General features: G+C 44.9%; 1 protein-coding gene across 5 annotated transcripts; it reads right to left on the bottom strand.

Annotated features, from left to right (window-relative positions):
• Positions 1 to 23,478: 23,478 nt before the first annotated feature.
• PPP1R3B (protein phosphatase 1 regulatory subunit 3B) lies at positions 23,479 to 34,064 on the bottom strand. Of its 5 annotated transcripts, none has more exons than XM_029226532.1 (3): positions 33,854 to 34,064; positions 29,001 to 29,084; positions 23,479 to 27,363 (listed from the first exon to the last, which is right to left on the bottom strand). In XM_029226532.1, exons 1-3 carry the CDS (start codon positions 33,988 to 33,990, stop codon positions 26,484 to 26,486), a joined length of 1,101 nt encoding a protein of 366 aa, XP_029082365.1. In that variant the 5' UTR covers positions 33,991 to 34,064; the 3' UTR covers positions 23,479 to 26,483. The 5 variants fall into 5 exon arrangements, with proteins under 5 accessions (XP_029082365.1, XP_029082362.1, XP_029082361.1 ...); XM_029226529.1 differs by lacking the exon at positions 33,854 to 34,064 and adding an exon at positions 33,003 to 33,839 and having other exon boundaries at positions 23,480 to 27,363; positions 29,001 to 32,292; XM_029226531.1 differs by lacking the exon at positions 33,854 to 34,064 and adding an exon at positions 33,003 to 33,839 and having other exon boundaries at positions 23,481 to 27,363.
• Positions 34,065 to 55,208: the final 21,144 nt, after the last annotated feature.

The raw sequence follows: 55,208 nt of genomic DNA, 5'->3' as shown, positions 1-55,208 counted from the left end.
GGGAGTAAGAGCCGAGAGGACACGAGTTTGGGAGTAAGAGCCGAGAGAACATGAGTTTGGGAGTAAAAGAGACTTGGATTGAAAGCTGGCTCTGATATTTTGTACTTAAACTTTGTTTTCCTCACCTGTAGAATAGAAAGAGTAATCATTTTAAAGGGTTGTTTTGAGGATTAGAGAAGATTACAAGTCAAAACCGTAGGTTCTCAATGAGTGCCAGATTCTAGTTTCTTTTTCCACTTCACTTTTTTAAAAAGGACACACACATCCTGGCTTAAAACCTAAAGCCCTGGGCTTCCCTGGTGGCGCAGTGGTTGAGAGTCCGCCTGCCGATGCAGGGGACACGGGTTCGTGCCCCGGTCCGGGAAGATCCCACATGCCGCGGAGCGGCTGGGCCCGTGAGCCATGGCCGCTGAGCCTGCGCGTCCGGAGGCTGTGCTCCGCAACGGGAGAGGCCACAGCAGTGAGAGGCCCGCGTATCACAAAAATTAAATAAAAATTAAGGTTTGATTAAAAAAAACAAAAAAAAGCCTAAAGCCCTTTCTGCTTGAGAGTGGTGATCCTCCCAAACCATACACAAAATTGTGTATGTTTGTACATGTGCATTTTGGTGGGAAAATGTCCCTAGCTTCCATCAGATTTCAAAGAACTCCATGATTCAAAAACAATTCAGAACCAACATGAGACTTTTTTAAATTCATTTTGTCATTCAACGATATTTACTGAATACCCACTATGTATGGGTCAAGAATTTTATACAGATAAACTCTGTCCCTCCCTGCCTTTAAGGAGTTTACAGTTAAGAGTCATGAGTAAAAAACTGCAGTGTGTTGTGAATTTGTGTGTTACCACAGTAATTACATACATCAGAGAGAAAGCTTGTTGTGTGAAGAAGAAAGCAGAAGATTCCTAGGGTGGAGGTGAGCATGATAGAATCATTGCAGGGGGAAGAGTCAGGAATCCAGGACATACATTCCCTGACTTTCATGTTACTGGCAGTCAGCTGCTCCATTGCTGGAGAAGACAGTGCGGGTTCTGCCCTGGACAGAAGTGCCTGCCGATGTGTGTGTGTGTGTGTGTGTGTGTGTGTGTGTGTGTGTAAGGGGTGGAATGGGGAGTGAGGAAATGTACCTGGCTCTCCCCTTATCAGGTGGAGCTCTGCCTACCTCGAGGGGCTCTTTTTTCTAATTTGCTCAGATGTTCTGTGTGTGCTGCCAGCCCCATGTGGTGCTGCTAGACAGTGTCAAATTTCCCTTTAGTAGTTTTGCTGTTAAACTTTAAAGTGGATCAGCTCAGGCTTCCCTGGTGGCGCAGTGGTTGAGAGTCCGCCTGCCGATGCAGGGGACGCGGGTTCGTGCCCCGGTCCGGGAGGATCCCACATGCCGCGGAGTGGCTGGGCCCGTGGGCCATGGCCACTGAGCCTGCGCATCCGGAGCCTGTGCTCCGTGACGGGAGAGGCCACAACAGTGAGAGGCCCGCGTACCGCAAAAAAAAAAAAGAAAAAATAAAGTGGATCAGCTCGAGTCCTGAAACAAAAAAGTGTGCTCTTTACTCCATTGATCTTTTAGTAGACGTGATCAAGATGACAGTTGGATTTCCGTGTTGACAGTGTTTTGAAAATAAAGAAGGTGTCTTCCAGGCAGTTAGCAAGACGAGTTGGAAAAATCCTGAAGCCGGAGGGGAGTTGGGGTATTGTGTAGCTCCATCCTCTCATTTTATAGATGAAGACCCTCGGGCCCAATTATGTGATTTCTCTGAGGTTACGCGGCTGTTCCTCAAGCATGGGCTGCCGTTGATAAATAAAGCAGCCACAGAGCGAGTGGCTCCTGAAGGCACACTCTGGATGTTTCACTCTCATGGCTGTGAGCGCTGAACAGTGGGAAAGGGCCTCTGTGCAGTCAATCCCATTTCTGCCAGCCCTGCCCACAGGGACTGGCTCCACCTGCCCCATTGCATCTCGGGGGCCAGAGCCTGTGCATGTTTATTCTTTCCAATTCTGCACTTTGCTCTTTTATTTTTACTGGCCCTGCAGTTGTGTTTGTTCCTGGAGCCCTCTTCATACATATTGCAGGCGGCCCTGTGTTTACTTGAGCTCAGGACTAAATATAACCTCTGCTATTGCCAGAGACATCCTTACATGTCAGCCCCTTTCCAGTGTGTGTGCAAATGCCACTGCAGCCTACAGACCCGGGACAGGTACAAATGCTGGTTTCATTTCATGGGAGTTCACTTTAAAATGGAAACTGTGACCGTAAACACGGATGGCCGGGTTCAGGAAGAAATTAGTTCTTATCACAGGCAGCTCTCATGCATTGTCTCTTGTGTGCAGAAAGCCCAGTCTCCAAATCATAGGTGGGACAGGGCCCTCTTCTCCATTTAACAGCATGGCAGGTGCCCCTTCTCCATCCTGTGGGCCCTTCAAAGGGAAATAGAAAGTGTCTATAGCATCTGTCACAACCTTCCCTCCTTTAGGACCTTCTAAAGTATCCCTGGAAGAGTCTGGTTAGTGGCTTTCCATAGTGCCAGAGACCTGAGACCCAAGTTCTCAGGAAATTGCCACCACAGTCTACGGAGCACAAGGACAAGCTTCCAACCCCACACCCTCCAGGAAGCTCTCCCTCACTCTCCTATCAACCTTGCTCTCTACCGTCTGTAGTAATACTGTGCTGGTTAAAAGTTGTCTGTATGGTTCATAAATTATTTTGTGGTTTTAATCTGCAAAATGAGAGTGAAAGCTCTTCAGAATTGTAGTCTGTGTCTCCTTACCTTTACCCATTCACTCTAGTCAGTGCTGAGAAAACAGTTGCTTGCCAACTTCCCATCTTCTTGCGAACATGGAAAATTCAAGCTGGCATTTCCCCTCTTCTCTGAATCTGGTAGAATCTGCTATGGCCTCCATTACAGGGCTGGTGAACTACGGGCAAGAAGAGGTGGCCTCGAGTGACGGCAGGACCTCTTCTAAAATACACTTAGTGAGAGAAGAGTGAGGACCCTGCTCAGCTGATCGACCTAGGGACAGTGGGGTAATAGAACTTGAAACCACATTGCCTTCATATCCTCAAAGTGGGTCTGAAATCAGGTCCTTTAAAATTTCTCCAAGGTTCATAACGTCAGAGATTCACTCCTTTGAAAGAATACTATATGCAGTGATATCATTTCCCAAACCAGCCTCCCTTCCTTCTAGCAATTATTCAGCACCTACTATGTACAGCACCCTGGGTCAGCAAGGCAGGCCAACATGTACTTCTTCTACTCACGGCGTTTACTATCTAGGAGAAAAGACTTACCCACCAACATGTTAGAAGGACTTAGAAAGGACCATTACATAAGCTGTCTGGGCCGCTTCGGGGGTTGTCAGGAGAGCAATTTGGATGTTTAGAAGTAAAAGACACGTTGGCAGGGGTTCAGGGAGAGTAAGAAAGTAGAGAAAGAAGATGGTTTTGTTTCATTTTTGAGCTTGTTTCTACCCCAGGAAGGAAGCAAGTGGAGGAGGTAAGATTGCAGGTCCTGGAGAAGGCATGAGAGGGGCAGCAAATGTGATCCCCGCCCCCGGACAAAGAGAGAACACATGGGGGAGGGGCAGCACCCGCCACGCTTCGTGTGCTTCTCAGTCAGAATCATTCCTCATCGTCTAGGCTATAGATGGCTAACTAGCGAATTTTCTGCATGGCTGGCCAGCCAGCTACTAAGCCTGTTCTTCAGAAGTTCTCAGAAGTTCCCCATTTTGTGTTCGCTGTGGGTGAGGATCTTTGCCCCCAGTTGTATTTACAGGGTCACCCCCGCTATCAGGACTTGAGTGAGGACAGTGTCCCACACCGTCCATCAGAACAGCTGTCTGGTCAGTGTGCATCTACCACTGGCCGCAGGGCTGTTGCTGGAGATACGGTGGGTGCTGATGGTCAGAACTGGAGAGTCTCTAGTCTGGCTGTGACATCCAACAGCAGAGAGTGGGCCTCAGGGGGCCTGAGGAGGGTGTCCTTAGGTGCCCCTGAGAACACAGAGGACGGGAGCCTGTTGATGAGGAGGTGGGGCTGGCTGTGAGCTCAAGATGGGGCCTCTTGATTTTCAGTGATTCATTGTCAGAACCGGAATTTCAGGGTTCCTGTGGCCTGGGATCTACATAGGTAGGCGTTTGAAAACTAGAATTACTGGGTCATTAGGTGGTATTCAGTGTGGCTATGTCCAGAGTGTGAAAGCTTCCCCCCAGAATACAAAGCAGGATCTTATCTCTACTGCATCAGTCAGACAAGATATTACACTGGCTGTAAGATAACAGCCCGCGTCTCCCTTGGAAACAGGCAGAAATGTCTATAAACAATAAATGCAGATGAAAAATGCTCAGCTTGTGTTTTAAATCAGATTGAAGACCCATTCATTTTGTTCACCGGCATATAGTCTTTGTTATCCCACAGCCCCCATACAATGAGAAAACAGGAGTCGTGGCTAGCCCAGCACCTGGTAGATGCTTAGAAATGCTACTTACCTCTTGACCCCCAACCCCATTTCGCTTGTTCCTGAAGGAAGAAAGTCTCAGCCCCGTATACACTTGGAGGCTTTTTTCACAACCTGCTTCCTTTTCTTGCGTTCAGTAAAACATGAGCACCAATTATGTGCTAGGGGATGAGATGAAGTCCCCACCCTTGTGGAATTTAGATTCTAGTAGGAGAGAACGTCAAGAAACAAAGTGTATAATGTCAGACAGTGATAAGAACAATGAAAAAAAAAAAAAGAACAGGGTAAGGGGAGATAGCAACTGCTTTTATATCTTTATTGGGTGCATTTCAGCAATTTCTTTCCCCAGAAATGCTTCCCGACTCCCCTTACTCTTATCTCTCCCACCTTTGTTACGTTGTCATTGATTCAGAGCTCATTGCTGTTTGGACTTTTCCATTTGGGTTCAATTTCCTTTGTAAAGTTCACCCTTTTCCTTGAGGGGCAGTGAGTAGTTACATTCTTCCAGTCTTTGTCTGACTGTATCTTTATTTTATCTTTTGCTTAGTAGCTTAGACCTGTATAGATTCTAGATTAAAAGCGTTTTCCTGCGGCGCTTGGAAATATTATTCCACTGTCTTCCACTGTCTCTCGAAGCTGGTGAGCAGCTTTTTATTAGGATAATTGCTGTCCTTTGCATAATTTGTCTTTTTCTCTCATTTTTTCTCTTCTCTTCCCTCTGTTTTTTTTTCTCCCTCACTTTTTCCTTTAGCTGCTTTTAGGTTTTTAAAAATTGTGTGTGTGTGTGCATTCTGTAGCTTCACTGTGGGTCATGTTAGTATAGGTTTACTTTTCTCTGTTCTGTTTGGGACTAGTGACTTCGTATCTTCAGGTATGAATCCTTATTTGTTCTCCCAAAGCTTAAACTCCAGTGAAATGTCGGTCCTTCTTTTCTTCTTTTATTTCTTTTAATACTCTAATATTTTCTACCTCTTTGTCTCTCTGGCTTCATAGTTGGTAATCTATGCATATCTATTTCCCAATTACAAATTACAGTGACCTATTTTACGATTCACATAGTCTCTCTTCAGTTTTGCTAATATACAATTAAACTGTACATTGCATTTTAATCTTAATGATGACGTGTTCATTTTTAGAAAAAAATTTCAAATCTTTTCCATTTTTTCATAATGCCTAATATTTTCTTGGAGTTTTGGCCTTTTTTGGAGGGGTCTATATTTAGTCATTTCAAATATTTCTTTTAGATTCTCTTTCAGATTGATGTTCTATTCTCTAATGCCCAATTCTTCATTTTGTTTTGTTTTCTCATTCTCAAAAATGGTGGGTTGTTTCCTTATGTATTTTATAATATTTTTTTAAAATCTAATAGAGATTGTGTGTGTCTGAAAAGCTCCTGTGGCATGGATTTTGAGAACATCTTTCTCATGGTTGCCTCTGTTTCTGCCAAGGACTCTGGGTATCACTGGCCCAGAACCAGGTCTTTACATTAATTCCTGGACTTAGGGTTTTCTAGATCACACAGGTAAATTTGAATCCCTCATCTATGCAAGACACAGGCTAGAGTTCCTGTTTTTTAGGGGAGACTTTATTTCCCCACCCAGAGTCCAGCCAGAAACAGAAAAACTTTCTTGTAATATCTTGGTACTGATGGGTAGATTTTTCTAGTCTATCTTTTACCTGAGGAGGGAAGTCTATTAGGGTCCCGTCTTAATGCAGGAATTTCAGTTCCCAGCTCCACATCTCTATCAGGCTCAAAAAGCCTTGTTGAAGTCTAATACATTGGCTAAATATTTACTTTATAACCCAGTGCTGCACCAGGGACCTCCAGCAGCATCAGCAGCATCTTGGAGGTCGTTAGAAACACAGAATCTCAGTCTCACCCAGAGCTGTAGAATCCGAATCTTCATTTTAACAAGATCCCAGGTGATTCATGTGCACATTGCAGTTTGAGAAGCACTGCCCTGGATCACCATGTTATATAATGCTCCTTCTTCCAACCCCTCCCCTAGAGAAGGGACAGTGTCAGCTCATGTGTTTTCTGGTTTGGTTTTGTTTTGTTTTAACTTTCCTCCGCATTTTTGGGAAATGAGAATTTCACTGTCTTTCTTGGGAGCTCACCTATGCATTTAAAAACACTTGTGTTAAAACCTTCTTAGTCTGCCATATCACCAGGCCTGGAAGGCCAATCCTACTGTCTTCACAGTCCAGCATTGAGTATTTAAAAACTTCCTATACCAGCCGCTTGCTTACTGCTTTTGTATGCAGACAATCAGTAACTGTAGCTGCTACTGTCCCAATGATAGGTTAGAACTGATCTTTTGAAAGTTACAGAGTAAAATGGATAATTTTTGTTTAGTTTTCTTCCCTTGCATGGTGGTCTCTTTTTTATATACTAATGCTTTTGAGACAGGCTGGGACCTGGGACCCTCTACTGCAGTGCCTGCGCCCGGACAAACGTCTCCTTGAACAACACAATACAAAGAAAGTGTAAGGGAAAGTGTAACCGTGCGCATGCGCAGTTGGGGCAAATTGTGAACAATAAGATACAAAAAGGCCAAAACCTAACTGCCACTTCTGAGATGCCAGGAAGCAAAAGCAGGATCCTGTGCACAATCCCTGCACACAGCACCACCAAGGGGGTGGGCAGACCACCGAAGCACCCCTCCGGCCAGATCCACCTATCTGCTTCCACCCTCATCCCATTTAAGGAACCAGGTCACCCACTGCCTGGGGGAGTGAACAAGGGAAACTCTTACTTGTTTTCTCTCCCTCCAGTCCCAGTAAAGCCTTGCCTGAATTCCTCATCTGGCCTCTTATCAATTTCTATTGGTTGATGAGTCCAAGAACCCAGGTCTGTAACACTTTGACCCATTACATCCTCTGGTCCTACTATGTACTTTTTTTTTTTTTGGCTGCATTGGGTCTTCCTTGCTGCGTGCAGGCTTTCTCTAGTTGCAGCGAGAGGGGGCTACTCTTTGTTGCGGTGCGCGGGCTTCTCATTGAGGTCGCTTCTCTTGTTGCAGAGCACGGGCTCTAGGTGCACAGGCTTCAGTAGTTGTGGCACATGGGCTCAGTAGTTGTGGCTCGTGGGCTCTAGAGCGCAGGCTCAGTAGTTGTGGCGCACGGGCTTAGTTGCTCCAAGGCATGTGGGATCTTCCCGGACCAGGGCTCGAACCCGTGTCCCCTGCATTGGCAGGCGGATTCTTAACCACTGCACCACCAGGGAAGCCCCCTACTATGTACTTTTTATAGAGCTGGGTCCGGCTCAAGACTAGACCCCCTCTTGTGCACCATGGAATTTCTGTAGTGAGATGGGAGAAATCGGTTGTGCTCTCAGAGTCACAGACACCGAACAACACAGCAGGGGCCGCTTTATCATCAGATACCTCTTTCAGAGCCCCAGTTGAACAGTGGGTTATCTCAGCCCGTGCCCAGTCAGCCTACATGTGCAGGCCAGTAAAAACAGCTGTGGAAGCAGCTCTCTCCAAATTCACTAACAGGCATTAATTATGTACTCGTCTATGGCATTGCAGTGTCTCAGGGAAACCCGAAGGGGAGGAGGAAGCAGCCCCTGACTTTGGGCAGCTTATCATCATGCGGTAGCGAGGCATCCATACCCAAAAGAATGAGAAGGAAAATCCCGAGATGTTAGATAAGCAAGTGCCTCCTGGAGAGGTAGGGGCTGTACAGAAATGCTGAGGGAACCTCGATTAAGAGAAGGAACTGCGGAAGGAACTGCAGAGGTGCAGGGTGACATCATCCCTTCACTTATTAAATTGCCACTAAATCCTTATCCCCTGCCTGCTTCTTCTTGGGGCAAATCATTCTCCTTTGTTTCAGAGAGAAGTTAAGAGCACCTCTGCCCTCCCCTGCCTGGGTAATCCATCACATCAACCACAGAGACCTTAGCTTTCTAACACCATTTGGGGAGATCTGCTTGGCATAAAAAAACATATCTTCCCTGCGTGAGATGAGGACAGATTTCAGCTTTCTTCCCACCTCCTGTGGGGTACATCTGGCCCACAGTCCCTGATCATTGTTTGCAGAGCTTTAATCCAAACGTGTACATTGTTTTTTGAATGGCAAAAGACTGGGCCAACAATAACCACAGGACTTGATCTGCTCCGTTCATCTGGAGGGCAGGGTTATTATATGAAGCTCCCTTCCAGCCAGTCTTATGTGCTCTTTGTTTCCTGGGGAGCCAGGATCATTGCCTTTGAAACTTTGCTTACAGCGCACCCTCCCCTGGAATCCCTTACCCCATTCCTTTCCAAATCCTACCTGTTCTTGAATGCCCTCTTACACGGGTGACTTTGTATCCGCACTGATTTTTTGAAACTTCATTCATATTGAAGTTCATTAGGAATTGCTTTTTTTGTATTATTAGGAATTGCTATTTTGTCTTTCTAACTTATCTCCTGAAATGTATTTTAAGCTTTTTGAAGTCAGAGAACTTGTAGCATGCAGCACAGTTGGCAGGCATAGAGCAAGTTCTCAAAGATCTCAAGAAAGTCTCTTGATTCCAGACTCATAAAATGACTCATTTTCAATATATACAATTATTCCTATGCTCCAATGAAACATTTCTATATGATGCCCAGGTTGTTGTGGAAATCATACCAAAGAGTGGCTAAGAACATAGGACTGTCTTGTTTATAATGGTTCTAGGAAATGAGCCAGGTTTTCCCTTGTAGGAGGTGGATTGCTTCACTAGTGCTTACCTAAACACGGTGCCCCCCTCCACCTGCCATCAACACTTCCTACCACCTTCTTTCTCATAATAAAATGAGAGATAATAAAATGTCACATCTTCCTCATTTTATATATTTGGAAGCTCTGTTATTAGGTGCATACACATGTGTAATTGTTATGTCTTCCTGATAAATTGATACTTTTATCATTATGAAGTCAACTTCATCTGATATTACTGCCACTTGGCCTTATTATGCTTACTCTTTGCATGGTGTGTCTTTTTCCATTCTTTTACTTTACTTTTGCTTGCAACCTATCTATCTTTACAGTTACAGTGCATCCCTTGTAGACAGTGTGTATTTAGGTCTTGTTTTTTTAAAATCCATTATGACAACCCCTGCCTTTTAATTGGGATGTTTAGTCCATGAATACTTAATGTAATTTTTCTTATGGTTGGATTTAGGCCTACTATTTTCTACAGGCATACTTCAGAGATATTGTGGGTTGGGTTCCAGACCACTGCAATAAAGCAAATATCATAATAAAGTGAGTCACGCTAATGTTTTGGCTTGTGGATATAAAGGTTAAGTTTACACTATACTGTAGTCCATTAAGTATGCAGTAGCGTTATGTCTAAAAAAACAATATATGTACATTCATTTAAAAAATACTGTATTGCTAAAAAATGCTAACCATCATCTGAGCATTCAGTGAGTCGTAGTATAACATCAGAAATCACTGATAACAGATCACTATAAGAAATATGATAATAATGAAAAAGTTTGAAATATTGCAAGAATTACCAAAATGTGACACAGAGATACAAAGTGAGCAAATACTGTTGGAAAAATGACACCTGTAGACTTGCTCAATGCAGGGTTGCCACAAACCTTCAATCTGTAAAAAGCACAATATTTGCAAAGTACAGTGAAGTGAAGCATAATAAAATGAGGTCTGCCTGTAATAATGACAGTTCATATATTCTTTGCTAGGCACAGTGCTAAATGTTCCATAAGCATGATCTCATTTAGCCCTCTCCAAAACCTTTAGATTCAGTATAACTATTACTCTCATTATGCAAGTGAATTAGTGAGACCTAAAATGATCAAGTGATTTGTCTCTCAGTCACAGAGCTGAAAGTGTATGGAAGAAGGACTAAAGTCTGGATGTGCCTAAATTTAAGGCCTCTTTTCGTATAAGCTTAGAGTGGATATGGGTTTTACTTATCCTTCCCTGTAGACAAAATATGGTAGCATATAGTTCACAGCCATGTAAATATATACCCTGAATATTTACTTTTCTGATTCCCTTGTCTCCTTCCTAAGTAGAGAGAATATCTAGGTCCAAGTGGCCCCTGCAGTGCCAGGAGCCCAAAAGGGGGGGGAATCTCTGTGGATGGTGAAGACTTGCTTTCATCTGAGAGACAGGGGGGTCTGACTGCAGCCCTCATTGTTGCCAACTTCTGGTATGAGGTTGGGCAAGTCATTGTGCCTTATTTTTTTTTTTTTACCTCTGCTTCCTCGTCAGTAAGTCTGGAGGAACTCTGAGATCTTTCCCTAAACTACTTAGCCTAATTCTCAGGTTTATTTTTGGTGCCAGGAACTAGAAAGAAGACTCTTGGCAAAGTTTTGCTTGTGGACCATGAATTTAACAGTATCCATGGTAACTGTCCTTGATATCTTTAATACCCAGATATCTTCCAATAACTTAACTCAAATCATAAAACCAGGATCTCTCATTCTTAATACAGCATTTTTCAATCTCTGACTCCATCTACAGCCTGCCTCCCCCCCACATCTGTAAAAAATGGGGCAGACAGCCCCATGTTTGATGTCACCTCCAAGTGCTACAGTGGAACTGGAGCAGGAAGGACCATTGATTCACTGGGTCAAGGCAGTGGTGTTTGTGTTCTTCCTGAATGTGCCACAGTCGCGGACAGCGCTGGGCTGGCACTGAGGATCCTGCTGGTTCTTCCATGGTTCCTCCAGTTGGTGGACTTGGGTGGCCCCAAAGGCCATGTGACCCAGCACGGTGCACCACCCCCAAGCTGCTGGAACCTGGAGTCCCTCCCACTCTGAACTGCAGTGTACCAGTCAGGTGATCATACTTACCCTGGCAACACACCTTCTCAGCAGCAGAAGTGAGCAGTATGGTTTGGTGCATAAACACAGGAAGTTTAAAAAAAAAAAAAAAAGCTCACACCAGTTTGGACTGAGCCGGTAGAATCCACCAAAAAGGCGAAATGTAAAACTAGCAGGAAGAACTGTCTCCAATCATGTGAGAGAGACGCGCCAACAGAAATTTTGTTCAAATAATAGAATTATTAACAGATAGACGACCAAGAACTTCTAAAATTGAATGCAGATGCTTGTTTTCCAGTTTGCTAGACACAAACACTAAGCATGCTATTTGTAAGAAACCTCCCTTTTAGGTACAGGGGAGGTTTTCCTTAAAGTTTTATGAAACTTTTTCCCTTCGTTATTTCACTTAGACATGTTTCCTTAATTAGTATTTTTTCTTCTCCATTGTAAGAATCTAACCAGTGTTCATTTGGTGAAGAATTAATGATGAACTATGGGAGTATGGAGAGGTGTTCCCTTCCTTTGAGCGCCATATAGATGCCAAGATGGAAACCATCTTGAACAGAGAAAGTCCATGAGGTTGTTGGTACTTGCAGCTTGTGCTGGGTCCCGTGGGTGCTGATCACTTTCATCCAAAATGTTTTGAGGAGTATGTTCTGAGCTGGACACTTGAGAATTATATGCTTATGACTATTTTTAACTGTGACTCACAGGAGAGAACTGCATGGTAACAGCCTGCTTTATGAAGTTTTAATCCATGTTTCACTGTCACTATGACAGTCTCTGATGACATGAGGGGCTTGGTCCAGAATGTAAATCAATGTACTACTTCCTTCAAGGAGGAAGTCAGGCTTTGAAAAACCCATCAGCTGAACCACAGTGTGCTTCATGAGGTGGTTGATGTGCGGTGTGGCGCAAGCCCCTTCTGATGTGGGAGACTGCACTTTGACACGTGCTGACATACACATTACTGTCACTTAGGCCACCATTTTAAAAAAAATAAATTTATTTATTTATTTTTGGCTACGTTGGGTCTTCATTGCTGCGTGCGGGCTTTCTCTAGTCGCATCGAGCGGGGGCTACTCTTTGTTGCCATGCACAGGCTTATCTTTGTGGTGGCTTCTCTTGTTGCAGAGCAGGGGCTCTCGGTGCGCGGGCTTCAGTAGTTGTGGCGCGTGGGCTCAGTAGTTGTGGCTCGTGGGCTCTAGAGCTCAGGCTCAGTAGTTGTGGCCATGGGCTTAGTTGCTCCACGGCATGTGGGATCTTCCCAGACCAGGGCTCGAACCCGTCTCCTCTGCATTGGCAGGCAGATTCTTAACCACTGCGCCACCAGGGAAGTCCCAGGTCATCTTTCTAACCTATAACTCTTAATCTGTCTTGATAGATTTTTTTGAAGTAGAGTTGATTTACAGTGTTGTGCCACTCTCTGCTGTACAGCAAAGTGACTCAGTTATACACGTATATACATTCTTTTTTTAAATATTCTTTTCCATTATGGTTTATCCCAGGAGACTGGATATAGTTCCCTGTGCTGTACAGTGGGACCTTGTAGTTTATCCATTCTAAATGTAATAGTTTGCATCTGCTAATCCCAAACTCCCAGTCCATTCTTCTCACTCCCTGTAACTATTAATCTGTCTTAATTAAAAAAAAATAAATTTTGTAACAATTTCAAACTTCAAAAAAGTTGCAAGAATAGAACAAAGAACTGTGTGTCTTTCACACAGACCCTTCCAAGTTTCACTCATGATGTGCTTGGTAGCAAACATACCAGTTCTCCACCACATGATCTAGTCTGTTTAGATCTTGAGTTTCATGCCCTTGACCTGTATGAAGATTACATTTCCTAGAATGACCCTTGGCTTAGGTTTATCCCGTGCTTCTTCATGATTAGCCCCAGGTTATGCACTGAGAGCAGGATTGTCATGAAAGTGACATTGTGTTCTTATTGTATGTACCCTGTCAAATGGCCTGTGATGTCACTTTGTCCCGTTAACTTTGTGTCCCAGTGGTATCTCTGATCATTTGATTAAGAGAGTGTCTGTCCCATTTCTCCACTGGAAAGTTACTTTTTTCTTTTGTAATTAATACGTATCATGTAAATATCCCATTACTCATTCCACTTTCACTTTTTTTCACTTTTCACATTCACACATTCACTTTCACTTCCACTTTTATTTTAGCACCCATTGATGTTTCTGTGCCTGAATTTATTACCGTGATGTTTGCCAAATGGTAATTTTCTAATTGTATCCTTCTTACACATTTACTAGTTGGCATTCTATTGCAAGGAAGAATTCTCATCTCCCATTTGTAAATGTATCTGTTTATAAACAAATGAGTTATTGTTCATTTTAATCTAGTATTCAATGGGTTATTATCTGTTATTTTCATTAATTACTTTGATGCTCAAATTGACCCAGATTTTGACAGTAGGAGCTCTGCAAAACAGGCTTCTGTGTCATTTTGACATGTGCCCATCACTCTTGAGCACTGCCTTCACAACAAGCTGTTCCTGGCTTCTCTTGTACTTTCCCTGCCCCAGCTCTGGATCAGCCAGTTCTCTAAGGAACCTTGGTTCCTTTTCATGCAGAATGATATTTAGAAGCCAAGATCTGGGTGCTAAGTGTGCGCAATGCTACTGGAGTGTTGCTTCTCCCAGGCCCTCCCAGTGGACAGAGCTAGGAAATATATGTATTTTTATACACACACTCAGGCATACACACATATGTATGTATGCATGCATACCTTTCCTTCTTTACTTCTGTCTGTTTCTCTGGGTCCCATTATCCTTAATATGCTTATGTGCTCAATCCACTGTATGTAGCCATTCTCCCTAACTACATGAGGCTGCCTTTCCACGCTGCTCTGATACTATCCTTGTAAAGGTCATCATTCCTAGCTGTTGCAAGCCACCCTGTCACCTTGTTTTAATACCATCCTTGCCCAGGCCCTGTTAACCTCCTGCTTATGCCTGCCCAATGACTGTTGGACTGAATTAGGAAGGAAGGGAAGAAAAGAAAATTTTTGTTTCTTTTTTTTTTTTAATTTAAAAAAATTTATTTATTTATTTGGCTGCACTGGGTTTTAGTTGCAGCACACAGGATCTTCGTTGCCATGTGTGGGATCTTTAGTTGCAGCATGTGGGATCTTTAGTTGTGGCCTGTGGGTTCTTAGTTGTGGCACACAGGATCTAATTCCCTGACCAGAGATCGAACCCGTGCCCCCTGCATTGGGAGCATGGAGTCTGAACCACTGGACCACCAGGGAAGTCCCAAATTTTTGGTTCTTAATTAGAAGAAAAAGTAAGCAAAGGCTAAATGGAAATTATCTGCAATGATTACTTTTTTGTTCACTAGTACACTCCAGGATTTAAGCTATAAGACAGCCCATCTACCTTTATGGTATGACTATTGACATAAAAGGGTCTTAAGTGCCTCTAAGTCTACTTCAGGACTGTAATTATGAGCAGGAGGTAGGGAAGAGGCAGATGCTTCTGCCTTCTGTGCTGTATTTTGGCCTTGGCTGTAACAGCAGGGATAGGGCTGTCAGCATAGAATGCTTGTCAGCTGGTCTAGGCATGCATCATGCCTAATGAAAGAAGAAAAAAAAAACGATTGATTTTTCAGTGGTTCTCACCAAGAGGTTATACTTTTCAGCTTCAAGGTGGCCTTGACCTCTGCTGAAATGAGCACCAGAAAAATGAATGTGTTCCCATAGTTGGTAATGACTGTTACCTAATTATGAGTTCACATTTCCTGTCACTTGGGCAATAAGTAATTGCCATTCCTTCCAAGTTGATTGCAAGCTCCTTGAGGGCAAGGTGCAGGATGGTTACTTATGAAATCTCCCACAGAGACTTGCAGTTAGTGGTCGATTAGTAGTTGATGACTCAAGGTTTGATTCTCCCCACCGTTCACCCAGCCAGACCATTAACCGTAATACTGGGCAAAGACTCACACCTATTTTTCTGTAGTGGTTTCGTCACCTCCATTGTTCACATGTTAGAAATTATTCAAATCTGTAAACTTCTGAACTGATGAGGGAGGCAAAAGCGGAAGTCAGCCCTTTTGAATTTCATCTTCTCATCCTCCCTTCGTCCTCGCCTCCCTCCCTGCCCCCGATTCAAAGGCTGGCAGAAGTTGATGCAAGAATGACCTTGATCTAGGTAAGAAAAATGGCTCTGCTGCTGAATTGTGCTTCTTCAAGTTCAGAGCCGGCCGAGTGGCAGGACATCCAGGCTTGGGACCGCAGTCGGAGCCCTGGTTGTAGGCTGGCCTCTGCTGGGAACTCTCTTGTTCAGCTTTCATCAGGTCTCCTAACCTCCCTGGGCCTCATTGTCTGCATCTGTAAAACTGGAGGTTGGATCTCATGATCTCTTTACAGCCTCTGGTTCTACAGTTGTCTTACTCGGGCCTTGTGAAATACTGTGATTCATGGCCACATCCTGAACAATAGCACAAAGGTAGCAAAGTGACAAGGAAAACTGAGAGTAAAAGTGTAGTTTATGATAACACTAGAAAGACCATTCTCCGAAAACTCAAACCTAAACCTCTTTTTCTCAGTGTGTGTGTGTATATTTGCTTGCAATTACAGGAAGAACTATAGAAAGCCACTTACAGCTGTTGCTGGAGATTATTTTTCAATTTATATGGAAAACCAATCCCTAGAATAGCTAAAACAATTGTGGAAAAGAAGAATAACGTAGGAAGACTCACTACCTAAGACTCACTACCTATTAGGTCTGACCATACAGCTAGAGCGATCAAGGCTGTATGGTATTGGTGGAGGGATAGACAAATCCATCAGTGGAACAGAATAAAGAATCCAGAAATAAACCACACAAATATGCCCAACTGCTTTTCAATGAAGATGCAAATTAATTCAATGGAGGGAAGAAAGCCTCTTCAGCCACTGGTGCTGAAACAAGTGGATATCTATAAGCAAAAAGAATGAACTCTGAGCTAAGCCTCTCATCTTATATAACAGTTAACTCAAAATGAATCATATATTTAAATTTAAAATGTGAAACTATAAAAATTTTAAAGGAAAACATAGGGGAAAATCTTTGGGATCTTGGGCTAGTCAGAGAATTCTTAGACTTGACACCAAAAGCATGATTCCATAAAAGGGAAAACTGATAAACTGATAAAAAGTAAAAAATTTTGCTCTGGGAGAGTCCATGTGAAGAGGGTGAAAAGGCAACCTATAGATTAAGAGAAGATATTTTCAAACTACACATCTGACAAATAGTAACACCACCAAAATCTGATAGGTTGTGGAGAAACTGGATACATCACCAGTGGCATTGTAAAATGGGGCAGCCACTCTGGGAGACACCTTGGCAGCTTCTCATAAAACTAAACACGGGACTACCATCTGACCCTGTAGTTTCACTGGGCATTTACCCCAGATCAATGAAAATTTATGTTTGCAGAAAAACCTGTACATGAATATTCATGACTGCTTTATTCCTAATAGCCCCAAATTAGAAACAACGGAAGTGCTCTTCAGTGTATTAATGGTTAACCAAACTGTGGGACAGCTATACCATGGGATAACACTCAGCAATAAAAAGGAACACATTTGATCCGTGGGACAAGTTGGCTGAATCTCCAGGGAAGTATGCTGAGTGGAAAAAGACAGTCCCCAGAGATTACATACTATATGATTCCATTTATACAACATTCTCGAAATGACAAAATTATAGAGAGGGAGAACCGAAGAGTGGTTGCCAGGGCCGAGGACCTGGGTGCGGTGAGAGGACGGAGAGGGAAGAGGCGGCATGCCTATAAAAGGACATGAGAGATCCTTGTGGTGGTGGAAAGGTTCTGTTTTGACTGCACCAATGTCAGCATCCTGAGTGGGACATTGTATTACAGTTTTGCCAGATGTTCCCACTGGGGGAAACTCAGTAAGAAGTACATGGGCTCTCTCTATTATTTTTTAAAATTTCATGCGAATCTACAATTATCTCAAAATAACAAAGTTTAATTTAAAATAAAGAAACATTGGCTTCTCTGTCTGGGCTCAGTTTGATACAAGTAAATGGAGTTAAAAAATGTAGAATTTGGGAAAAGAAAAGACTAAAATAACCCTTGGAGGGATTATAAATCGCTTGGTGACAGTGATATGTCTTTTTCTTTCTATATTCCCCAGAGTACTTGGCCCCAATCGTAAGCTTACCCGTAGAAGCACTCAGTAATGTTGTTTTATGTATCACTGTTAGTATGGAGTAGAAGTTGCCTTGTCAAGCAGTTTAATTTTTGTATGTAAATGTAAGACACGCACGTACCATAATAAGCAACTCAGATGTGGTTGTGTGTGAATAAGCCCATGATTTTTTGTGAAAGGTGATAATTAACCTTGATAACATAAACAAAACATAACTAAAGTCCTTTTGCATAATATGGGGTTAAATCGTTGTGTTTTCCTCCCATAGAGGGTGTTTGCTTGTTTGTTAGCTTGCTTTTGTTTTATTTTACAAGATATCCTTGACCTATGTTCACTAGCATAGGAAGCAGGGGTAGTGAACTGTGCTCTAAGGCACAGGTTCTCGCCTCTATTTCTGGAGCCCAGGGCTCTTAGGAAGTGTCTCAGGAGTCTGGGGTGGGGGGAGATGGCTGTGGTTCCCTGCTTCCAGCAGTATCCACCTTAGGCAGCTCTCTCTCTTGTCTATTTTGCAAATTGGGTTCTTGTAAGATTTGGTTTAAGAACAGATTCCAGTGCTTCGTAAAACCCCGTCGTTCGCCGTTTTGCAGGGCTGAGGTTGCAGCTGGAACCCAGTGTCTCCAAATCCCCCTTCTGGGGAGATTGTGGAGAGGCTGAGCAGATAAGGGTGAGAGTGCTGTGTAGGGGTGAAAGCACCAGTGGCATCTGGCATCACTCTTTCTCTCCTGCTGCAGTCACTGCCAGCAGTGTTGTGCATTTAGTGTTGCCTCTGCCCTGGCTGGGACAGGACACACCACCTGCAGAAGCTCTGAGGCAGAAGCTCCCCATTTCAAAGCAGAAAAATGAACCAGTGTGAGAGGGAAGTTTGCAGAGAAAATACTTTTTGATTTTTCTTTTCAGTCTGTGTGTTGTGTATGTGTGTGTGTGTGTGTAGTAGTAGTAGTAGAAGAAGTAACACACAAGTAACGTAAGTCATGAAGGACCCAAGGTGTGAGGTCGTCGATCAGTTGATGAGAAAAGCAGCTGGGGACTGGAGAAGTCAAACCAACAAATGCTTCTTGCATGCAGAATGTGCAAAGCAGTGTGCAAAAAAGAATTTATGAAAATATTTGGGGGATATTTCAGCGTTTGTTTTAATAGGTAATTGATTAATGGTGAATAATTAATATTAAAATAAACTTTAATAAAATGGTGTGATAAGAAGATCAGCAAAATGTCACTTGGCTAATTCCACATTCAAATGGGACCAATATGTCCACCAGAGGGCAACTAACTAGGTGGCCCGGGGAGTGAGCCCAGCAGGTGGGGAGTCATTTTCTGTTTTCAGTGCAGGTTGTGATGTGTGGTGTAGCTATGTTCTCTGAAGAGGGATGAACCCGGGGAAGCTTAACCCACATCTGGTGGTGGAGAGCTCCCCTTGGATGTATCGGGGCTTCGTAAAACTTTTTCAAGTCCCTGCAGCACTAACATTGGGGTCCTCTCCACACTGCCGCCCCTTCTCCAGCACTGGGTGATGGTAAATGCCAGCCATAGGAGGTGACAAAACTTAAAACAAAGAGCATGTGTGTCCACATCACAAAGATGGCCATCGGGGAGGAAGAGGGGATCTTCAGGGCTGAGGCCTGGAGCATTTTGGAGATGAATTTCTACTTCTTTGGTCTCCTGTGGTGCTTAAGGCCTCTTGAACTTGCTGGGCCGGAGAGAGAGGAGCTGAGACCCTGTAGTTTGCAGAATTCCTGGGAGCACTTAAGTGGTACTTTCTGGGGACTGGGGCTTGGAATACTGCGAGATTCAGCCTGTGTCTCAGTCCACAATGAACAACTTTCTCCGGGAGCTTGGTGATGCCCTATTTTTGGGCACAAGGGTTGGGGTGGAGAGGTAGTAGGACATAAGCCCAAACCATTAATAACCCCTTTCCTTTTAAATTCTCTACTCTTAAGAGTGAATTGGCTGGAGTTTCCAGAGGGCTTTTGGCCATCAGTACTACAATTAGGAAACAAAACCTAACCAACAAAAACACATCTAAACCACAGACAAAATCACCACTCTGTTATAACCCATCCACCCAAAAGCACTACCCAGCCAGAACTGATTCTGGCCCATGACTGGCCAGGGCTTTCTGAGCTCCCTGAGGGTCTGAGAAGATCCCAAAGGCCCAGGATAGGTAAGCCCGACAGGCCTGGTACAGTAGGGTTGGCCCAGCTGCTGGTTTACACGAGTGCTCCTGGGTCATTCAGAGCGCCCCTATTCATTCTCAAAAGCATACCAGTTTGGATGATAAAATTATATGGTCTTTAAACAAACAAACTAAAAAGCTGACTCCAGGCCTCAGCTGAGGGTCTACAAGTCACCTCTGAAGTCTCACTCTTTCTATGTGACCCTTCAATCGGGGTCAGCAAACTACGGCCAGCAGGTCAAGTCCAGCCCTTGGCCTGTTTGTGTATGACCCACAGCAGAGAACGGTTTTTACGTTAAACATTTTTTTTAAAAAGAAGAATATGTGACACAGATCAAATATGATCTTCAAAGCCTAAAATATTTACTATCTGGCCCTTTATAGAAAAAGGTTGCCGAGCCCTGATCTAGCCGCCTGATCTTGCGTTTGGTGTAGAGGGCCAGGGGCCTGGATTATCATTGTCTTTGGCTCCAAAGAAAAGAGTATTGTGTATCCCCATCCTACCTTGGCCAAACTCAAGTCTGGCAGAGGGCCTGGTGCAGGGGAAGTGCATCAGTGTCTGTGGAATGAGTGTCAGCTACCAGAGAACCCCACATGGACAAGACCTCTGTTGAGATTCCCTGTCTCCTCTCCAAGGGTGGGTGATGGCAAAGGGGGAGGAACAAGGGTTGGGGCGTCCTGTGCTACAGGTGAAAGGCAGTGCTGGCCCCGAATCTAGCCCGTCTCCTCGAACACATGGGGAGCTACGGGGCCCTTTGGTGGTTTCCTTCCGTCAATCACATCCTGCTGTCCAGCTGGGCCCTAGGATGCCCAAATCATTTAATGTTGACCTTTATGCTTTCGTGTGGTCAGTGGTCCTTGCCATGTGCCTTTTGTGTATAAAGATGCGTGTGTTCACCCCTCCCCTGGGGATCGCATCTTTCTAGCCTGAGGAACTTCTTTTCAGAATCACCATTTTAGTCTCAGTTCTGTGAGAGAGACTCCAGTTTGGGGTGACACTTCTTGGAAAAAGAAAAAGAGACCCACGTGCGCAGTCCTCTCGGCTGTCACCGACTGGCTCTGTGACTTTCGGGAAAACACTGAGGGCCTTCAACTCTTCACCCGTAAAAAGAGCTCCCTGACAGCACTTACAGCATGAACACTGATGGCTTTGTGAAGTCCAAGCTGTCGTCTGGAATGCTCTGCGTTCCTGTGATCCTTACAAAGAATGCAAGTAGTGTATGTGGCACTTCTTCCAAGTTTATATTTAGAACCGTTTTAAAAACAAACACGTTGGCCAACTCTGAGAAGTACTCAGGGCACCGCCAGAGCCCCTGGTTGCCTTATTCCTGCCGAAAACACTCAGAGCCCCGTCAGAGCAGTTGACAGGGGGCGGCAGGGTCAAGGCCAGAACCCAGGCTTTCTGACTGCTGATACCTCTGGTAGCACCACCCACCACTTTACACGGCTCACAGAGGACTCACCTGAAACATGTCTCTTACAGGGTTGGGTAGAAACAGCACCTAGAAACAGCCTTGCACACAGCAATAAATGTTCCACTGAATTATTTGGATATTTGCTATTCTGGGGACATTGCTCTAGAAAAGTGGTTTGGTGGTGTTTTTATTTTGTTTCCTTTTTACTCCAGACATCTCTGGGATGTCTGTCTCACAAGTTAGAATTATGTAATGATTATGAAAACCACATTGAATCACAAGTAGACATTCATAAAACCAGTGTTATTTTTTTCCCCTTCCCATTTCTGTGGAGGCAAAAATGTGGGCAGTGTTTGCCAGGCTTGAGAAAGGCGGTCATGCATGTAGCTCACTTTGGGCGCTTACTGACTGGGTGCTAAGATTTTAAATGCTCTGACGTTCCACGACAGAACCACCACTGCCTTTCCCGGCGTGGCCGAGACTGATTGGCAGGAAACACCTGGCAGCAGTTCACCTCGCCTGCATCCCATCTTCTGAACTTGGGAATAAAACATCTCTGAAATCTTACTTAGGGTGAATGTCCTGTACCCAGTGGAGACAGGGCCCCACCAGGAGCTGCGTGGTTTTGCCGCTTGCAGAGTTTGTCTGATCAAGCAGTGCAAAGCTATGAGAGCTGCTTACAGTTTTCCCACTGCTGCGTATACACCAAGTCAAAAATATGCTTCAAGAGCAAGTGACAGGGTAGGAAGAGACCTGCCCTTGGATCATTAAAAATGATTCAGAACAACACGGGCCCCTGTACCACTTCCCTGGCAATCACTCTCTTAGGTGTACCCAGCCTTGGCTGCTGTACAACTCAGAAAGCAATTACCCCCCTTCCTCTGAACCTTACAGCTTTTCTACTTAGCCATTGATTGTGTCCTGTCCCTTTTGGAAACCGGCATTCCAGATGTGGAAATACACAGACTGAAAATGTTCCTCCCCAGCCTCTGACTCTAAGAAGAGAGTCAGTTTTAAAACAGGACACTTTCAGTTTTGTTTTCAACCTTTATTACATTTTTGCATTTGAGATTCAAACAAACCACTCTCTTACACCACACAAAAGGCATCCATTCTTGTGATTTTTAAAGTGCATTTCCCCTTTAACTTTGTGTACAAAAATATGTATTTTTTTAAAAACTGTGGAACTTTCTCAACAAGGCACTTTTAGGCATGAAAATGAAGATGAGTCTCCGTTTCTACATTCACATACATAGAAGGAAGAGTGAACCACCACCATCACAGCTGCATTCTTGGAGTCTTCATGGGTCCAGCCGACTCGAGGAACTGATAAACAAGACTGTAAAAACATTCACAACCTTACAACCTGGGCTGCAACGCTTTACAACCATAACAAGGAAAAGCTGCCCGTCAGCACAGCTGTCCTTCCCCGTCCAGAGGTGTCCCACTTCAGGAAGCGAAGATACGCTGGCAAGTCGTCTTTGATGACCCTGGGAGATCCCACTGTGTGTGTAACTTAGCCCCAATGTCAGTGATCATTTCGGGAGAGACAGGCCATCAGGACCTCCCAGAGCCGACAGCCATGTGCTTTCTCCAGCACACCACATCCATTCGAGGGATTTAACATGTGGAAAACAGGAAGGACACCGAGGTTTTCACTCACTGTCCATTGAGAGGGAAGACCTAGCCAACGGCACTTCTGAAAAGTAAGCAAACACTTTTTTGGTTTATAAACATATATATACAAGCCATTTAATGTCCCAGTGACTACAAGTAACGCTTCTTTTAAAAAAAGCAAATTATATGCAAAGATCAAACCCACAAAACATTCTTTTAGCAGTTCAAGATTTACATCTTTAAGAAACATTGAGAGAGTAATGTTTTGCCACCATTAAAATTAAATCTTAGAGAGAAATAAACTCTACCTTGACTCTGAAATTGTTTTAATTTCTGGAGAACTACATAACTCCATTGTTTCTCACCAGCTCTCCTATAACAAGAATACTTAAAAAAAGCAAACAAACTCGCCCAAATGCTTCACATCTTCCAAGAAACACTGAAAGCTTATTGTTTAAAATCTGTCTTTAGATAGTCTAGCTTATTTATTGCACCTAATTTGCAAATGCTCCCCAGGACATAGCAGGGAATAAATATGAAACAGAAATGGAGCTGCCTCCCCATCCATGGACAGCTGCACCAGCGGCAGAAGGCTGGTCCTTTGGGGGCAAGTTGGGAAGGGGGCCACGTGTCATCATAACCAAGAGCTGTCTGAGGGTCAAACCTACAGGTCAGGCTGCATTCATATCTCCAACTAAGAAACCTGTCACTTTCCAAGGGGAGGGGGAAGGGTAAGCTGGGACGAAGTGAGAGAGTGGCATGGACATAGATACACTACCACACGTAAGGTAGATAGCTAGTGGGAAGCAGCCGCATAGCACAGGGAGATCAGCTCGGTGCTTTGTGTCTACCTAGAGGGGTGGGATGGGGAGGGTGGGAGGGAGACACAAGAGGGAGGACATACGGGGATGTATGTACATGTATAGCTGATTCACTTTGTTATACAGCAAAAACTAACACATCATTGTAAAGCAATTATACTCCAATAAAGATGTTAAAAAAAAAAAAAGGACAGCTGCAAAACTCATTGGTGAGCCTATTCTTGGCTAGGTAAATGAATCATGGACACAAACATATTAAAGTAATTCAGTTGAAAGAAAGCATACAACACACAAACTTGGGGGTAGAAAATGATTGTGGCCTTGAATTATCCACGTGCACAATCTCCTTTGCATGGGAAATTCCCTTTCTCCCTGCTCTTTGTCTGCTGTTGACCTGCTGTTATCAGTTCTGATTGGGTTTTTTTCCCCACCTTTGTTTAGTACCGGTTGTAAGAATTATCAATTGAGTTTCAAGCTGTTTCCACTGGAAGAAAAAAAAAGCTGTTTTTCTTAATTAAAATGGTGACATTATGACCTTGCAAGTGAGAAAAAGAAAAAGAAACCGGTCACTTTCTCCAGTGTGTCACCTGTCTACTGCCGGTGAGCTATGAACAAGGAGAAGGCCCAAAGAAGGAGCAGGTCCTGAGGCTGTCTGTTGATTTCCTGGGACAGAACCGCCCCAAAAGGAGACAGACTGATTGGTAAAGAGGAGACTATTTTTCAGATGCTACAACCTCACTGCATGACCGTGCTGACAGGGACCTCGGGCGGGCACTTGCTTTAGTCAGAGAAGCGTCTTTGCCAGCAGGTGAGGACTTGCCTGGTGGGGTGAGCAACCCAGGTGCACCAGCAGGGGGCTTGCAAGCAGTGCCCCTGGCAGGAAAGCAGGGGTCAGCTGGGAGGAAAGAGGGGTGGGGGAGCGTTTGTGGTGTTTTAAAAGACATACTTATCACTGAATTACCATATTTCAAATTCTGACACGGGAATGCCTTAAGATCCTTATTACTGAAAACCATACAGAAGTCACTTGAGGCATTTTTCTTACGAACAGGGAACGATCTTGATACCTTCGGTCTGTTAATAGGGAAAGGACAGTACACCTTGTACCCTTCATAAACTGGAGGAGGAGGGTGGGACTTCCTAAAGCAAAATAAATTCATGACCTATTTAAGATCAGTTTTGCTTCCCATGGTGTAGATTTACACTATTACATAATAGTTCTGATCACCTGATTTGTAACACAGGGAGTACTGTCTGTGTACCTGAAGTAAGACATGCTTAGATAAATCCCAGTTCTGCCCAATGTCAGCATAAAATAAAAAATGTGACTGTCCCATAAATTATCATGTAACCCCCAGTGCTGCCCACCTAGGAGAGACATAAAAAATAAAGCAGTAGATTGCAGACTAGTCACAGCCAGTTTTAGGAACAAGAACTCCGTGGAACACCACTTAAGAGCATTTAAAAAGTCAAAACTTTTTAAAGTTCAAAAAAGAAAAAACCCAACCACAAAACTCTAGGAGCCAAGACACTCCAGACCTGCTTGATGCTAATTTACAAAGCCACAGAAGCTGGGAGGTCTCTTCCAACTGATCTGGATAATGCAAGTGAAAGAAGACTCTTTGCTTGCAGAGTCCAGGAGCTGTGCCCCCAAATCCAGGCAGTGGGGCATTCCTCTTCCTTCCTCCCTGAGGAAGACCTCACTTTAGTAAGGTCAGGCAAAAGAAAAATGAGGCAGTCATTTAGCTAAGCTCCAAAAACAAAAATAGAACAGTAAAAGACCCCAACCTTCTACAAATACACATGTAAAAATATTTTTAAACACCCCCAAGGACCAACCAATTTTGCCCAAGAAAAATCACAGGGTTTGGGGGTCCATCTGACAAGGAAAGTCCCAGGAGTCTCACAACAGTATGAACCAACAGACTTTTAATGCTTTAGTCCAATGTGGTTAAGAACAAATAATATCTGATATTTCAGAGTTGGCAAACAGCGAAAACGACATCTGAGAACTCGGTGAGGTTCTTCACCCCTATCCCTTTACGTACCCACACACCATAGGTAAGAACAACCAAGTCAAAGTCCGTGGGGGCTTGTAAGGTGCTGTTTACAACGTGGAGGTTGTAAATCACAGTCAAGATACAACCAAGCACTTCCTGAAGGTGCCGAGGATACACTTAATCTGCAAATCCAAACGTCCTGAGCACAGCATAAAAGATGACTCTCCAGGAAAAGAGATCCTAAAATCCTTTCGTGAAGAAAGAGACACGGGCAAACCAGCTTGGCAAGTTACAGCAAGTCTTGTAATTGAGCCCTCGGGTGACTCAGGGTAAGAGTGCTTAGAAAGTTCCCCCCAGCGCCAAGAGGTGGAGCTAAAAGTGTCCCCCTCCTGACTGTCCTGCCTGGCACCAGCCTGCCATGGCTGGTGACAGCGCACAGCAGCCGGTTGACTTTTCATAGCTGGTGTGTCGTCCTCTGCTGGGATATCTAAGTGGGGTCAGAAAAAGGAAATGCCTGTCTCTGTCATGAGCTGATCTGCCTTTATTATCTTTTCCTGAACTGCAGATGAACTGTGGAAGAAAATCAAACACACAGAGATAAAGTGTGAAGCCCACGTAGACACGGGGCAGCTGCAACAGGCGGGGAGGCCCTGGGTGGGCGGGAAAGACCACAGGAAGAGGGGGCCGGGGGGACTGACTTCCCACACCCGAGGGGAGAGGGGCTCCTCGTCACTGAGCCACCATCCTCCGGCCTGGCCAGTGCTCCCTGCAGGCCTGGGTCCTGTCCAGACCGTTTCCAGCACCATCCAGCTCGGACCCTCATTGCCACCACGCGGGTGCCAAACAGACCGCACACCCATCTCCTCTGAGTGTGAACCCAGTTCTGTGATCTAAGCCTGGCTGGCTTGCCTGCTTGAAGAAAAAAAGTGACTAGGATCCTTTCTTTTCGAAAACTGTGCCTGATGGCAGTTCAGCTTTTCTCTGGGCTTCCATCTCCATCCTGGGGTGATGCAGCTCGGCTCCTCTGCACCCACTCAGCCCGGCTCCATCCCAGGCCGTCACTAATAGTAGGGCCCAAGCTTCTCGTATCCTAAATAACTAGGCCACTCCGGAAACAGACCATAGGAACACCGAGGGCTTCCAAACTGGTCAAAAGCTATTCCAAAATCTGATCCATTTGGTGGCTGGGCTGTTCCCTGGGCGGATTTCAACTCTGCCCGGATGATCCTATAGTTTTTGCCTTTATTGCTGTCCCAGTACGTCTGTCCATTGCACTCATAGCACACGGCAAACTCCATCCTCTCATAAGACTGAATTTTTTCAGGCAAGCTGATTTCAAAGGAGAACGTGTCCTTGTCTGAACCTGCGTACGTGTCCTTCACGTACCAACAGGGAAAGTCTGTGAAGCTTTTCCAGGTGTCGAATGTCATTCTGACTTTCACCATCTTCTCAAATGCGAGGTTCTGCACCTTCACCGTGCCTGCAATGGCTCTGTCCTTCAAGACGCAGTTCTCCAGGCAGACGTGGTCGGTCCGAAGCCGATTTCTGAAGTCTAGGTAGTCTACAGAGGGCTGCGAGAAATCCAGCACAAAGCTCTCGCTCTCCGCTGTTGTCAGACTCACAATGCTGTCCAGGAGCTCGGTGATGTTCAGTGGAATATCTAACGGGTCATCAAACTCGGAGAACACTTTGACCATTGTCAGGGCCAGCCCTTGGTTGTCTGCAAAGGACACCCGCTTCTTCACCTTCTTCTCCTGGACGGTCGGGGCCACCGTCCCACTGGCTTCATTCTTGCCGCTCAGCTGAATACAAGGCCTCAGGGGTTTGCTTGACTTCTGGGAGATCTGGAAGGCAAACCGCTCTCTGCGCAAGGAGGGGGCCATGCAGCTGTACCTGCACTCAATGTCCACAGCCATCACGGGGCTACAGCAGGCTACAACCCTGGCCAAGGGGAAGGAAAGAAACAGCAAGGAGGTCAGACAGATGTTCAGGCTCATCCCCCCCGAAAGGGACCAGCGAACTACGTTTGCCTTCATCTTTGCCCACGTGGCTACAGCTCAATATTACCTCAAGTGTGGTCCAGTGTGACCTTGGTTTCAGGGGAGATTAAGAGTGCAAAGTGGGGGGCGGGGGGAAGAGGCCCAAGGTTAAAACAAACACAGAAGTATGGAACCACTGGTTTTAAAACTAGTTCATGGGTTTCCCTGTCAGGGCTTGTTGGGGCCGTCAGTATACTGATGGGCCATGGAGAATAATGAAAACAGCGTGCTGTTTGCCGAATTTCCTAAACTTATCCCAAACAAGGAAAGTCTTTTTTTTTTTTGGTGGAGCACCTTGCTGAATGCAGTTTGGTAAATACTGCTTTCCTCCGATAAAAAGAAATTAATTCCTCCCACAAATATTGATTGGTGTTTGCTATGTGCCAGGCATGGTGCCAGAGACTGGGAATCAGGAGTGAAGACAGACCCACACTTGCTTTCATTCAATGTACAGTAGATTTTTATATTCTAGTATATCTTACTTTTAAAAAGTGCCAGCAATTTAGTATTTTTAAATCTTTCGTATCAGTGAAGAATTGTGTTTTTCTACAGTGAAAGTAGCCTCTATAAGAATAAAAAGCAAAGAGAATCATGCTAAAGATTAAATTAAATCTGACTTCATAAAAACAATGTTTTTCTATAAGTGAAAAAAATAAGTAAAACCAAAAAACCGAAGACTGGGAAAACATTTTCCAAAAAGCACGGCAGCGAAGTTTTAATACTTTTATAAAGAGTTCTTATAAAACAATAACAAAGTCAAATATTCCATGTAGAAAAATGAGCAAGGAGCATGAATAGACAATTCATGAGAGAAATTTAAAAGTGGCTCATAAATATGCAAAGTGTCCAGCATTACAAGTAACTTAAGAAATTTAGATTAGAAGACAATGCCTGTTTTTACCTAGTGAGTTAGGAAAGAATTTTAAAAGATGATACAAATATCTGTATTAGTCTTAATGGGCACAACCTTTCTAAATCATCATTTTCGGTTCTAATATCACATACAGGTATTAATCTTGGAAATAATTAAAAATGCGCAAAGGTTAATGTACTAAAATGTTCAATGCAACATTATGGAGGGAAAAGGGGTGAGAAAGTAAACTAAATGACCAATAACAGGTATCCAATTAAATCAAGTGCACCATATCCATGTGATACAATTTAATATCATCATTAAAACCATTATGTGGAAAAAGATTTAAATGGCATAAAAATTTATAATATATGATTAATGTAGAAAATGGAGAAGATAAATTGTACATAGAGACTAGACTTGTAGGGAAAAATATTACGTATATGCACAGAAAAAAGACTAGTGATATAATTAAAACTGTCAGAATTTTCCAGGTGATGGGATTTCAGGAAATTTGTTTTCCTGCTTTGTACTTTCTAATATTTTCTAAAATAATAGACCTTCTCTAATCAAGAAAACAAAATGAATCTAATAAAACACCTCAAATATCTTAAGATTCTTGTAGGGCCCAAAACCCACCCAACGCTATTGCCTCACTAAAGCCAAGCCATTTTTATTCTAATTACCATGGCAAATTGATATTCTGATTTGACAGTTCCAATGGGCTAATTGAAGAAGTCGGCGATGAAACCAGGATTAAAGTCTCTAGCCTGAGAATCACAGAACACAGATCTGGATTAGTTGCGAAACACATCTCCCCTCACTACGGCAGAGGTGTCGGTGTGTGGTGGTGTGCTGGGGTACCAGCTCTCAGGCCTCCCGATCCCTACCCCCCCAGCCCCGCCCCGGGAGGTGCTGTGGGGTGATGGCGGTAGTTCAGGAGAAGGACAGGCAAAATGCCGCTCATCATCTGACAAGAGTGGGGACCACTGGTCCAACAAATAGTATCAGTCCAATAAATAATATCTCATTTTCAACTTCTGATTTCGTTTAATCAAATGTATTTTAAAAATGAGAAAGGATGAAGACGTATTGGGCTTGATCCCATTTTCAAAAACCACCACCAAAAAACCCAGCACTTCCCCAGGATGCAGGAATCACTTAGTGGTGACCAAGTGGGGAAACACAGACATTCAGAGACAAAACAATAATAATACAAATACCTGTATTAGTCTGAAAAGGCCCAACCTTTCTAAATGTTCTTATCTTAATTTATAGCCATAATGTAGTTATCTAAACATGCATTTTAAAGGATATCTTATCCTTTAAATAAGGATATTTAAATATCCTTTAAACATCTTATCCTTTAAATATCCTTAAATAGCCTTATAGTTTCTCCTCTAACAAAGTTAAACAAGTAAAAATTTTAGGAGCAAATTGGCTATTATCTTTTCTTTCATTTTTTAAATTTATCTATTCTTTTATTTATTTATTTTTGGCTGCGTTGGGTCTTCGTTGCTGCACGCGGGCTTTCTCTAGTTGCCCCGAGCGGGGGCTACTCTTCGTTGTGGTGCGTGGGCTTCTCATTTCTCTTGTTGCAGAGCATGGGCTATAGGCGCGTGTGCTTCAGTAGTTGTGGCACATGGGCCCAGTAGTTGTGGCACATGGGCCCAGTAGTTGTGGTTCACGGGCTCTAGAGCGCAGGCTCAGTAGTTGTGGTGCACGGGCCCAGTTGCTCCGCGGCATGTGGGATCTTCCCGGACCAGCGCTCAAACCCGTGTCCCCTACGTTGGCAGGTGGATTCTTAACCACTGCGCCACGAAGGAAGTCCCTATTATCTTTTCTTATACCCATTCAATTGTTCTGGAAAGGAAAGTTCTGACTGAATTGGGCAAGACAGCTTTTTTTAAAAAAGTCAGAGGGTTCAACATAAAAAAACAAAACAAAAATCCTATACTTACAAAGTACTTGAATTTTTCTTTTCCCCTGTTCATTGCAAAACTTTGTTAGAATGCACTGGAATCACATGTTCAGTTCTACTTTTAATACAGGTAGTTTTTGCTTTTTAAATTAAATGTTAATTAAAAATAACCAAACAGCAGGCAAAGCCTTGCATCCCAGCCCCCCCGACTCTGCCCACCCCTGACAACCTGGGTGTGAACTGAGGAAGGAGGGGTTCCTCCTCTGTTGTAGCCGCTTCCTCCCTGCCTGAGTCAGCACAAGGTCAACTGCAAGCTCTCTACGAGTGTCCCGCAGGCCTGCAAACCATCCTCAAGCATGCTTTCCAGAACCACCTTAAAACAGCTCATTAGAAAATGACTGGGAAACTCTCAAGCTATTGTGGAAACAATTCTAAAACAAGGAGATCAGGCAAAGAATCTGCACACTTGCAGTGGACTGCAGTCACTCTCAAGGTCTAATCCTGCAGGTTAGAAAGGCTTAGTTGAAGGCCTTGGTAAAGTTTCAGTGTTTGGACCCAGCAGTATAAACATGCCCCTGAGATCCCTTTTATCACCAAGCTTTAAGAACTGGGGGCGAGGAGGTGAAGCTGGAGTCGGAGCCAGAGGTAATTAAACAATTCCACTGGCACTTTCTGGAGCCGAATTGGTTTTGCAGCATTCTCCACGGAGGGCAAAAGGAAGGTGAACCACCTGGCGGCCCAGGCATTCTTCCCAGGCTCCTGCTCCAGGCCCATTGCACAAGCACCCCTACCCAGAATCCCTTCACTTTTTTGGTGTCACCAGCACTGGAGGGGAGGTCACTAACCCCGGTGGCTTCAGTAGAGGGTGCAATCTGACTCTTGGCTCCCTTGCCTATCCTCACAGGTAGTTTCCAGCTTTTATTAACCAGATTGGTCTCCAAGAACTGGTGCACCGAAGTGCTGGTTTGGTGTAAGCCTTCCTGATCACCTGCTCAGAAATTCCCGCACAGACCGTGACAGGGATGACCAACACCCAGACGTACTCCTAGCCACGGAGACATGCAAGGTAATAGTTTCCTAAATCCCTGAAAGGAAGGCACCTGGACAAGTGTTTTGTCCTCAAATGGCATGAAAATTATCAGTTCCAACACAGGACGCATCAGGCTGTACCTCAGGGCCCCTCTTATGACAGACTCTTAGGCCGCTCTGCCTTTCTCATGCCCAAGCCAGGGAATGTGAGTCACCAAGGTTGGTCTGGAGAAAAACCAGAATGAGATGTGGACACACAGTTGAACCAGCACAGCATGACATGGGACCTGGATACCAGTTTGTTGCAGGACAGGGTCATGAGAATGTGAGTAGCTATTACTCAGACCAGAACGGATTCTCAAAACCTTTGCTTCCAAATAGATGCCTAGGAGATCAATTTTGCCCCATGAGAGACTGGACATGCACCAAGGGTAGATTTCAGTGTTTCTGGTCAAAAGAGGGCAAACCCTAACACGCCATGCAAAGACAGAACATGGATAGTTTTGCATAAATGCTTTCCGTGTTCCTCTAGTGACAAACAACAGACCCTCTCAGCCAGGGTTAGATATTGTGGTGATTCTTCTCTAAAAACTATCGACTTGTACAGAAAATAACCCCACGACCTTCACAGTTTCAGGCGGCTGAGCTACTGACTCTCTGTCTGTGCCTTTTATAGGAAGCAAATCTTTCTTTTGTATTGAGGCCAACACATTGCCTCCTCCATTCTCTTGTACTCAGATAAGAAAAGACAGAAAAATCAGACGCACCAAGAACCCAACAGGAACACTGAAACAGCATTAAGTAAGCATTCGCAACCAGGTTACCAGGTATAATTTTTTAAAAGACGTGGCCACTTACCCCTTCGGCATTTCTTTATTCCCTCCCAAAAGGCTTGGCTGCCACAGTATGAGTAAAATTGGCATCTTTCCCTTGGTACTCAGACCATGGGGCCCTTATTCACAGCCCTAGAAGCCACTTGGACTCCTCTATTCTGTCACCATCATCCAAAGCATCTTTGAGATAAATATCTGTGGATGAGGCGGCATATTATAGGAAAGAGATAAGTTAAAATGGCAGTGTCTGCCATCTAAAAATGTTCAGTGTGAAACACAGTGCACTGGCCTAGGAATACCTGCACATGGCTGTGCCACTTGGGGCAAGTCACTCAACCTCTCTGGGCTCGAGCTTTCTCCTCTGAGATCCCTTCCAGCTCTGACATTCCTGGTTGCTAATACTGCCTGATGGTTCTCTTCTCCCTAACTTTTCCCTAAATACCTCAACTTCACTTTTGTAGTCAGTCCTCCAGCTGTCTTCACTTTAGTCTCGGCTCCTGGATAACCCTGCCAAGTGAACTATTTCCTCTTCTCTGCACCCCAGCCCCCAAAACCCTAACACTCTCTTCTCCTGGACCCTGGGTCTCCCAAGGAGGCCTGACCACGCAGACCACAGGCTCCAACATCTTCTAGCAACCCTCCAAGTCCTCACATCTGTCCTCAACTTTCTCCTCCTCTGCGGGAAACAATACCAGGACAGAGCCCAAATCTTCTAGTATGTTCTGGGCCCCCTACCCCCTCTTTTGCACTGAGTCCCTTCCACACCCCTTTCTCTGGATTCAAAAGGGTGGCACGAACAGGACACAGGCCAGAGCGTCCTGCCCTCTGTGTCCTGGTCCCGTCAGGCCCGGGCTGCACCCCGCCCCCAACCCTTCCCCGAGGTCCTTCGCCTGTCCGGAACCCACCTGTTGGGCCGCGGGGAAGCCCCCTTTCCAGCTGGCTCGCTGCATCGGAACGCCCGGAGGGAGGTGGCAGGGGAGGCTGCCGCCACCAGACTACGTGAGCCTCGGTGTGTCCGGGAGGCAGGCCTTGGGCTGGGTTCCCGGAGTTGTGACCGGCAGGGGGAGGAAGACGACGAGGAGGAGGAGCCCTAGTTATCACACCAGGGCGGGGCAGCAGGGCCACCCGAGGCGGAGCGGCGCCACGAGAGCGTCCCCGCGCGGCCACCTCGCCCCCGCTGGCCCGGGACAGCCCGTCTGGGGACCGGGAACCGGAGGTGGCTCTGCTCCGGGAGGCCCCGGCCGCCGCAACGTCCTGTGTCCCGTCGCCCTCGGCGGCCTGAGAGATCACCAAGTGTGTTTCCCTACGTTGTACCGGGAAATCGAGGCCGGGGGAGAGACGAAGCGACTTTCCCTTGTGCTGAGACCCCATCGCTCAACTCCGGGGACACTCTCTAGAAGTGTCGGGTCCCAGGTGGAAAAGCCTTGTGTCAGGTTCGAACTCGTCACAATAGGGATTAAGAGTATCTGAAGTCCCAGCCCCCAGCCCCCGGGCCGCCCGTCGCGGCCGGGACCCCCACCTCGGTGCATCACGTGGGTCCGGCCAGGCTCCATCCCACCTCTGGTCCCTGGATTGCCCTCCCCACGTGGAAGCAACAGCCTCCTTGAGCCCTTCTAAAGTGTCCCACTCCCAGAGTGTAATTGCAAGTTGGACGGAGAAAGTGTAGGTGGCACGACCAAAGAGGGCCCCCGCTACGCGCCCTCGCCGCCGTCTCCGCGGCCGGGCAGCCGGCCTTGCGGGCTTGGGAGGGACGTACCTGGTACAGCTCATAAGCCCCGAGGTGCGGAGGCGCCAGCCCGCGGCAGCATCCGCGCCGGGGTGGCAGGGGCAGCGGCGGCGACGGCAGGAGCGGGGGCCGGGGCTCAGGTCGGCACCCTTCGCGGGCAGCCGCATCCGTCCGTGCGCGAGAGCTGCCCGCCCGCCTCCTCCCTGCGGCCCCTCACACGGGACTCGATCTCCCAGCCTCCGCACGGCTCCCTTTAACTTTGCGACCACTTCTCTCCACTCGGGATGTTATCCTAGACCCCCTTTCACGTGAACGCCCCCCACAGCCAATGGGCGCGCCCGGGACGCGCGCCGTCGACCAATGGCCGTGGAGCCGCGGTCCTCCAGAGCATCGCCGCGCCACGTGATCGGCTGCGCGCCCGGAGTGATAGGGCTGGCGTCCAGGGCCTGCGAAGAGGGCGGTGGGTCATAATTTCATCAGAAGCCCGAGGACCGGCGCCAGGGCGCAGAGGCACTTTCCTACAGCCTAGCATCCCGTTACAGCAAGAGGGCTGGACGCCGGCGGCTGGCAGAGTTCCCTCTCCCTAGGCAAAGTCCTAGCCGGGCAAAGTCATTCTACACCTGCGGACCTGGTTGCAGTTGCATTCAGCCGTCCCGCCCGCCCCGCCTTTGTCTTACACTTCAGCTACCGGGGGTTCGCAGATGACAGTTACTTCCCCCATCACACGTGGAGCCCAGAGGAGCCCCAAGAGAATGCCAAATGCGTTCCCCTCCGTTTTAGGTGGAGCCTTTTCGGGATCAGTATCCCCAGCTCCAGCGATAGTGTCGAAAGTAAGTAATTACTGAACGCTTGCTTTGTGCCCATCACGGTCCAGGTGTTACTGTGAAAGGAGTACAGTAAAATCCTTTTTATGAAGTTGTTACTGGGCCAAAGGACCAATACCCATCTCACAGAACACCGCGTGTATAGTTGAGGGTTTCTCAGGTAGGTATATTTTCGAGGAAACTACCTGAATTGAATCTGTATGAACAGATTCAGCCTGTACCACAGGGCCTCGGTGATCTCTGTGCTATGCCTTGAGATCTGTAGAGAATGAGGAGCTTAGAAGAGAGCTTAGAAGCCCCTCCTCCCATATGAGATCAATTTAAATATGCATGTATTAGTCATATGTATCATCTCCTTGGTGATCAGCTCTGCGCTAGCCACTTTAGGGATGAGAATCCCAGTTTTCCAGTTTTAATGAATTTTGGAAATTAATATAGGATTGCCAGCTTTCTAAGGTGCCAAGTAAAGACACTAAAACAAACAAATCCTACCATCTTCTGTTACCATCTTTTATTTTTAAAAGAAGTACTCTTTAACAGCAATAACAATAAAATGCAGGAAGGGCATAATCTCAGAGTAGAGGCTAGTCCTTCACATTGCATATGTTTAGCTTTATGAAAATTCATTACATTGACTATGGCATATGGGAATTTCTGCTGTAAGAGATTTTAAAGCAGCTTCTAATTTTACTAGGAATGTAAGACAAAAACGCTAGTCCACTACAATAATCCAGTTGAAGCCTTCAGCTGCATAGAGAGCTTCCCCAGACTCAGTCTTCCTGTCTGAAGGGTGATCATTAGTCCTCTTCCTTCTCTTTCAATGGACAAATCTGATAAAGGACCACCTGTGAAATTAGCTATTGGTAGGCGATTGGCAAATAAAGTTTCTGTGCAATATTCCCTTTGCCAACTCTAAACCCCCTTTTATTAGCTGATGAGTGGGTTGAAGATTTATGATGCCAAGTGCTGGCTACGTTTCTCAAGTGGAGGGGCATGCTGGAGGAGTGGGCAGAGATAAAAAGCCAACAGGTATTGCAAAATGTATGCAGGCAAAGGGCGATCTGAACCAAACTGGGAAGGAGTTGGGACAAGTAAATACAATTTTATAGTGTTAGGTTTTGGAAGCATCTTCCTTACATAGATCTAGGAAATCATCCCTGTGGTTTAGGTGACTATTTCAGTCCGGGAGAGTGGGGCTAAACTTAGTTGTGGCACACCCCAGTCTTGGTAGGTAGGAGTGTAGCGTCTATGAGTTTACAAAGAGCGCAGTCTTTGCGATCAGGATAGAGCTGGGGTGCAAGCTCTGGAGAACTGTTCCAGTAGAATTCACAGCAGTCCCGAGTTCCAGAACCTGAGAGCTGGACTGGCCCTTAGACACAGTCTTGCTTCACCCTTTCATGTTATAGCCACAAAGAGGGAAACTGAAAATGGAAAATTTCAACCTGTTAGTCAATGCATACCAAGTTCCTTTTCTAATATCTGGCTTTGAACTGTAGCCTTAATTTCATTTAATAAGCCAACCCTCCTCCCCGCAAAAACCAGGAAGCCTAACAGTGGCTAAGCATAGCTAATGATCATTTTACCATAAGCTGTTGTTTTTCATGGCTGTTAGTAGCACTGTCTTCTTCTTGCACTTGGGCTCATCTGTGACTTTTTCAGTTCTCTCTTACACATTTGTTCATTCATTCAACAGCACACTATTAACTACCGTAAACCTGGGTGCTGGAAATGGAAAAATGAGTGAAATATTATCTTACTCTCGAGAAGCTCTTAAGCTAATATATAATGATGTGGGATGAATGTGTGAAAGGCAAATCTCTCTTAGGGGAGCTAAGAGGAAGACTGTGCATGTCTGGCAGTGGGGCAGGGGAGGGGAAAGTCTGAGAAGGCTGACCTTTGAGAAGTGACCGTTGAGCAGGATCCTGAAGGGGGAGTTAGAGTTTAGGGGTAATGGGAAGAGAGCATGGCAGGAATTGGAAATGGCACAGAGTTCTATACGTTCCCCCAAAGAATTTCCACGCCATTGATTAAGAATTAGATCCTCTTTCTGGCTTAAACATTGGACGCTGCTTCCTTCTGCATGTGTAAACAGCAGCTTTTTTGCTCATCCAGAAAGTTTGAAAATATATTGTTAATGCCTTATCTCCTCCTCAACTGAAAACATTTCAAAAACAGCTCAAATCATGCAAGATTCTGGAAGAGAAATCTTTTTCTTTCTTTTTTTCTTCTTCAAATTCTAACATTGCTTCTCTTTGAATGAAAGTGATTGCAAAGTGAATCTAAATAAAAATAACCAGCATCAAGTCAGAACTAAAGAAGAGAACATTCTTTTGCTAGATCAGAATAGAAAGTGGGGAAGACTGTTTCCAAACTGCTTAAATCCATTTATATTTAGACGAGTGGAGTTGTTTGCACCTGTCAGAGCTGCAGACGTGCTCTGGGTGCATCATGTTACCTGGGGCCCTCTGCTCCTCTTTCAGACTTGACTGAAAGGGACTTGCTAGGTCATGTTTTATGGGACAGGCAGAGGAATACGAGCCAAGGGATTCTGTAAGCCTCTGTCTATGGAGAATATGTCCTTAGCATGGGGAGAAGAGCTTGAGTAATTTACATGTCAAAGCTCCTAGAGCCCATCAGTGATTTACACGGTTGAGGGCTTCTGAGTTTCTATATGATGCTGATGTAGGGACCACTCCTTTAAAAGTTACATATACTGAGCAGCTTTTATTCCCTAGCTTTATATCTTGTGCAGTGCTTTGTATGATCCAGATATATCTTTAATTTGTATTGTGTATTATTCTTATGAATATAAAACGAATACAAGATCACTGTAGACACTGTATTTTGTGGAAAATACAGAAAAATATAGAGGTGAAAACAGAATCAGTACCACCCAGCCATAACTACCAATGTAACTCACTGTCTTTTCTTTCAGTATTTATTCTGTGCATAGTAGTATAGGATCATAGTATTGATATATATAAAATTTAATATCTTAACTTTTTAATCATGACTGCTCATTTTGAGTGTATTAGTATTATTATAATTTTTCTGACATGCTTTTTAATGACTGCATAATATTCCTTCATATAAAGAGACTATAATTTATTTTCTTATTGTGGGATACTTAGATTTTTTTCCAAATTTTCTCTATTGTAAATAAACTTTGATAAGAATCTTCATATTTAAATCTTTGTCCACAGCCCTGATTATTTCTTATAAGTCTGTTTCCGACAGGGTACAGACGTTCTTCAGACTCTTGATTTGTATTGTCAGATCATTTTTAGGAAGATCAGTATCGACTTTTTATTCACTACTGGAGCAGTTTAAGAGTTAAGTAATCCTAATTAGGTCTTGGTTTGTGGACTTTGGACAAATTATACCTCATCTTACAAAAAAGCCATATGAGAATTTTCACTAATGAATCATATACTCTGTGCCTGGGTGAAAATAGCTACACACTTGTAGCTCTGAGTCTCAAAATACACAGCCAATTTGTGTTATGAATGGGGACTTCATAACCCATATTATTAACTTAAATGATATTAAGTGGTGGCTGGTCAGAGAGAAAGGCAGAGGCTGAGAACATGGGGTACCACTTTGCCACAGGCTTAAAAGGAATTAGGCAGAACCCAGTATGTATTTATATTCTTTGCTGATTCATCCCCTGTTTGTGACTGGTGTGATCATAAATTATATTTGAACATATAACTATATACATGTGATGCAACCTGTACCGTCCGGAATATCATGACAAGTGGCATGCGCTTTTGTGAGAATGACATGTCAAGCTGCTTCGAGGGTTACGACAGGCCGCTTGGCCTTGTGTGCCTTGGATCTTCGGCCTGTTCGGCTGCACGCCTCCGCCTCAGATACTGCAAGCACTTGGGGCTTTTGTGTAGATAATTGTATTTTGGCTGGTTCCATCCTGATCTTTACAAAACTGCCTGCATTGTCCTCTTAGAAACAGGCAATGATATAATTTGTATAAAGAAAACAGTGACTCACTAGAGGGATGAGGAAAAAAGACTATTTAGGTACAATAATTTCTAAATGTACACACTATGTTCTCCCACAACTTTACATTCCTATCACTCCTCTTTTTGTTTGAAATTTAGAGTCAGAAGCTGAACTGACTTCATGGTTTTCCTTCTGATCATTTGATATCCTCTAGAGAATTACAACTTAAAGACTGCATTCTTCCTTCTCGAAACTCATGGTAACGATCTCTCCACACAGAGCCACAGGCTGTCGGGGCAGTTAAAGCTAGGAAGTCACCACATGTTGAGAATATTCTGTCTCTGCCCTCTGCCTTGCGTGCGTTCCCAAGGAGGCACAAATCTCAGGGAGCAGTGGGAGAGCCATCGTCTAACGTTGTTAGTTCACCTACTGCATAATAAAATGCAGGGGACAATAGTGCATTTGTTGTAAAGGCTACTCAAGCTTGTTATAAAATTACACTTCACCAAAAACAACAACCTGATAACTATTTGTATGTCTTACTTGGCAAGCAGCCAGGACCATAAAATATACAAAGCCAAACTTTGACATCTAAGCCTTGGAAATTGATATGACCATATAGTAAACCTTAGCAAAGATATCTGGCATGATTCCTATTTTCTTCTGTTAATACTTTGGTCGTCTTCAAATGCAGAGCCCCTAATAAGTAGGGTCTGTTGTCTCCTATTTTTCTTATTAATCCAAAAGGTGTAATAACTTAAGCTTTCTTCCCTGATTTTGACCCTGGGTCTTTTTCCTTCCTTCTTTCTTTCTTTTTTGGTATTACTTTTTAGTTTGTAAAAATCTAGAAATTTATCTCTCCTAAGATTAGTCAAGAAGCATTTCTCTTTCTTATAAAGCAGCATTATCCATCAACTTTCAGGAACAATCCAAAGTCATAGGTGATGAGAAGAAGGAACATATTACAAAATATAAGAGAAGGTTTCTGGTTTAACTTCCTGTAAAGATTCCTAGGAAGACACATAAAAATATAAAAACTCATATAACTCTCATGCCCTAGACACAGTAAAATGTAGTTGGTTAAGAGCTCGGTCATCTGGCGGTCCTGGATTTGAATACTGACTCTGCCACAATGAGCCGTGGACCTTGGAAAAATTACTACCCAACTTCGTGCTTCTGTTTTCCCATCTGTAAAATGGGAATACTAATGCCTGCCTGGCAGGGTTACTCGGAAGATTTCCCAGAACACTTTCTGTGTAACCAGGATGACTCGTTGCGCAAAACCCAAGTGCAATGAAAGTCACATTTCTGGATTATTCTAAATACAGTAAAATCTGGATCTGAACCCTCTACTTACCAAGTCCAGTAAGAAGCTTAAATATCAGTTGTTGTGTGCAGCTCCTCAAAACTGGGAACAGGCCCTTTGTTCTTAGGCTCTGTGGTCACTGCCTGCTCCTTTTGCAGCCCACCTGCTGTGGAGGTCACATCCTCACCACCCACCCACTGCAGCTGCTGTTCAGGCAGGCTTCGGTGAGGCCCCCTTGCAGGCCTGGCGTGAAGGTCCTGCACTCCCGGATCTCAGCTTTTTCCCTGTGAGCAGGATGTCAGCTTCCATCACCTGTGGAAACTTCAGATCCCACAGATCCCAGGCTCTGGGATTCACCTCCTCTTCAGGGTGGATCTTTCTGCAAACCCATAGAAGCACCAGGCACTATGCTCTCCCAGTCTTAGACAGTTCTGAACCCTGTCTGTAGGAGCCAGAATTCCCAAACAAAGGTTGTATGGGGGCTATTTCTGCAGATGCTCCTGAAACTCGAAGGAACTGTTAGCACCTTGTTAGAGCTAAGAGTCAAGACTTTAGGGAAAAAAAGACCTACCCTTTTCTCTGGTGTAAGGTGTTGGGATATGTGAGAATAAGGCACAAACGTATATGCTGACATATTTGTAAACTACCAAGCACATGGTAGATATTCCAAAGACATCACTGGTTTGCCAAATACTCCCTCATTTGAGGGTAGGTGAACAGAAACAACTAAGATATAGCTTAGGAAAAGGGGAAAGGGATATCCCTAAAGACTTGGGAAAGGAGCAGACCTCTGAAACAGGCTTACTACAGGAAACAAAAGAAAAATTTAAGGTATCTTTGATTACAAAAAAGACATGGTCTTTGTAAATTACATAAAAAACTCAGATGAAAAGTTACAAGCTGATTTTTTTTTTAAATGTGCATTTATCCTGTATGGTTCATTGCTTTCTTAGATAGTTCTGCCATATAATAATTTTTGTAGTAAACCCTTAGTAAAGTATAGCATACACTTTGAAAAGTCAACAAATTTTAAGTGTATAGATTAATGAATTCTCATTATATCCATCCACTAGCGCCACAGAAACCCCTTTTATTCCCAATTCTTGTCACTCTTCCCCACAGGCGTAAGAATTATACTGACTTCTAACACCATAGCAAGATGGTTTCTTACAAAGCTAAACATACTTTTATCATGCAATCCAGCAATCATGCTTCTTGGTATTTACCAAAAAAATTGAAAGTTGAAAAATTATGTCCCCACAGAAACCTGCACACTATTTTTATAGCAGCTTTATTCATAATTGCCCAAACTTGGACACAACCAACATGAGCTGTCAAGCCATGAAAAGACATAGTGGAAACTCAAATGCATGTTACTAGTGAAAGAAGCCAATCTGAAAAGGCTACATGCTAGATGATTCCAACTATATGACATTCTAGAAAGGAGAAGACTAGGGAGACAGTAGAAAGGTCAGTGGTTGCCGTGGGTGGATCAGGTGAGATGAATAGACAGAGCACAGAGCATTTTTAGGGCAGTAAAAATACCCCGTATGACATTATAATAATGGTGGTATGTGATAACACATTTGTCTAAACCTATAGAATGTACAACACTAAGCGTGAACCCTAAGTTAAACACCCTATTCATTCTGGTTGATTGTACTATGTCAACATTGACTGTACTGTGTCAAATGTACCAAAAATGGGACATTTTTTCATCCTTGGTAAAAAATGTACCATTCTGATGGAGTGATGTTGATAATGGGGGAAGCTGTGCATGTGTGGGGCGGGGATGTATGGGAGCTCTCTGTACTTTCGTCTCAATTTTGTTGTACACCTAAAAGTTCTTTAAAAAAAATAAGATTTTTAAAAAAGTTAATAACATGAGATATGAAGAGAGATGAGATACGAATGGATGGCGAAAATGCAATCAAACAGTTAAACTCCATTGTGGAAGTGGAAACAAGCAAAACTGACAGTGTATAAGATGGAATCAGTGAGGGACTTCCCTGGCAGTCCAGTGGTTAGGACTCTGCGCTTTCACTGCCGACGGCCTGGGTTTGATCCTTGATTGGGGAACTAAGATCCCACAAGCCATGCGGCTCAGCCAAAGAAAAGAAAGAAAAAGGAAAATCGAATCAGTGATTTGGAGGTTAATCTTGACAAGTCTACCAGAATGTATAGGAAAAGAACATTGAGTTAGAAATGATAACAGAAGAAGGAAGAATTGTTGAAAACAGAAATAGATACTATGAAAGAGAATGGGAATCCAATTGAAGAATTATAGCACTATTAACGAAAACCCCAGAACAGTAGAAAAAGAAGTTATAAAAACTTTTATTGAAGAAAACATTTCCAAGCTGGAAAGAGACCAGAGTATATATAGATTGAATGGGCTCACATATTTCAGATAAATCAATTTTAAAAGACCCACATCTAGACACATACTTAAAACATTTTTGAATTCCAAGGACAAAAAAAAAAAAAGGTGCTACAAGTATCCAGGTAGGAAATAACACCCCCTGGAAAACAAATTATTGATGGAAGAAAAAACACCAGACTGACTTCTGACCTCTTTGTAGTAACAATACTAACTGTCAGAAAACCACAGAGAAGCATCTAAAAGAATTTTATACTCATACACATTTTTATACATGTACATGACCTCTCTTCCTAACACTTCCCAATTTTCTTACCAGATTTTCCCTGACATTACAAAATATACCCATGGGACTGAGTAGTACTCAGAAAGAGTTCTAGCTTATCCACCATGCTGATTTAGTTCCTTGGTGAGGTCCTCACACTACAGGTAAAAGTCTATTTTGTACCCCTCGCTTCTCCTTGGTTTTAATAATCATTTTATCTGGCAGTGGGAGTGTTATTTGCTGCTGAGAAAAGAGGTCTGTCTCCCAGTGACGTGTTGAGCCTTCCCTCTCCCACTCCAAGGGTGGTCTATTGTTTTCCTTACCAGTGGGAATTTACACTTTGTGGGCGTAGTGTTTGCTCAGGTGGAAGAGCTTCACATAAGTCTTGGCTCCTTAATTTCACCCCAAATGCCAAGACTTTCATTTATAAAGTATATTGAAAAATCGTAGACTACTGGAGTGAAAAGGACTTTGTGTTTTCTAGTTCAGCACCCTCTGTTTACAGGTGAGAAAGCGAAAAACCAGAAAGGTGCCATCGCTTGTGTAAATTCATACATTCATCTTCTGTTTGACTTGGGCAAACTAGGCTCCTGGTCTCTCTGCATCCCCCTCCAGGCAGACTGATGGGCAAGATCTATTGAAGGGCTCACATGAGCCAGTCTTTACAATGAGGGAGGGGCTCCTGTAGGCCAGTGGTCAAAGCCCACGGAATGGCCAAGTGTGAAGCTAATGACCACTACTCAAAAGGCCAGTGAGTTTCCAACAATCAGTGGAGACACACCTTCAACATGGCACCTTGAAGTAACCAAAAACCAAAGGTATTCAGTACGGAAGAATCTGAGGACACAGGCGACATGCCTCCAGCCAGTTCTCCGAGTTCTTCCAAGTCTTAACTTTCAAGAGCTGTGGTAACAAGAACGTTTCCTTTCTAAACAAGCAGACTTGGCTCATGGTACCTGACATCCTATCTTCAAACACTGACCAAAGTCAAGGGTCAGGATCAGAGCCTGCACTTGTGGATCCCATAGCCTTTCGATTTGGTACTTGGGTGAGTCAGGAACTCATTAGATTGTACAAGTGGGAAGCCCCACTCCAACTAGCTTAATCAAACAAACAAAAAGAAGAAGTAAATTGGTTCATATAACCAAATACCAGGAAGGCAGGGGTGGGCTTGTTTCTAGGATAAACTCGGCATCATGGGGAACATGCCTGCTGGCTTCTGGGGGCTAACGCCAACCCCTCTTAGAGTACGGAAAGGAAGGAGGGAATCTTGCCTGATGCCAGCATACAACTGTACACTGGAGGACCAACAACTGTAGTCAGAGAGGTGGCCCAGCCCAGCTCCATGCCCACTTCTCTGTGGAGGAGCATTTTCTGTCACTAAATTAAAGAGAACGGGCCAGAAATAGGTACAAGTCTGATGTAAACAATAGCCATTGTTTCTATCATTACCTGTAGCGGGTTTGAGAATGTGGAGAAGATAGCACGCGCTGTCTTTCTGATGTTACTGCCACCTTGGATTTCCAAGAAGGAAAGAAAGAAATGAGTAATTCCCTTCCTTTGTCGTCCCCTTCACCACCATCACCAAGCGCGCTTCGGGAAGGTACGGGATGCTGTCTCCTGGTCAGGAAGCGCTGCTGAAGAGCGCAGGAGCTCAGCACCTGTGCTGGGTAATGAGAGTCTGCAGGGCTTTGGGGAGGATTTCTATCCTCTAGCAAGAGCCACTTCCAGGGGTCTTGGTGACGCTCTCTCCCCTCCCCCAGATAAGATATTCACCAGCAGGGAGAGCAGGAGAACAGGTTTACTTGGTGCCAGGCAAGAAACAGACTCAACGTGGGGTCGTTTCAGACAAGGCAGAGACGTCCACACTGGAGTTTCCGAGATGATGTCCTTCTGCCCTGTGTGGGTGGTGGTGCAGTCCCGGTGACCCAGGTTAACCCTTGGCTCCATCACCGTCCAGCTGGCTGGTGCAACTCTAGCAAAGTGACAGCTGTGACCTCCACGGGGGAAAGCCTTCTCGCCAGCTCCTCGGCTTCATTTCTGTTTCTTATACTCCACAGGCCCAATCTAAACAGTAAGGACTTTCCTTCATTGAGCATTCCCTCAGTACCAGGCACTTACATACTTTGTACCAGTGTCCCAAAAGGTAGGTAGTTCTGTTATCCCCTTTTTATAGGTAAGACGCTCAGAGAAGTTAAGTAACTTGCCTAAGATCACACAGCAGCCAATAGCCGAGTCTTGATTCAAAGTCAAATCTGTCTAACTTCCAAAGTCCAGGCTCTTTCCAGCACACCAGGCTGCAGCTCACAGCAACCAGATGAAAGAGGCTGAGAGCCCCACCTCAGGGATTTCTTGTCTTGCTCCCCCAGTCTGCTAAATTGAATTTTAGGGTCTTCACCGGGGCCCCAGCGGAATAAATTGTGAATTTTGCAAGCATAGCCCTTAATTTAATTTGGCCACCAGGACAACTCCCTCATTCACAGGCAGGCAGTGAGGAAAGGATGATTGGATTACTGTGGCTGGAGGAGGAGAGGATTGCAGTCCCCCTGGCCAGCTACAGCACAGGGGCAGGAAGGAAATCTGGGGAGGTGGGGCAGGAAACCGTAGGGCTGGAGAAAAGAGAGGAAGAGAGGGGACACACGGGGAGGAAGGTTTCGGAGGCTTATGCGGGGTAAAAGGGAAAGGCCACACAATGGAGGAACAGATGCCAAAAATCCCTGTTTTTGGGAAAAAGCCAGACACAGAAAAAAGTTCTCCTACCCCAAACAATTCTCAAGTCCACCCCACATCCTGAGACAGCATACAAAAATAAGTAAACGAAACAAACTGCTAGAAATGCACTGAAGCTAGAAAATTCCATAGTAACCTCGAAGGAGTTAATCTATCTATTCAACCCGGCTTTGTGACAGTTGTTCAGGCTGGGTGACTACCTTGGGGCAGGGCAGCTAGAAATCTGCCAGCTTTTCTGGCTTTGTCACAACCTGGGGACACAGGGCTGCAGTGGGTGAAAGGGGTGTCACACTTGGGTCTGTGGTGTGTGGTTGGGAGAGGAGGCTCCGGGTGACTGACCCCACCCTCTCATCTCTGGGCCCCCTTCCGTGGCTCCCAGCCAGGACTGGCACTTGTCACACTGCATCTGAAATGAGTGACTCTTGCAAGACGTCAAGAGAGGGGTGGTCACCGGGGAGGGGGACAGTTTGCCAGTGGGTCGTCTTGGACATGAGTTTTATGTTCTCCCGACCTTTGTGCCTTGAGGACTCCTGAGATCTGAAAATAGACCATTTTCTCAAGGTGGTCACATAGCCTTAAAGACACCCTGCCAAAACAAAAAATAACTTTAATTCTAATTCACTTCAATTTAAAACATGAATGTGTGCCATCTGGAATTTTTATGAATAAGAAGAAACGTTGTAGAAGCAAGTAATGAAAATTTCAAGGCGCCAAAAAACACTGGGGAGTTGTAAGTTAGTGCTATAAGGATTCTGAAAAAACCTTCACTGGGATAAATGTTTCTAGTGCTTTTCTGATCACTGCCGGCTGTGGAACAACGTCACAGAGGGACTTCCAGACCCTACACTCATGCTGCCTCCTGGCAGGGAAGCCCACCTCACCCTTTCCTGGGGAAGGTAGAACACCAACGGTGATCACCCTCCTTATAACAGCACTCAGGGGCCTGAGATTTCCCAAGCCGCTTTCTCTATTTGCCAAACACTTAAAGGTATTTAATTTAATTTTAATTGCAAATGTATTCAATACCTGTTTGTTTAAATCAGACTTTTTGATTAAGGGACAGACAAAATTGGATAGAGGAAAAACCAGGAAAAGAAAATCATTTTATATTTAGGGAAACATTGGAGAAAAAATGTGATAATGTAAAGAAACAGGGCTTCCCTGGTGGCGCAGTGGTTGAGAGTGTGCCTGCCGATGCAGGGGGACACGGGTTCGTGCCCCGGTCCGGGAAGATCCCACATGCCGCAGAGCGGCTGGGCCCGTGAGCCATGGCCGCTGAGCCTGCGCGTCCGGAGCCTGTGCTCCGCAACGGGAGAGGCCACAACAGTGAGAGGCCCCTGTACCGCAAAAAAAACTAAAAACAAACAAACAAAAAACAACAGGAAAAACAACAAAGAAGATATATGCTATTGTTCTCCAAAGTGCCTTGGGTGAAACACTAGTCCCAAGAGAAATTCATCACTAAAAGTTTTCTGGGTTCAAACAAATCCGGAGATTTTGACAAAGTGTCACCCTCTTTGGAGATTCACAGTGCTTGGGACATATTGAAGGCTGACAAATCCCGCAGTGAGGAAATCTGGCTGTTTATTTAACCCGGCACTTCCGGAACTGCCCTGAGAGCTCGTGTTTCCTGCAAAGTTGTATTTGACTGTATGGAAAGGAGTAAAGACAAAATAAAATGAACATAAGTGAGCATAACTGAAACTTTAGAAAGAAATTCTAACGGAATGGGAACATGTATTATGCGTGATTTAATTCTATGTAATGTTAGTCCTCCATCTGGAGCAAGGACGGGAATAGTTCCAACAGACATGCACTGAACCCCTGTTCCTAGAACAGGACAATCAGGATGCCTTCTTTCACCCAAGCACAGAATCAAGTGACAGTGCAAGAAACAGAACCAGATGGAAGAGATTAAATCGACCAGTTCAAGGCTTATCGGTAAGGAATGAACGCTTACAATGCAGACACATAAAGACGGGACGCGGGCTTCCCTGGTGGCGCAGTGGATAAGAATCCGCCTGCCAATGCAGGGGACACAGGTTCAGTCTCTGGTCCGGGAAGATCCCACATGCCGCGGAGCAACTAAGGCCGTGCGCCACAACTACTGAGCCTGCGCTCTAGAGCCTGTGCTCCGCAGCAAGAGAAGCCACCGCAATGAGAAGCCTGCGCACCGCAACTAAGAGTAGCCCCCCTCGCCGCAACTAGAGAAAGCCCGCGTGCAGCAACGAAGAGCAGCCCCCCCCAAAGAAAGACGAGATGCAGTGCTTCACTTGAGATCAGCCCTAGTCCTAGAAATACACCCACCCACGTTAATGTTTTGTGTGGGTTTGAAAGGAAAAACTCTTACTTCTTTTAAAAATAGAGGAGTGTGGACAGAAACATAGAAGAGAAGGCCATGTAAAGACAGAGGCAGATATTGGAGTGATGCAACCACAAGTTCGGAAACACCTAGAGCCACCAGAAGCTGGAAGAGGCAGGGAAGGGTCCTCCCCTAGAGCCTTCAGAGGGAGCGTATAACAGCCGACACCTTGATTTTGGACTCTAGCCTCCAGAACTGTGAGAAAATAAATGTCTATTGCTTGAAGACAAAAAAGAAAAATAGGGTAGTTTTTATCTTTGTAGGATCAAAATTCACTCATTCATCCATTCATTCATTCAGTACAATTGATTGATTGCCTGTACGTGTCAGTCAGGGCTGAGGACGCAGGGTGAGCAAGTCGGGCTCCCTGCTGTGTTGGCTTTCACCATTGTGCAGAGCAGAGATGGAAACGACTACAGGCCAGTGGGATGGGTTCTTTGATAACGTGATGACTAGGGCTGCTGGACTGAACCCAGGATGCAATTTTAATTGAACCCAGCATATCCACTTTGATCCCTAGAGCAGTTAAATGGTGCTTTCTTTTTTTTTTTTTTTTTTAATGGTGCTTTCTTAGTGGCTGAAACAACCCAACACATGGTTGGTTGTTTGTAAAACCAGACATTAACTACTGCGCTTGGTAATATATCTCTTCTGCTACAGGCCCTGGAAGCAGATATCAGACAACACTCTGGAAGATGCTAAAAAACATCCAAAGCTAAAATGTGGAAATTAGGATTTCAGTTGTTTTTTTTTTAATTTTTAAAAAATTGAAGTATAGTTGATTTACGTTTCAGGTATACAGCAAAGTGATTTGGTTATACGTATATGTATAGTCTTTTCCAGATTCTTTTCCATTATAGGTTATGACAAGGTACTAAATGTAGCTCCTTGTGCTATACAGTAGGTCCTTGTTGTTTATGTATTTTATAAATAGTAGTGAGTATATATTAACCCCACATTCCCAATTTATCCGTCCCCCACTTTCCCCTTTGGTAACCATAAGTTTGTTTTCTGTGTCTATTTCTGTTTTGTAAATAAGTTCATTTGTATCAGTTTTTTAGATTCCACATATAAGTGATATCACATGATATGTGTCTTTCTCTGACTTACTTCACTTAGTATGATAATCTCTAGGTCCATCTATATTGCCACAGATGGCATTATTTCATTCTTTTTTATGGCTGAGTAATATTCCAGTGTGTGTGTATGTGTGTGTGTGTGTGTGTTTTATATACCACATCTTCTTTATCCATTGTCAATGGACATTCAGTTTGCTTCCATTTCTTGCCTATTGTGAATAGTGCTGCTATGAACATTGGGGTGTAGCTTTGGCACTGCCCTGCTTCTTAACTTCTGTCAAATATGTCAGATGCCGCGGTTGTTTGTGTGGATCACAGGAGCACTGGCCAGAATGGCAAATGGCTTTCAATTGCTTATTATATAAATGGGAAAATAGAAAACTACTCACGAAACCCCTTTCTGGTGAAGGAAGATTTCTATCAAGTTACCTGTGTCAGCCAAAGATGTGTTTGGGGAATTCGACTCCTCCAGAAAGGGAACATATATAGTCTCCTTGTTCCTGGCCACATTTTAATGTTGGCTGCATTTTAGCCTGTAAAGGTTCTCTACACAAATACTGTCCGTTTTAATACAGCATTAATTGCAGTAATGGGCAGGGCACTTGAGTCAATCCCACCACTACCACTCAGCCTCATCCTCTAAAACAGACAATGAGCTATTCCGCAACCATGAAGTTCTCTGAGTGTGCGTGCTACCCTGAGGACCTGCAGACAACGAGAAGCAGCCTGAGCGTCACCAAGGCACCTCGCCATCCAGCAGCCACCAGCAATCCCTGGGAACTGCAGCTTCAAAGGTCGCCATTTCCATCCATCCACCTCTTGATGGTACTGCCATTAACACATTGGGAGCTGAACCCCAGCCTGTTTCTGAAGGACCCAGATGAAGTGTCTATTCTAGTTTAGCGTGAATGTACTGACAAAAGCTGTGCACAGAGCCTGGCAGCCTTCCCCACACTTTTCCTTCCTCTGATAGTATCTTCCTTACCCTCCTGCATTCAACTGAAATGTCACAAGCTCAGAGAGGTCCCCGGACCACCCGACACCCTAGATCCTTCTTGCCTGTACCCTACACAGCAGTTCTCACCATGTGTAATTATTTCTCTTCTATTTATTTTCTTGTTGGTGCTCTGTCCTCTCCAACTAGAAAGCGAGCCTTAGACGGGAAAACTGTCTCCTCACCTCACTCTGCCTTTCCCAGAGCACAGACAGGGCCTGTTGACTGGATAAAAAAGAATAATGAGACAAAACTATCAGAGACAATTTTGTATGGAAAAGCAAAAGGAAGATTCCCTGCAGGTTTTGTTCACGGACGCTCATGTATTTTTGTTCTCTCTTATCAAACAACTGACAACTTCTGGCTGTAACTGGATCAAAATGTTGGGCAGTCTGCAGCAAAGACAGCCATCTGGGCTCCTGAGTGCCAACCAGAGCCAGGTGGGCACATCTATTTCAGGGAGTGCCTTCCACTTTGCTGTGCTGAACTAGGTGTCAATAGAGAGTCAGGGATGGATTGTATTTTTAAAAAAATAGTAGCTGACAGTAGTGTCACCAGAATCAAGAGGGGCCCAGAGCTGAGGGTAGTCTGTCTGCAAGGCAGGCAGGCAGGGGTCAGGAAGTCTGTGAGAGTTTAAGGGCAGGTAGCAGAAAGCAGAATGCCACACACCGTCTTAAAGATTCTTGGTCCCGAGAGTAACACTCCCTCCTGCATCTGGGCATCTTCTGGGGCCCAAGTGGCAGGAACTAAGAGAAATGGTTAAGGTCCTCTAGCCGAGAACATCCAGTTGGCCACATTTAGCTAAAGGTAAGGAGGAGATGTGAGCTTAAGAGTGGAGGACAGAGAATCAGCAGCTACAGATGAGCAAATATTTTCATACCCTCAGAAAAGCAGCAGGTCCAGCAACTAGATTAACATCCATCCATCCACCCATCCGTCCAACCATCTGTTATCCAGTTGGTGTATTGTAATGGATCCACAGCATTATGCCAGACCGTGGGGAGAGAGAGGCAACTCAATGTTGCCTTTGAGGAGTTCATGGTCTAGTGGGGGAAACAGGCATTTAAACAGATAAATACAACACGGTGATCTGCGCTGTAATGGAATCTGTACCAGGAACTGGGAACACAGAGGAGGAAACTCCTTTCTCCCCACCTGTGCCAAGGAGGTGGAATTTGAGCTGATCCTTGAAAGAGGACGTGGAGTTTTCCAGGAGGAGAACATGGGGTGGATACTTTTAGACAGAGAAAGAAAAGCAGCTAGATGTGGGAGAATCTGGAATGTTGAGGGATGCACAGATTTGTCATGTGGATGAGATGTGAGGCATGGAGGAGAGCTGTGTGGGGTCGGGGGAGTGGGGGACTGCACTAGGAGTTGGCCTGGTGGTGGGAGCCCTCGTGTGCCTCGCCAGGAAGCTTGAGTCCCATCTTCTGGTCATTGGGAAGTCTCTGGAAAAGAACAGCATGACTAGATTTTGGGTTGTTTTACACACAAATAGAGAAATCTGGGTGGAAGAAAGTGTCTAGACGAACACAGAAATGGAAAGTTGGCTTGATAACAGGTCATGAGAGATGCTCGGCCAAAGGAATCTAGACCAAGCATCCAGATCTCCAGTACCTTCAGAGACCAGATAGTAACACATGTGTGAAGTCTCTGGGTTTGATTGTTCTGTCTAAAGAATTCAAATTCAAAATGTCAAGAATGCGCTTTGCCAAACCAGTCACATGAGTGGTGATATGACTTTGTGAGCCTGTGATCCCTGCTGTGGAGAATGGGGCGTCGGAGATGGCTTTTCACGAGGGGAACTGTAGCGGGTGCTGTGGGCGCTCTCTGCTCAGAACCCATTGGTTCACCCTGGGGGTCATCTGCTCCCTCCAAGCTGATGGCTTCCTGCCTCTTTCTGCCTGAGAGCATCCCCTGGCCAGGGAAGCATACCTGGCCACACACAGGGCCAGCGAGAAGTGTCAGGGCGTTACTGCCCCATGAACAACCTTCAACCAGTGAAGGACAGGAGTAGCTAGATAAGCACCCCCCAATTCCTTACTCCTTGATGGGCCAGTGCTGAAGTCTACACGGTTTCTCAAAGGGTCCCCAGCAGGACTTAGTCTCAATTGCCCATAGCAGTCCTTCACTCATTAATGCCACTTCATTGGCTGTTTCAGGAGGGGTTACCTGGAAGACAGACCTGGAAGTGGAGATCTGCCTGCAGGAAGTTTATTGGGGAATTCCCTTGAGACCAACACCTACGAGGAAGAGAGGAGGCAGGATTGGGTAGAAGGAGGTGTTGAACTGCAGGGCACCTACAGCCTCAGAAGATCCCATAGTCAGCTCCAGAGCGAAGAGAGCCCTTCAGAGTTGACCCGCTTGAGATCAGGATGGGGGATGGGCCATTATATCCTCACATTGACTAGTCAGTGGATGTAGGCTGCCCCCAGGGGAGGATCGGGGTGCGGCTGCCCTCCTCTGCCCAGAGCAGTTCCCAGGGAGGGACTCAGCTAAGAGCCATCAGCTACCAATCCCCCTAGTAGCTGGGAGGCTGAGCGTCTCAGGCCTGAGGGGGGATCTGGGCAGGGAGCCACAGCGCCCACTATGTCTGGTGTCCTCCCTTCCCTGCCTTTCGTCTCACTCTCTCACCATCCTGAGGTCGTCTCCCAAATCAACCACCTGCACCCAGATTCATGTCTCAGGGTCTGCTTTGAGGGAAACCCAAACAAAGACAGGAGTCGTAGGAGCTGCACATTTGTTTCCGAAACCCAATCTGATAGCAGTGTGTAAAATAGGTTGGAGGGCTGAGAGACTGCCTACATGGACCAGAGGAAAGATGACATCAGTCATCCATGTGAGGGGGATTAAATTAAGAGGATGCCTAAGGGAAATAAGCTCAGTGAAAGTGAAACTGGCTCAGTGAAAATAACGTATGCAAAGAACGGAATGGTATGCAGATGAGAGAAGTTAATTTGGTTTTGGAAATTTTGCACTCGAGCAGCGGCTGGTGAGCTGTCTGAGTAATGTTGTTTATCAGGCGAGTAGATATTCAGGTCGAAAGAGATAAACAGAAGAGTTGGGTACATGGCAGTGGTGGTTGAAACAATGGAAGATATTGTTAAGGGAGAGAGTATAGACATAGAGAAACCAACTAACAATCTCTGAGCGTATACAATGTACCAGACGCTATACTCGGGCAAAGTGCAGATCCGTAGAAAAGACTAACATCTACAAGATTAAAAAGAAGGAGGCAGACAGTTGAGAATAGCACTCAGTGATGGCAAAACAGCAGCTCCACCAACCTCCGCTCTTTCTTGCTCCACCTACCGCAGACATCACTCGTCGATCACCAGGATTTTCTCCAGAGAGCTTGGATTTGCCTCAACATCCTTCCCAACACCAGGAAGCAGCACTAATCAATCAGATTTGACCCTTGAGAGAAAAACTCTCTGCTATCCTTGACATCATGGAAGCCAAGAGAAGAAAGGCTTGCCCAAAGAAGAGGGTGGGTGGGAGCCATGTTCAGTACTAGAGAGGCAGATGAGAACAAAGCCTGAGAAAAGCCAGCTAAGCGAAGTGGAGGCCCTGAGACTGTGGAGAACAGTTTTAGGAGCAGCAGGGCAGCAGCCTGAGTTCAGGACTCAAGCAGACGCTAGCATTTCCATCTGTTCTCTGCTCAAGGGAGCACTGCACTCGGAGCAGGAAATCATCGAGTTCCTAGTAACCCACTGTGATGCTCTATTCTTTATCTCGAGAAATAAAAACAATTAGATTTCAGGAAGCAGTTAACAATTACATCTTCTGTCTGGATAAAATTTTACTTAATTTTCCAAACCTGTTTTAAGAATACAATACACCCCTTATTTCTCAGAGACATTAGATTGGCCCATAAGCTGTATGCATTTTGTTTGCATGTTCCATGATTGCATTGGGTGGATGTTGGAAAGGGTTTTAAAAAAGCCCCTAGTGGCTGCTGATGTGGGAAGAGCATTTGTCAACGATATCTTCTGCTTTCTATATTTATGACATTTGACATAAAACACAGAAGATAAAACCAGAGAAGGCGTGGAGATGGCTCGCAGGAGAAAACGAATAAGGGACTCAGCCCCAGGAATCCTCCCAGCTCTGGCTCTAATCTAGGTTTGACCTTGGGCCAGTTGCTTCACCTCTGTAGTCCTTTGTTTCTTCATCTAGAAAATGAGAGTCCCGGCCCCGGGCACTCTAGTTCAGAGAAAGACTATGATTCATCTCTGGCCAACCCACCTTTACCCGCAAATTCATCTGGTGGAGTCCTCATCAATAATTTATACACACCTGCAGGACAGCTCTGCATTATCAAATTTCTCTGGCTTGTTCTGCTTTCAGCTGAAATAAAAACCCCTGTCCTCTGCCATCTGAAGACACCACCCAAAGTCTGCAATTTTACAGGTCAGAGTTGATGACATCTAAGGTGCTTTCAAAGTCTGACATTTCTAGGAAGGGACCGTCCATATTAATTAAGTGCTGGATTCTCAGGATTCCTTAGTATTCTAAAATATGGGCAAGCTTACTCATCTGTGTACGCACGAGGAATTTGGATATAACTGCAGATCTGGTTACTGTATCAATTGGGCCACATCCAAAGGCCACAGTGCTCTGCTGCCTGAAATTCAAGTGTGTTCTTACACAAAATGTTGATGAATACCTAAAGAATTAAACTCCCGGCCAAAACCATTAAAGTCACTGGGTAAACTTAAATGAAAGAACAGGGTATTATATTGTTGTTAATGATAAATCAGATGTCAGGGTTTCCTGCTGGCCCACGCATTTCTTTGAATCCTGTGCTATGAATCGCTGTGAAAGGATCCAGAGCAAGGAAAGAAGGGAAGCATCTAGACTTCCTCCAGAGATGCGCTTCCTTCAGAGCTGTGCCTTAGCCCAGGGAGAGGTGAGCTCTCGGCTCCTGGTCCTTGGACTTGTCTTCTGCTTCTCTGCCCTCTCTTTGCATTCTTGTTCCTAGGGTCTGCTTCCTCTGGCCATCCCTCAAAGGTTGGTTCCTTAGGATTCTGTCATCGCCCTCTTCCTTCATGACGGTGTTACTCTTCCAAGACTCACTCATTTTCTGGACTTAAAATGCCCGTGGTCCTGATGAGAGCTGTACATCCTCCTGGTCCCCAAGCATCCCCACCGGGAACACAAGTGGAAAAGCATGAGCTCACCTGCCCTCCACGCAACTTGAAATCTAAGCTCTGTGAACGGCACCACCCAGCCTTCCTGTTTTCTGACCTAGAAACCTGAATCCACCTCAGCCTTCTCCTCTCTTAACCTCTAACCGGTGACCGGGTCCTTTCTGAGCCACTTCCCTTCTTTCTGCTGTTTTCCCTCCATGTCAGCTGCTCCTGCCTTGCTTTGTGCTCTCATCATCCCTCAGCTGAGCTCTTTCCCCAGCACTGATTGACCTTGACCTTGCCACACACACACACACACACACACACACACACACACACACACACACACACAC

This window comes from Monodon monoceros, unplaced genomic scaffold, assembly GCF_005190385.1.
Source record: "Monodon monoceros isolate NGI ecotype Baffin Bay Population unplaced genomic scaffold, NGI_Narwhal_1 Super_Scaffold_17, whole genome shotgun sequence".
Taxonomy (NCBI): Eukaryota; Metazoa; Chordata; class Mammalia; order Artiodactyla; family Monodontidae; genus Monodon; species Monodon monoceros.
This window is presented reverse-complemented; position numbering and strand designations above follow the sequence as displayed.

Excerpts from the sequence above, each read along its gene's own strand:
- PPP1R3B (XM_029226532.1), bottom strand. The coding sequence starts at position 33,990 with ATGCGGCTGCCCGCGAAGGGTGCCGACCTGAGCCCCGGCCCCCGCTCC. Across the intron at positions 29,085-33,853 it reads GGGCTTATGAGCTGTACCAG|GCTAGAGACTTTAATCCTGG; the intron begins GTACGTCCCTCC and ends TGTGATTCTCAG. Across the intron at positions 27,364-29,000 it reads CAGAATATCAATTTGCCATG|GGTTGTAGCCTGCTGTAGCC; the intron begins GTAATTAGAATA and ends CCCCTTGGCCAG.